Genomic DNA, 72089 nt, shown 5'->3' on the forward strand with positions numbered 1-72089 from the left:
TGCCTAGGCGATGCTTAAGCGGCCTAGGCGCAGCCTAGGCGGGCATAGTTTATACCAACAAGTGTGTATATGGGTTATTATAACATTAATTTAGAACATGTAAATGTGTAAATTTCTATTAAATACCTTGAAAACAATGCCCGTCTAGCTCGATCGGGAAGTATTGCATGGTTTCTTATTGTGGAAGACAATTTATTTGATACACTGCCTAGACTTGCGCTTATGCCCTAGGCGAGGCGTTTGTCCATCGCCTAGTGCCTAAGCGTGCTTAAGCGGTGCCTAAGCGTCGCCTTGTCCAACAGAGGCGTTCCGTGACTCCTATAGAAAACTCCACAGGTTGGCGTTGGGGATCTGATACTGGAACCCATAGTACTTCAGTATATTATGACGGGGAGATGAATGAGGACGCCACGACCCAGAACCAGAGTTATCCTTGTAATGGGAGAGATGATGGAGAGTATCCGATACAGGTTGAGTCGGATACGAATGATGGAAATACCTATGGTGGAGTCACAGGGGAGTACACCCGATGGGTGGACTATGATGCACTGAATGACCAGTTCATGAACACCGATTTCTCTCTGGGATCATCATCTGATTCCGACTACCAGCCGACGGGGAGACCTTATGTTCCAGGTTTTGTCAGGAGGACGACACGTTCGACCGGATGGAAGCCTGGGATGTACCGGGAGTGAAGCACGACTAGAGACCACCAAGGGAGGCGAGACTATGATACACAAGTACCACGTGTATTATAGTATGTAATATTTGTAAAAATTTGTACATATACTTCAATAAGCGAGTTTGCATACTCACAACGTCACTGAGTATTGTAATAAGACCACTTAAGTATGTATATACATGGTATATGTTTTGTATGTTTTGGATTTGCTTCTTGATTTCCATTGCGTGACTAGTTCTGTGCACAAAGTTGAGCTCAGAAAACTTGCGCATGGAGTAATTATGAGTATCATCTTGTGTTGCAGAACTAGGGGGTTATGTCGGGACCAGTAGGTGAGGAGACAGAAGCGCAGCGCATGGAGCGCGAGGCGAAATAGAAATAAGAGGCTGACGAAGCAGCCAGGAATCAGTTTCCACCACCACCACCACCCATGACGCAGCAGAATTTCGTTCAGTACATGCAGATGATGGAAGAAAGGCAACGTATAACGTTGGAGCAGCAGAATAAATTCTTCCAGGAGCTGCTGCAACAAAACAGGGTGGAGAGACCCAAGAATCAGGGAGTCACTTTGTCTGACTTCCAGAACACGAAGCCTATATCTTTCGCATACGCGCCGGAGCCAATGGACGCGGAAGACTGGCTTATGGACACTGAGCGAAAGCTCAACACTGTTGGTTGCAACGACCTGGAGAAGGTCCGTTATGCTACACACTTGTTGTGTGGACCTGCCGCATCATGGTGGGATAACATCGTAGCCGTTTATCCGGCTGGAAAGGTATTCACCTGGGAGGAGTTTGCGAGGAAGTTCAGGGAATCCAATGTCCCTGAAAGCATTGTGGAACTGAAGCATCGAGAATTTGAAAGTCTCGAGCAGAAGGATAAGGCCATCCTGACTTATGTCAGGGAATTTTCAAAGTTGTCTCGGTACGCTGTTGAGGAGGTCAACACCGAGGACAAGAAAAAGAAGAGGTTCTTGCGGGGGTTAAGTCCCCAGTTCAAGGTACAACTCCGAATGATGAGAGCGACGGAATTCCAGGAGTTGGTGGATGCAGCCATCACTCTTGAAGATGACTTCAAATAGCTGCAGGAAGAGAAGAGGAAAAAGGCCAAGTTTGAGCCTAAGAGGTTTGTCAGTAACAAGCCCAATACCAGCTTGAGTTTCAAGCCCAGGTACAACAACAACAACAACAACAACAGCAACTACTACGGTAGTAGGAAGAACCAAGCGTTTCAGACTGCAAATCAAATAGTTCGCAGAAGCTGTGGACTCACAGGACATTTTGCCAAGGATTGCAAGAAGCCAAGGATAATATGCTTTGGTTGTCGCCAGGAGGGACACATGCTGAAGGACTATCCCAAGAGAAATACTGGAGGAGGTCAGTCAGGAGGAGGAGGAAGCCGAGGAGGAAACAACGGAGGGAACTGGAAGAACAAGAAACCCTTCGGCAAGTTGAACTGCACCAGCCTGGAGGAGGTGGTTAACTCCGATCAGGCAGTGATAGGTACGCTCCAGATACTCACTCATCCTGGCAAAGTAATTTTTGATACTGGTGCAACTACATCATTCATTTCTCAGCAATTCATCATCAAACATGGGATTAGTTGCACTAAGTTAGAAACACCCATAACCATACTTTCCGAGGGGGGAACGATAGTAGTAACCCATACCAAACAAAAACAAGTCATCATGATCAATAATTGCGCGTTTGACGCAGACCTGTTCATTTTACCGATGAAGGACATTGATGTCATTCTTGGTATGAACTGGTTAGAAGCTAACGGAGTATTGATCGACTGTGTGAACAAGACTGTGTCTTTGAAAAGCCCCGATGGTAGTAGAATGATCTACCAAGGAGACAAGCATACACAGATCGAAGTCGAGCTACAGCTGAACAGCATGAAGGAGGTGAAGTTGGAGGATATACCTGTAGTGAATGAATTCCAGGATGTGTTTCCTTAGGAATTACCTGGAATGCCACCAGATAGGGAGATAGAATTCACTATCGACCTAATTCCAGGAACAACTCCGATTGCTAAAGCACCATATAAGATGGGGCCCAAGGAGTTAAAAGAACTAAAGGAGCAATTGGATGACTTGGAACAGAAAGGATTCATACAAGAGAGTGTTTCACCATGGGGATCACCTGTGATCTTCGTAGATAAAAGAGATGGAGGAAGAAGGATGTGCGGAGACTACATGAATTTGAACAATGTGACAATCAAGAACAAGTACCCACTTCCAAGAATACAAGATCTATTTGATCAAGTTAGAGGCGCGGGAGTCTTTTCCAAAATTGATCTAAGGTCCGGTTATCATCAGATTAAGATCAAGAAGGAAGACGTTCCGAAAACAGCCTTTGTCTCAAGGTATGGACATCATGAATACCTTGTAGTGCCTTTTGGATTAACCAATGCCCCAGCAATTTTCATGAATCTCATGAATAAGATTTTCATGCCATATCTAGACAAGTTTGTCATCGTATTCATTGATGATATCTTGATCTATTCCAAAGACAAGGCAGAACATGCTGAACATCTGAGGTTAGTGTTGCAAACACTAAGAGAACATCAACTCTATGCCAAGTTCAGCAAATGTGAATTTTGGCTAGATCAAGTGGAATTTCTTGGTCATGTCATTAGCAAAGATGGAATAGCTATTAACCCGAGCAAGGTAGCAGCAGTTTTAGAATGGGAAGCACCCAAGACTGTCAAGGAAATCCGAGGATTCCTAGGAATGGCAGGATACTATTGGAGATTCATTGAAGGATTCTCCAAGATAGCAGGACCTATGACAAAGCTGTTAAGAAAGAACACACCATTCGTGTGGTCAGAGGAGTGTGAGAAGAGTTTTCAAACTCTGAAGGAGAAACTCACCACAGCACCGGTGTTAGCAGTTCCTGAAGTTGGCAAGGATTACACAGTATACTGTGACGCATCCAAGCATGGATTGGGTTGCGTACTCATGCAAGATCGGAAAGTAATATCTTATGGATCAAGGCAACTCAGACCTCATGAAGTGAACTATCCAACACATGATCTAGAATTAGCAGCAGTTGTATTTGCACTTAAAACTTGGAGAGATTTTCTCTATGGAGCCAAGTGTGAGCTCTATACGGATCATAAGAGTCTCAAGTACTTCTTCACTCAGAAGGAACTCAATATGAGGCAGAAAAGATGGCTTGAACTAATCAAGGATTATGATTTGACCATCAATTATACTCCAGGAAAGGCCAATGTTGTAGCAGATGCCTTGAGTAGGAAGAGCACTGGAGGAGTGGAACAAGAGTAATCACCAGAGTTGAGGAAGGAAATAAGCCAAGCCCAAATACAACTTTGGGAGAAAGAAGCTCATGAAGGACTATCGGCTTTACAAGTAGCCGATGAGCTAAATGTTAACTTGAAGAATGAGATAATGATGGGTCAGTTGGACGATCCATTCATCATGGAGGAGATGAGAAGGATAGATGAAGGAAGACCATCAGAATTTCACCGCGGAGAATCTGGATCATTGTGGTTCTAGAAAAGGATTTGTGTTCCGGATATTGCTAAAATCAAGGAAGTGATACTCCGGGAAGCCCATCAAACACCATACTCCATACATCCGGGAAGTACAAAGATGTACATGGATCTAAAGGAGCTTGACACGCATACAGCACGCGTCCGTTGGGAACCCCAAGAGGAAGGTGTGATGCGTACAGCGGCAAGTTTTCCCTCAGTATGAAACCAAGGTTTATCGAACCAGTAGGAGCCAAGAAGCACGTTGAAGGTTGATGGCGGCGAGATGTAGTGCGGTGCAACACCAGGGATTCCGGCGCCAACGTGGAACCTGCACAACACAATCAAAGTACTTTGCCCCAACGAAACAGTGAGGTTGTCAATCTCACCGGCTTGCTGTAACAAAGGATTAGATGTATAGTGTGGATGATGATTGTTTGCAGAGAATAGTAGAACAATTGCAGTAGATTGTATTTCAGATGTATAGAATGGACCGGGGTCCACAGTTCACTAGAGGTGTCTCTCCCATAAGATAATTAGCATGTTGGGTGAACAAATTACAGTTGGGCAATTGACAAATAGAGAGGGCATGACCAGGCACATACATGATATGATGAGTATAGTGAGATTTAATTGGGCATTACGACAAAGTACATAGACCGCTATCCAGCATGCATCTATGCCTAAAAAGTCCACCTTCAGGTTATCATCCGAACCCCTTCCAGTATTAAGTTGAAAACAACAGACAATTGCATTAAGTATGGTGCGTAATGTAATCAATAACTACATCCTCGGACATAGCATCAATGTTTTATCCCTAGTGGCAACAGTACATCCATAACCTTAGAGGTTTCTGTCACTCCCCCAGATTCACGGAGACATGAACCCACTATCGAGCATAAATACCCCCTCTTGGAGTTACTAGCAAAAACTTGGCCAGAGCCTCTACTAATAACGGAGAGCATGCAAGATCATAAACAACACATAGATATAAATTGATAATCAACATAACATAGTATTCTCTATTCATCGGATCCCAACAAACACAACATATAGCATTACAGATAGATGATCTTGATCATGTTCGGCAGCTCACAAGATCAGACAATGAAGCACATAAGGAGAAGACAACCATCTAGCTACTGCTATGGACCCATAGTCCAGGGGTAGACTACTCACTCATCACTCCGGAGGCGACCATGGCGGTGTAGAGTCCTCCGGGAGATGAATCCCCTCTCCGGCAGGGTGCCGGAGGCGATCTCCTGAATCCCCCGAGATGGGATTGGCGGCGGCGGCGTCTCTGGAAGGTTTTCCGTATCGTGGCTCTCGGTACTGGGGGTTTCGCGACGAAGGCTATTTGTAGGCGGAAGGGTAGGTCAAGGGGCGTCACGAGGGACCCACACAGTAGGTCGGTGTGGCCAGGGCTTGGGCCGCGCCGCCCTATGGTGTCGCCGCCTCGTGGCCCCACTTCGTTAGCTCTCCGGTCTTCTGGAAGCTTCGTGTGAAAATAGGCCCCTGGGCGTTGATTTCGTCCAATTCCGAGAATATTTCCTTACTAGGATTTCTGAAACCAAAAACAGCAGAAAACAAAGAATCGACTCTTCGGCATCTCGTTAATAGGTTAGTTCCAGAAAATGCATAAATATGACATAAAGTATGCATAAAACATGTAGATATCATCAATAATGTGGCATGGAACATAAGAAATTATCGATACGTCGGAGACGTATCAGCATCCCCAAGCTTAGTTTCTGCTCGTCCCGAGCAGGTAAACGATAACAAAGATAATTTCTGGAGTGACATGCCATCATAACCTTGATCATACTATTGTAAGCATATGTAATGAATGCAGCGATCCAAACAATGTAAATGACATGCGTAAACAAATGAATCATATAGCAAAGACTTTTCATGAATAGTACTTCAAGACAAGCATCAATAAGTCTTGCATAAGAGTTAATTCATAAAGCAATAATTCAAAGTAAAGGCACTGAAGCAACACAAAGGAAGATGAAGTTTCAGCGGTTGCTTTCAACTTATAACATGTATATCTCATGGATATTGTCAATGTAAAGTAATATAACAAGTGCAATATGCAAGTATGTAGGAATCAATGCACAATTCACACAAGTGTTTGCTTCTTGAGGTGGAGAGAAATAGGTGAACTGACTCATCATAAAAGTAAAAGAAAGGTCCTTCAAAGAGGAAAGCATCGATTGCTATATTTGTGCTAGAGCTTTGATTTTGAAAACAAGAAACAATTTTGTCAACGTTAGTAATAAAGCATATGTGTTATGTAAATTATATCTTACAAGTTGCAAGCCTCATGCATAGTATACTAATAGTGCCCGCACCTTGTCCTAATTAGCTTGGATTACCGGGATTATCGCAATGCACATGTTTTAACCAAGTGTCACAAAGGGGTACCTCTATGCTGCCTGTACAAAGGTCTAAGGAGAAAGCTCGCATTGGATTTCTCGCTATTGATTATTCTCAACTTAGACATCCATACCGGGACAACATAGACAACAGATAATGGACTCCTCTTTAATGCATAAGCATGTAGCAACAATTAATGTTCTCGTATGAGATTGAGGATATATGTCCAAAACTGAAACTTCCACCATGATTCATGGCTTTAGTTAGCGGCCCAATGTTCTTCTCTAACAATATGCATGCTCTAACCATTAAGTGGTAAATATCCCTTACTTCAGACAAGACGAACATGCATAGCAACTCACATGATATTCAACAAAGAGTAGTTGATGGCGTCCCCAGGAACATGGTTATCGCACAACAAGCAACTTATTAAGAGATAAAGTGCATAAGTACATATTCAATACCACAATAGTTTTTAGGCTATTTGTCCCATGAGCTATATATTGTAAAGGTAGAGGATAGAAATTTAAAGGTAGCACTCAAGCAATTTACTTTGGAATGGCGGAGAAATATCATGTAGTAGGTAGGTATGGTGGACACAAATGGCATAGTGGTTGGCTCAAGTATTTTGGATGCATGAGAAGTATTCCCTCTCGATACAAGGTTTAGGCTAGCAAGGCTATTTGAAACAAACACAAGGATGAAGCGGTGCAGCAAAACTCACATAAAAGACATATTGTAAACATTATAAGACTCTACACCGTCTTCCTTGTTATTCAAACTCAATACTAGAATTTATCTAGACCTTAGAGAGACCAAATATGCAAACCAAATTTTAGCAAGCTCTATGTATTTCTTCATTAATAGGTGCAAAGTATATGATGCAAGAGCTTAAACATGAGCACAACAATTGCCAAGTATCACATTATCCAAGACATTTTAGCAAATTACTACATGTATCATTTTCCAATTCCAACCATATAACAATTTAACGAAGAAGAAACTTCGCCATGAATATTATGAGTAAAGCCTAAGGACATATTTGTCCATATGCAACAGCGGAGCGTGTCTCTCTCCCACACAATGAATGCTAGGATCCATTTTATTCAAACAGAACAAAAACAAAAACAAATCGATGCTCCAAGCAAAGCACATAAGATGTGACGGAATAAAAATATAGTTTCAGGGGAGGAACCTGATAATGTTGTCGATGAAGAAGGGGATGCCTTGGGCATCCCCAAGCTTAGACGCTTGAGTCTTCTTGATATATGCAGGGGTGAACCACCGGGGCATCCCCAAGCTTAGAGCTTTCACTCTCCTTGATCATGTTGTATCATCTCCCTCTCTTGATCCTTGAAAACTTCCTCCACACCAAACTCAAAACAACTCATTAGAGAGTTAGTGCACAATCAAAATATACATGTTCAGAGGTGACATAATCATTCTTAACACTTCTGGACATTGCACAAAGCTACTGAAAGTCAATGGAATCGAAATATCCATCAAACATAGCAAAACAGGCAATGCGAAATAAAAGGCAGAATCTGTCAAAACAGAACAGTTCGTAAAGACGAATTTTATTGAGGCACCAGACTTGCTCAAATGAAAATTCTCAAATTGAATGAAAGTTGCGTACATATCTGAGGATCACTCACGTAAATTGGCATAATTTTCTGAGTTACCTACAGAGAATTTTTCCCAGATTCGTGACAGCAAAGAAATCTGTTTCTGTGCAGTAATCCAAATCTAGTATGAACCTTATTATCAACGACTTTACTTGGCACAACAATGCACAAAACTAAGATAAGGAGAGGTTGCTACAGTAGTAAACAACTTCCAAGACTCAAATATAAAACAAAATTACTGTAGTAAAAACATGGGTTGTCTCCCATAAGCGCTTTTCTTTAACGCCTTTCAGCTAGGCGTAGAAAGTGTGTATCAAGTATTATCGAAAAATGGTGCATCTACAGCGGGGTGTGGAGTTTTCTCAACTATGCATTTTATCTTTTCTATGTGAGTTTCAGAGGCTCCCTTTTCATTATTCTTAGGTTTGCTATCCTCGTCAAACAAATTTTCAGGTACAAGCCAACCATAGTTTCTTTCTAGAGCGTCACTCATTCCTAGGAGCTTACAAGGTATTGTTGACTTAATCTCCCCACCATCATTAATATTATTAGTGTACCTTACTCTCTCCATGTCCATCTTTTCAAGAATACTAACAAAATTGGTATAAGAACCAAGCATCTTATATTTAATAAAGACCTTTCTAGCCTCTCTTGCTACACCACCAAATTCTTTAAGAAGGGTTTCTAAAACAAAATCTTTCTTTTCCCCTTCTTCCATATCACCGAGTGTAAGAAACATGTGTTGGATTATAGGATTGAGATTAACAAATTTAGTTTCCAACATGCGAACTAAAGAAGCAGCAACAATTTCATAAGTAGGAGCAAGTTCTACCAAGTGTCTATCTTCAAAATCTTCAACGGTACTAACATGATTGAAAAATTCTTCTATATTATTTCTCCCAATTATAGACCCACGTCCTACCGGTATGTCTTTTAGGGTGAACTTAGGAGGAAACATGATGAAATAAACTAAAGGTAAATAAGGTAAATGCAAGGAACTAATTTTTGTGTGTTTTTGATGTAGCAAACAAGATAGCAAATAAAGTAAAGCTAGCAACTAATTTTTTTGTGTTTTGATTTAATGCAGCAAACAAAGTAGTAAATAAAGTAAAGCAAGACAAAAACAAAGTAAAGAGATTGGGATGTGGAGACTCCCCTTGCAGCGTGTCTTGATCTCCCCGGCAACGGCGCCAGAAAATCTGCTTGACACGCGTACAGCACGCGTCCGTTGGGAACCCCAAGAGGAAGGTGTGATGCGTACAGCCGCAAGTTTTCCCTCAGTATGAAACCAAGGTTTATCGAACCAGTAGGAGCCAAGAAGCACGTTGAAGGTTGATGGCGGTGAGATGTAGTGCGGCGCAACACCAGGGATTCCGGCGCCAACGTGGAACCTGCACAACACAATCAAAGTACTTTCCCCAACGAAACAGTGAGGTTGTCAATCTCACCGGCTTGCTGTAACAAAGGATTAGATGTATAGTGTGGATGATGATTGTTTGCAGAGAACAGTAGAACAATTGTAGTAGATTGTATTTCAGATGTAAAGAATGGACCGGGGTCCACAGTTCACTAGAGGTGTCTCTCCCATAAGATAATTAGCATGTTGGGTGAACAAATTACAGTTGGGCAATTGACAAATAGAGAGGGCATGACCATGCACATACATGATATGATGAGTATAGTGAGATTTAATTGGGCATTACGACAAAGTACATAGACCGCTATCCAGCATGCATCTATGCCTAAAAAGTCCACCTTCAGGTTATCATCCGAACCCCTTCCAGTATTAAGTTGAAAACAACAGACAATTGCATTAAGTATGGTGCGTAATGTAATCAATAACTACATCCTCGGACATAGCATCAATGTTTTATCCCTAGTGGCAACAGTACATCCATAACCTTAGAGGTTTCTGTCACTCCCCCAGATTCACGGAGACATGAACCCACTATCGAGCATAAATACCCCCTCTTGGAGTTACTAGCAAAAACTTGGCCAGAGCCTCTACTAATAACGGAGAGCATGCAAGATCATAAACAACACATAGATATAAATTGATAATCAACATAACATAGTATTCTCTATTCATCGGATCCCAACAAACACAACATATATCATTACAGATAGATGATCTTGATCATGTTCGGCAGCTCACAAGATCAGACAATGAAGCACATAAGGAGAAGACAACCATCTAGCTACTGCTATGGACCCATAGTCCAGGGGTAGACTACTCACTCATCACTCCGGAGGCGACCATGGCGGTGTAGAGTCCTCCGGGAGATGAATCCCCTCTCCGACAGGGTGCCGGAGGCGATCTCCTGAATCCCCCGAGATGGGATTGGCGGCGGCGGCGTCTCTGGAATGTTTTCCGTATCGTGGCCCTCGGTACTGGGGGTTTCGCGATGAAGGCTATTTGTAGGCGGAAGGGCAGGTCAAGGGGCGTCACGAGGGGCCCACACAGTAGGTCGGCGCGGCCAGGGCTTGGGCCGCGCCGCCCTATGGTGTCGCCGCCTCGTGGCCCCACTTCGTTAGCTCTACGGTCTTCTGGAAGCTTCGTGTGAAAATAGGCCCCTGGGCGTTGATTTCATCCAATTCCGAGAATATTTCCTTACTAGGATTTCTGAAACCAAAAACAGCAAAAAACAGCAACTGGCTCTTCGGCATCTCGTTAATAGGTTAGTTCCAGAAAATGCATAAATATGACATAAAGTATGCATAAAACATGTAGATATCATCAATAATGTGGCATGGAACATAAGAAATTATCGATACGTCGGAGACGTATCAGAGCTATTCTGGTGGAACAACATGAAGAGAGAGATAGCACAATATGTGGCGGAATGCCATACCTGCCAAAGGGTGAAGGCTGAACACCAGAGTCCGGCAGGAAAGTTACAACCTTTACCCATTCCAGAATGGAAATGGGAGGAGATAGGAATGGATTTCATCACCGGACTACCCATGACCAATAAAAAGAAGGACATGATATGGGTAATCGTGGACCGGTTGACGAAAAGTGCACACTTCTTAGCGGTAAACCAGCAAGATAAAGGAGAGAAACTCATCGATCTTTACATCAAAGAGATCGTGAGTAAACATGGAGTGCCCAAGAAGATCGTGTCGGATCGAGGATCCGTGTTCATGTCAGCATTTTGGAAGCAACTACACGAAGCTTTAGGATCCAAGTTGGACTATAGTACCGCCTATCATCCTCAGACAGGTGGACAAACGGAGAGAACTAACCAGATTCTAGAGGATATGCTTAGGGCTTGCGCCCTAGACTTCGGAGGGTCATGGGAGGAGCATTTGCCACTAGCAGAATTTTCATACAATAATAGCTATCAAAGAAGCATCAAGATGGCACCGTTCGAAGCTCTGTATGGAAGGAAGTGTAGATCACCCATATGCTGGTATGAAGCTGGAGCAAGCAAAGAGTTCAATCCTGATTATGTCAAGGAAAAGCAACAAATTATTGACATTATAAGAGATAGGCTCAAGATCACCCAAAGCCGACAGAAGAGTTATGCCGATCAGAAGAGAAGAATATGGGAGCCACAAGCTAGTTGGAGACATGGTATATCTCAAGGTGAGCCCGATGAAAGGACTTCAGAGGTTTGGAGTAAAGGGAAAGTTAAGCCCTAGATACATCGGACCTTTCAAGATTCTGAGTCAAAACTGAGGGTTAGCCTTTGAATTGGAACTACCGGGAAGGTTATCTCAGGTTCACAACGTATTCCATGTGTCGCAACTCAGAAAGTGTTTAAAGACCCCGGATGAGCCAGTATCACATGAAGAGCTCAAGTTACAACCAGATTTGACATACATCGAGAAGCCAGCAAAGATTCTCGAGGAGAACTGGAAACAACTCAGGAATCGAGCCATAAAATACTGCAAGATACAATGGAAGCATCATCCCGAGAGGGAAGCTACCTGGGAAAAGGAGGAAGACCTCAGGAAAACATACCCCGAACTCTTCAGGTATTACAACCACAACTTCGGGACGAAGTTTTCTTTAAGGGGGAAAGGCTGTAATGTCCCAGGTTTAGAGACGATCGAGGGGTAGATTTTAGAAAGGGATGTGCATTGCATCGTAAATTACGGGGAAATTTCGTGCTTTTTAAACAAAACTGCATCGAAGGGGGACAGGTTTCTCTCTCGACATCCTACAGGGTTAGGGTTTCGAGAGTGCGATGAACTTGTTCCTACTTAACTAGATTAGGGTTTTGAGAAGAGAGAAGAGAAAATGCATCACAATCTTAAGTTGCATGATTGAATTCCAAATTAAGTTGCATCATTGAATACAAACCAAATTTGAATTTCAAATTCAAACATCAAATGGATATTCCATAATTCAAACTTGAGTTAATTCAATAAACAATTATAAGTAATCAAGCATATAAATAATATAACACTTAGATAAAGCTCATTAAGGAAAACTTGAGCTTTATTGATAATCACACATAATACAATGTCATTTACAATATCCAGAATAGAAATATGATTTATTACAACACATTATACAAATTGGAAGAAAATAGAAAAGGAAAATAAAAGAAAGGTACAAGTAATGATTCTATCCTAAATACAACAAGGTAATTATCATCTGATCTTGGTCTTGATGATCTTCATGTTCATCCTGATCAACTTCTTGATCCCTGCACTCAAGCAAAACAAGAAAAGCATTATGCCAAGTGGCAATGCCACTTGGCAGGTTAGCAAAGAAATGGAATAGAGAGGATATGAACAAAAATCAGCCGAGCTGATCCTCTCCAAGTCCAAGTGCACAGCACTAGGCTACACACACACACAGCCTGCTCACAAGGCTGTGTGCATGCAGCACACACACACAGTGAGTCACCAAGATGAGATGGTGGAGCTGTCGACCAGAGAAGCAAGGGCCAGGCATATAAAACCTTTTCACAGTAACCCTAGCTCATTCATCGACAGGATTGCACTAGGTAAGTTCATCAGAAAACCAAGAACATGAAGAACAGCCAGAGCTGTTCAACCTGTCCAAAATCACCACAGAACGAAATCAAGCTTCACAAGCTCACAAGGAGGAGCTGGACAAGCACCAGATCACCACTGAAGCAAACCAACCAATCAGAAGCCATCCTCTACACCAACACCCAATTTCTAGGAGCTGGAGAGAGGTATACCACAAATCATGAGCAAGCAGGGTTTTGCTCATACAATCCATCATTTGCACAAGTCACAGAAAGCAAAGTGGGTAGATACCCTATATGTGAGTCATCATCTGGCTACTAGCCAAATTGGTGCAAGAAAACAAGAGGAAAACCAATAGGAAGGCACCCTGGGAACACTGGCTATGCCAAACCAGTGACATAATCAAAGAAATCCAACATGGGATGATCCTATCTAGCTAGCCAGATTTACTTAGCACCTATGGCCACTACACCATCAGACATGATAGACTATCATGTGTCTATCCAGGTTTGTCAACATCAAAAGCATCTGGCAACCAAATATGGTCATGCCAGTGAGCAACAATTCACTACATCAAGCCAACATGGGTGGGAGCTACCCTAACAGCAAAGACTTGCTGTCAGGGCCACCTCAACCACTTCACCAAATCTCACAGAGAAACCAGCACATATATCATTACCCAGAAGGGTTCAAATGGAGCTAGGGTCCCCAATAAATGATTGGCATCCCTCTAGCTCTACTAAATCCACTCATATGATCATCACTGCAAAGCAGTTCACATCATTTATCTATTTAATGAATCAAAACTACACAGATAAATGAAACAGAGAAGTAAACTATGCACCAGGCCTTGCAGATGATCCAATGGATCATTACAGACAGTAGCAGAGGCTTGAGCAAACACAAATGTATACCAGCACAAGCCAGTGTGTCACACAGACACTAGGATGAGCACCAAATAGGCACAGGCAATATGAGCAAGCATGCAAGCAACAAGCAATTGGTGATCAATTGATCACCAGAGCCTGCTAGAGCATGCCAAAACATGCTAGAATCAATCACTGGCAGCACACTGGAATTATATGAATACAAAGTCACAGATAATCAATAGATGCTTCACAGATAATTAAATAATAATCCATGATTGCATCCAGAGCACATCAAAGGCATGATGAGCCACTGGATCAAGATGCACAAGCAAGGCACATATCTAATCCTTATTTAATCACACTGTTACCACAGTAATGCTCAATTGAGCACAATCATACATCTGAGCACCAGAGTAAGCCACAATGGCTCTGGCACTTGCAAACTTGCAAGAAATGGCACACTGTAAACCAGCCAGGCTATCACACATGAATACACTTGAACTATGGCAAGTGTAGCAACTAGAATGAGGCACAGAATAGGAATTCAGAAAGAATAGCAAGTACAAGCATGGCAGTAGCAGCACAGCCAGCAAGCATGGCAGTAGCAGCACAGCAAGCAAGCATGGCAGTAGCAGCACAGCAAGCAGCATACACATAGCAGTGGCGCATGGCACAACATCTCCATGGGGAGGGGCAGGCCAATCACTGGAGCAGAGCGCAGAGAAGGAAGAAGGAGGGGAATAATGGAGGCGTGTACCTGGAGCGGAGCACCCGACGTGCCATGGCGGCACGGGCCACCCACGGCAGCGCCAAGCCGCGCCTGGCCTGGCGTCGCCGAGCGAGAGCGCCCCAGCACCGCCACGGCAACATCCACGGCAGCGTCACGGCACCAGAAGCGCCGGTGAGCAACGCATCACCGTGCGGGCGAGCGCGATGGGAGCAGACGAAGGAGAAGACGAGGTCCAGATCGAGCCGGTGGACCTGATGCGCCGTCGTGAGGTGGTTCAGATCCGCCGCATCTCGTCGCCGGAGTTGGCCGGAGAATCTCGGCGAAGGCGGCGGTGACCACGGCATCGCGAGAGAGAAAGGGGAATTAGGGTTCTGCGCGAGGAAGAGAGGAGCGGAGTGAGTGGGCCGACCGAGCCAAACTAGAGGCTCGGGTGCGACCTAACCCACTGGGCCGCACTGACATGTGGGCCCAAGGGCATTATGGTCATTTCACAAAATCAATTAAATACAGAAACTTTGAAATTACATAAGAAATGTTTAAAAGCTATAAAAAAATAATTAAAAATATGAAAATTGATCAGCATAAAATTCTCTACCTAAATAAAATATCAAAGAGAATTTTTTGAAGACAACTAAGAATAAGTCTTAATTGGATGATTTAAATAATCATTTAAATCACACATATTATTTTCAAATATGAAAATAAATCCATTAATGCCTTTGGACTTTATAAACACCTTGACAACATTTCAAGGTTGTATTTTACTTTAAATAAAGTATCTCCAAATCATTCCTAGTATTAACCTCTCACATGAAATAATAACGACATCGGAAGGGGGGAACAAACCCTAAAACTGGAATCATGCATAATTGCTTCTTTAACCATTGCCCTTATCGGACAATGATGCTATTTTTCAGAAACAGAGGACAAGGGTCAGTCCACACCATCCAACTGCAAAACTTTGCAGTGTTCAGGCAAGTTCATCACTTGCTCATGTCATTTGAGTATCTTTATCAAATTACTTGCAAAGTACTATGATTATCACTATTGCATAAAAACCAAAACCACTATTTTCATAACTATGAATATGACTATGTGGTGGGCAATGGAACCATGGATTGTGTTGATATGGTGGAGGTTCCATTGCAAGGGTTTATATCCATCTAGGATTAAACAACAAATGTCGCCAGTGATTCTTGTGCCGTAATAACCGTGTTAACCATAAGATCCGGAGTGGGACGGAGTAGTCAAAAGTGTTTCCACCTCTCGTTCATCAACGGATGCGCTTACCGTAGTACACTTGTAATCCAAGGGGGCAAGCGGTGAGGCTGGGGAGTCCTAAGTCCCCACGGCATTGTCCGTAGTACACTTATCGCCCGAAGGAGCAAGCGGTGAGGCTGGGGAGTCCTAAGTCCCCACGGTATTGCGGTCTATGATGGGTTGCAGCTGCCGGCGTAGGAATGTATGGTAGAGCCCTGCATTGACGTCGTGGTCGGGGTCCACCCTGAAATCTACGGGAATAATGGGACCGGCGTGGACCCAGGGTCGGGGCATGCAACAAAGGGTGGGTGTTCGAGGTAGCGGAGGAACATGGTTGGCTAGACCATATACCGGGCCTCATACCGAAGGAAGTGTGGACGGGAAAGCTGCCCGGTTGGCACCAAGGTTAATATCTCTTATGGGTAAAGCAACACACCTCTGCAGAGTGTAAAGAACCGTGACCTGTCACTCCCTGTTCCGGGATATGGAACTGCGAACGCGGCCGGAAAGGAGCTCCATGAAGTTCTAGTAAACCGGTGAAGGCTGACGGACATAGCTCTTTGAAATAAAAGCAATCTCTTGAAGAAATGTTTATCAAAACCTGCATTGGTATTAGACTTTCTGGTCTAATATCGTAGCTAGTGCATTAAACACCTCTTATCTATAATGAACTTGTTGAGTACGCTCGTACTCATCCCACTCTTAAATCCCTTGCTTAGATTGTCTGAATCATCTAGAGGAGGACTACGACAACCCTGAAGGAGCCGAGATCATCGGCTATGAAGAACCAGACCTCTCTGGAGGTATTGAAGGCGTAGACTACCTCATAGTCTACGGAACCGGGGAGGCTTCCGGAGGAGATCAAGCCTAGAAGTACCGAGTAGTAGTAGTAACCGAGCAGTGTGAACTCTTAGTACTTAGCTGCTCGAGGAGATAAATGTATAACTTAATGAGACTTCTTTATTGTAAGTTAAGTTGGGTTCGCCTCGAACCCAGGAGTATCCCTCTTAGGACCCAATAGGAGCTCCGAGACGATATGTGTATTATGCTTGTAATAATAAATGAATGAGTTATGGACCTGCTATGTTCTGTTGTACTACTCTGAGGGATGTAATATTTGCGGAATGGTACTTCGTGAATGTTATATCAACGACTGGCATACTACAACATGCATTGGTATGCAGGGTCACCACAGAGATCTTCAAGATCATCTACTCAATACCGGCGATCTTACAATGAGGATCTCATTGCTCAAGATTTTGGTGAAATGGATGAAGGGGAGGCACATCCATCTTATTTTCCTTGCACTAACTTCATGATTAATGCAGGGATTCGTGATAATTTCTTATACCTTGTTGGCAAGGTCAGCTTAACCGATTACAAGAATGATGAGAGCGAGCAATATGCTTCGCTCACTAAAATATTTGTGGAGAGTTTCCACTTTAGCAGCACTAAGTACAACCCGAGTGTTGCATTTAAAATCTATGACAAGTCTATCACTTTGACTTTGGAACAATTTTGTTCGATCCTAGGTATTCCTACTGCAGGGACAGCGAGGAAGATCAAGGACCACCCCACTGACTTGATGGAAGTTTACCGGGAGGTGACGAACGATGATGACCGCAAGGCCCAGCGTGGCAAGATAAGAAATATCCAACTCCCAGCTATTAGATACTTTACCTATTACCTTGCTACTAGTGTTCTTGCTAGGGAAAATACTAGCAATATTTCCCATTATCACTTGGATTTTCTAGCTACTACACTCGATGATAGTACTAAGTATAATCTTGGTGCTCTTATTGCTCGTCGCTTGTCTGCTAGAGGACCCATTTATGGGGGAATTGTTGCTACACGAATTGTAGCTGCTTTGAATCTTACTGTTGATCCAAATGATGTGTTCTTGGAACCACAAAGACTTGACCTTGCTGCCATGAAACATCACCACATTTTTACTGCTGACTCTTGTGCAAGAAATTTAGTGTATATAATGTTATTTGTTGATGGGGAAGAAAGGGAGGTTCCAATACCACAACCTGGTTTGTTTAGTGTTCACAGGAGGCCGAGATCTCGCTCAAATGAGGAGTTGGACGAGCAGCAGCAACAGGAGGAGGAGGAGGAGGAGGCGGCGGCCCCTAAGGATTACACCGCGCACTACACCGAGCCGTCCTCGAGTTCATAACAGGACGAAGGTGCCTCTTCGTCGTATTATGGGGGCAACATTTATTTCGATGCTTGGTGATGGCGTGTAACTCACACGTTCGTTGGGAACCCCAAGAGGAAGGTATGATGCGCACAGCAGCAAGTTTTCCCTCAGAAGGAAACCAAGGTTTATCGAACCAGGAGGAGCCAAGAAGCACGTTGAAGGTTGATGGCGGCGGGATGTAGTGCGGCGCAACACCAGGGATTCCGGCGCCAACGTGGAACCTGCACAACACAACCAAAGTACTTTGCCCCAACGAAACAGTGAGGTTGTCAATCTCACCGGCTTGCTGTAACAAAGGATTAACCGTATTGTGTGGAAGATGATTGTTTGCAGAAAACAGTAAAACAAGTATTGCAGTAGATTGTATTTCAGTAAAGAGAATTGGACCGGGGTCCACAGTTCACTAGAGGTGTCTCTCCCATAAGACAAGCAGCATGTTGGGTGAACAAATTACAGTTGGGCAATTGACAAATAAAGAGAGCATGACAATGCACATACATATCATGATGAGTATAGTGAGATTTAATTGGGCATTACGACAAAGTACATAGACCGCCATCCAACTGCATCTATGCCTAAAAAGTCCACCTTCAGGTTATCATCCGAACCCCCTCCAGTATTAAGTTGCAAAGCAACAGACAATTGCGTTAAGTATGGTGCGTAATGTAATCAACAACTACATCCTTAGACATAGCATCAATGTTTTATCCCTAGTGGCAACAGCACAACACAACCTTAGAACTTTCTGTCACTGTCCCAGGTGTCAATGCAGGCATGAACCCACTATCGAGCATAAGTACTCCCTCTTGGAGTTACAAGCATCTACTTGGCCAAAGCATCTACTAGTAACGGAAAGCATGCAAGATCATAAACAACACGTAGATATAACTTTGATAATCAACATAACAAGTATTCTCTACTCATCGGATCCCAACAAACGTAACATATAGAATTACAGATAGATGATCTTGATCATGTTAGGCAGCTCACAAGATCCGACAATGATAGCACAATGGGGAGAAGACAACCATCTAGCTACTGCTATGGACCCATAGTCCAGGGGTAGACTACTCACACATCACACCGGAGGCGACCATGGCGGCGTAGAGTCCTCCGGGAGATGATTCCCCTCTCCGGCAGGGTGCCGGAGGCGATCTCCTGGATCCCCCGAGATGGGATCGGCGTTGGCGGCGTCTCTGGAAGGTTTTCCGTATCGTGGCTCTCGGTACTGGGGGTTTCGTCACGGAGGCTTTAAGTAGGCGGAAGGGCAAGTCAAGAGGCGGCACGGGGGCCCACACCATAGGCCGGCGCGGCCAAGGGGGGGGGCCGCGCCGCCCTAGGGTTTGGCCACCCCGTGGCCCCTCTTCGTCTCGTCTTCGGACTTCTGGAAGCTTCGTGGAAAAATAGGCCCCTGGGCTTTGATTTCGTCCAATTCCGAGAATATTTCCTTACTAGGATTTCTGAAACCAAAAACAGCAGAAAACAAGAATCGGCACTTCGGCATCTTGTTAATAGGTTAGTTCCAGAAAATGCACGAATATGACATAAAGTGTGCATAAAACATGTAAATAACATCAATAATGTGGCATGGAACATAAGAAATTATCAATACGTCGGAGACGTATGAGCATCCCCAAGCTTAGTACTACTCGTCCCGAGCAGGTAAAACGATAACACAGATAATTTCTGGAGTGACATGCCATCATAACCTTGATCATACTATTTGTAAAGCATATGTAGTGAATGCAGCGATCAAAACAATGTATATGACATGAGTAAACAAGTGAATCATAAAGCAAAGACTTTTCATGAATAGCACTTCAAGACAAGCATCAATAAGTCTTGCATAAGAGTTAACTCATAAAACAATAATTCAAAGTAAAGGCATTGAAGCAACACAAAAGAAGATTAAGTTTCAGCGGTTGCTCTCAACTTGTAACATGTATATCTCATGGATATTGTCAACATAGAGTAATATAATAAGTGCAATAAGCAAGTATGTAGGAATCAATGCACAGTTCACACAAGTGTTTGCTTCTTGAGGTGGAGGGAAATAGGTGAACTGACTCAACATTGAAAGTAAAAGAATGGTCCTCCATAGAGGAAAAGCATCGATTGCTATATTTGTGCTAGAGCTTTGATTTTGAAAACATGAAACAATTTTGTCAACGGTAGTAATAAAGCATATGCATCATGTAAATTATATCTTATAAGTTGCAAGCCTCATGCATAGTGTACCAATAGTGCCCGCACCTTGTCCTAATTAGCTTGGACTACCTGGATTATCACCGCAATACATATGCTTTAACCAAGTATCACAAAGGGGTACCTCTATGTCGCCTGTACAAAGGTCTAAGGAGAAAGCTCGCATTTGGATTTCTCGCTTTTGATTATTCTCAACTTAGACATCCATACCGGGACAACATAGACAACAGATAATGGACTCCTCTTTTAATGCTTTAAGCATTCAACAATAATTAATTCTTTTCTCATTAGAGATTTGAGGATGTTTGTCCAAAACTGAAACTTCCACCATGGATCATGGCTTTAGTTAGCGGCCCAATGTTCTTCTCTAACAATATGCATGCTCAAACCATTCAACTCAGTGTAGATCGCCCTTACTTCAGACAAGACGAACATGCATAGCAACTCACATGAAATTCAACAATGAAAAGTTGATGGCGTCCCCAGTAAACATGGTTATCGCACAACAAGCAACTTAATAAGAGATAAAGTGCATAATTACATATTCAATACCACAATAGTTTTTAAGCTATTTGTCCCATGAGCTATATATTGCAAAGGTGAATGATGGAATTTTAAAGGTAGCACTCAAGCAATTTACTTTGGAATGGCGGAAAATACCATGTAGTAGGTAGGTATGGTGGACACAAATGGCATAGTGGTTGGCTCAAGTATTTTGGATGCATGAGAAGTATTCCCTCTCGATACAAGGTTTAGGCTAGCAAGGCTTATTTGAAACAAACACAAGGATGAACCGGTGCAGCAAAACTCACATAAAAGACATATTGAAAACATTATAAGACTCTATACACCATCTTCCTTGTTGTTCAAACTCAATACTAGAAATTATCTAGACCTTAGAGAAACCAAATATGCAAACCAAATTTTAGCATGCTCTATGTATTTCTTCATTAATGGGTGCAAAGCATATGATGCAAGAGCTTAATCATGAGCACAACAATTGCCAAGTATCACATTACCCAAGACATTAATAGCAATTACTACATGTATCATTTTCCAATTCCAACCATATAACAATTTAACGAAGGAGAAACTTCGCCATGAATACTATGAGTAGAAACCAAGGACATACTTGTCCATATGCTACAGCGGAGCGTGTCTCTCTCCCATAAAGTGAATGCTAGGATCCATTTTATTCAAACAAAACAAAAAACAAAAACAAACCGACGCTCCAAGAAAAAGCACATAAGATGTGATGGAATAAAAATATAGTTTCAGGGGAGGAACCTGATAATGTTGTCGATGAAGAAGGGGATGCCTTGGGCATCCCCAAGCTTAGACGCTTGAGTCTTCTTAATATATGCAGGGGTGAACCACCGGGGCATCCCCAAGCTTAGAGCTTTCACTCTCCTTGATCATGATGCATCATACTCCTCTCTTGATCCTTGAAAACTTCCTCCACACCAAACTCGAAACAACTCATTAGAGGGTTAGTGCACAATATAAATTAACATATTCAGAGGTGACACAATCATTCTTAACACTTCTGGACATTGCATAATGCTACTGGACATTAGTGGATCAAAGAAATTCATCCAACATAGCAAAAGAGGCAATGCGAAATAAAAGGCAGAATCTGTCAAAACAGAACAGTTCGTATTGACGAATTTTACAATGGCACCAGACTTGCTCAGATGAAAATGCTCAAATTGAATGAAAGTTGCGTACATATCTGAGGATCATGCACGTAAATTGGCTTAATTTTCTGAGCTACCTACAGGGAGGTGGACCCAGATTCGTGACAGCAAAGAAATCTGGAACTGTGCAGTAATCCAAATCTAGTACTTACTTTTCTATCAACGGCTTAACTTGGCACAACAAAACACAAAACTAAGATAAGGAGAGGTTGCTACAGTAGTAAAAAACTTCCAAGACACAAAATAAAAACAAAGTACTGTAGGTAAAAACATGGGTTGTCTCCCATAAGCGCTTTTCTTTAACGCCTTTCAGCTAGGCGCAGAAAGTGTGTATCAAGTATTATCAAGAGATGAAGTGTCAACATCATAATTTGTTCTCATAATAGAATCAAAAGGGTACTTCATTCTCTTTCTAGGGAAGTGTTCCATACTTTTCTTGAGAGGAAATTGATATTTTATATTACCTTCCTTCATATCAATAATAGCACCAACAGTTCGAAGAAAAGGTCTTCCCAATATAATGGGACAAGATGCATTGCATTCAATATCCAAGACAACAAAATCAACGGGAACAAGATTATTGTTAACGGTAATGCGAACATTATCAACTTTACCCAAAGGTTTCTTTGTAGAATGATCAGCAAGATTAACATCCAAATAGCAATTTTTCAGCGGTGGCAAGTCAAGCATATTATAAATTTTCTTAGGCATAACAGAAATACTTGCACCAAGATCACATAAAGCATTACAATCAAAATCTTTAACCTTCAACTTAATGATGGGCTCCCAACCATCCTCTAGCTTTTTAGGAATAGAGGCTTCGCGCTCTAGTTTCTCTTCTCTAGCTTTAATGAGAGCATTTGTAATATGATGCGTGAAAGCCAAATTTATAGCACTAGCATTAGGAATTTTAGCAAGTTTTTGCAAGAACTTTATAACTTCAGAGATGTGGCAATCATCAAAATTCAAACCATTATAATCTAAAGCAATGGGATCATCATCCCCAATGTTGGAAAAAATTTCAGCAGCTTTATCACAGGCAGTTTCAGCAGTTTTAGCAGTTTCAGGCATTTTTTCGCGCTTTGCATTAGAAGTGGAAACATTGCTAACACCAATTCTTTTATTAGTATTAGTAGGAGGTGCAGCAACATGTGTAGCATTAGCATTACTAGTGGTGGTAATAGTCCAAACTTTAGCTACATTCTTCTCTTTAGCTAGTTTTTCATTTTCTTCTCTATCCCACCTAGCACGCAGTTCAGCCATTAATCTTATATTCTCATTAATTCTAACTTGAATGGCATTTGCTGTAGTAACAATTTTATTATGATGATTCTCATTAGGTGAAACTTTTGATTTCAAAAGATCAACATCAGCAGCAAGACTATCGACTTTAGAAGCAAGTATATCAATTTTCCCAAGCTTTTCTTCAACAGATTTGTTAAAAGCAGTTTGTGTACTAATAAATTCTTTAAGCATGGCTTCAAGTCCAGGGGTGAACTCCTATTATTGTTGTAAGAATTCCCATAAGAATTAGCATAGCCGTTGCCACTATTATAAGGATATGGCCTATAGTTGTTACTAGAATTGTTCCGGTAAGCATTGTTGTTGAAATTATTATTTTTAATGAAGTTTACATCAACATGTTCTTCTTGTGCAACCAATGAAGCTAATGGAACATTATTAGGATCAATATTAGTCCTATCATTCACAAGCATAGACATAATAGCATCAATCTTATCACTCAAGGAAGAGGTTTCTTCGACAGAATTTACCTTCTTACCTTGTGGAGCTCTTTCCGTGTGCCATTCAGAGTAGTTGATCATCATATTATCAAGAAGCTTTGTTGCTTCACCAAGAGTGATGGACATAAAGGTACCTCCAGCAGCTGAATCCAATAAATTCCGTGAAGAAAAATTTAGTCCTGCATAGAAGGTTTGGATGATCATCCAAGTAGTCACCCATGGGTTGGGCAATTTTTAACCAGAGATTTCATTCTTTCCCAAGCTTGAGCAACATGTTCAGTATCTAATTGTTTAAAATTCATTATGCTACTCCTCAAAGATATAATTTTAGCAGGGGGATAATATCTACCAATAAAAGCATCCTTGCATTTAGTCCATGAATCAATACTATTCTTAGGCAGAGATAGCAACCAATCTTTAGCTCTTCCTCTTAATGAGAAAGGGAACAATTTTAGTTTAATAATATCACCATCTACATCTTTATATTTTTGCATTTCACATAGTTCAACAAAATTATTAAGATGGGCAGCAGCATCATCAGAACTGACACCAGAAAATTGCTCTCGCATAACAAGATTCAGTAAAGCAGGTTTAATTTCAAAGAATTCTGCTGTAGTAGCAGGTGGAACAATAGGTGTGCATAAGAAATCATTATTATTTGTGGTTGTGAAGTCACACAACTTAGTATTTTCAGCGTTGGCCATTTTAGCAACAGTAAATAAAACAAACTAGATAAAGTAAATGCAAGTAAACTAATTTTTTTGTGTTTTCGATATAGCAAACAAGATAGCAAATAAAGTAAAACTAGCAACTAATTTTTTTGTATTTTGATTTAGTGCAGCAAACAAAGTAGTAAATAAAACTAAGCAAGACAAAAACAAAGTAAAGAGATTGAGAAGTGGAGACTCCCCTTGCAGCGTGTCTTGATCTCCCCGGCAACGGCGCCAGAAAAAGAGCTTGATGGCGTGTAACTCACACGTTCGTTGGGAACCCCAAGAGGAAGGTATGATGCGCACAGCAGCAAGTTTTCCCTCAGAAAGAAACCAAGGTTTATCGAACCAGGAGGAGCCAAGAAGCACGTTGAAGGTTGATGGCGGGGGGATGTAGTGCGGCGCAACACCAGGGATTCCGGCGCCAACGTGGAACCTGCACAACACAACCAAAGTACTTTGCCCCAACAAAACAGTGAGGTTGTCAATCTCACCGGCTTGCTGTAACAAAGGATTAACCGTATTGTGTGGAAGATGATTGTTTGCAGAAAACAGTAAAACAAGCATTGCAGTAGATTGTATTTCAGTAAAGAGAATTGGACCGGGGTCCACAGTTCACTAGAGGTGTCTCTCCCATAAGACAAGCAGCATGTTGGGTGAACAAATTACAGTTGTGCAATTGACAAATAAAGAGAGCATGACAATGCACATACATATCATGATGAGTATAGTGAGATTTAATTGGGCATTACGACAAAGTACATAGACCGCCATCCAACTGCATCTATGCCTAAAAAGTCCACCTTCAGGTTATCATCCGAACCCCCTCCAGTATTAAGTTGCAAAGCAACAGACAATTGCGTTAAGTATGGTGCGTAATGTAATCAACAACTACATCCTTAGACATAGCATCAATGTTTTATCCCTAGTGGCAACAGCACAACACAACCTTAGAACTTTCATCACTTTGTCCAGGTGTCAATGCAGGCATGAACCCACTATCGAGCATAAGTACTCCCTCTTGGAGTTACAAGCATCTACTTGGCCAGAGCATCTACTAGTAATGGAAAGCATGCAAGATCATAAACAACACGTAGATATAACTTTGATAATCAACATAACAAGTATTCTCTATTCATCGGATCCCAACAAACGCAACATATAGAATTACAGATAGATGATCTTGATCATGTTAGGCAGCTCACAAGATCCGACAATGATAGCACAATGGGGAGAAGACAACCATCTAGCTACTGCGATGGACCCATAGTCCAGGGGTAGACTACTCACACATCACACCGGAGGCGACCATGGCGGCGTAGAGTCCTCCGGGAGATGATTCCCCTCTCCGGCAGGGTGCCGGAGGCGATCTCCTGGATCCCCCGAGATGGGATCGGCGTTGGTGGCGTCTCTGGAAGGTTTTCCGTATCGTGGCTCTCGGTACTGGGGGTTTCGTCACGGAGGCTTTAAGTAGGCGGAAGGGCAAGTCAAGAGGCGGCACGGGGGCCCACACCATAGGCCGTCGCGGCCAAGGGGGGGGCGCCGCCCTAGGGTTTGGCCACCCCGTGGCCCCTCTTCGTCTCGTCTTCGGACTTCTGGAAGCTTCGTGGAAAAATAGGCCCCTGGGCTTTGATTTCGTCCAATTCCGAGAATATTTCCTTACTAGGATTTCTGAAACAAAAAATAGCAGAAAACAGCAACTGGCACTTCAGCATCTTGTTAATAGGTTAGTTCCAGAAAATGCACGAATATGACATAAAGTATGCATAAAACATGTAAATAACATCAATAATGTGGCATGGAACATAAGAAATTATCGATACGTCGGAGACGTATCACTTGGCCACCATGGGTTTGATCTCCACTTAGGCCAAAATCCTAAGCTTGGGGAGATATACCGACATCTCACTCATCTACATATCATATTCGGTCGAAACTTTGTATATGCATGTTTCGCTTTCTTTTTGTTCTTACTGATTTTATTTCAGTAATTTCTCTTTATTTGAATATTTGGAGTTGTTACTACTGTAATAACCTCTCTTTAGCTTATTTGTTTCATTTTTATACCAAGGATAGGCTCTAATAGTAAGGATGTAAGAATTTGGGGAGTTGCTGTCTAAAAAAAGATTCTGTGCGGTCACCATAAAATTCGTATAAATACCCAGAATGGAATTTTGACCTATCCATTTTTTAGCATATGCCCCAGGTTGTTATCTAACTTTCATTAGTTGAGCACTTTTCAAGATGAGCAACTGAACATCTCCATGAAAATCAATCTTTGCCTATTGTTCTGGGTTGGCAGATTTCTGCCACTTGTTGTATTTCCGTGTTGTATTTTAGTTTTCTTTCTTTTTATTGTTCTTTATTTTGTTTCTACTTTACAAAAAAAAGAACAAAAAGATTTCTGTCGTTTCTCTCCATTTGCTTCTTATTTTGCATCATGTTGTCATTATGGTTTGGTATGTGAAAATCCAAAAAAGATTTTGCTTTGTGTGTTGATTAAAAATCGAAAACCTAAAAATATTTGTTGTTCTTATTTGGTTTTGCAAAGTTTCTGCAGGGTTCAACGGTCTTCCATGAATTCATTGTAGCTTGGTTATCATTTCATATTATTCAATCCACACAAGTAAAGAGCAATAATGACGGTCACGACAATTCGAGTTGTGGTGAGAGGCTGGTATGAACTCTATTTGTTTTCATTTTTGTAAATATACTCATTTATGTGAACATTCTTAGTTCGTTTGTGTAAGGTGTATGCTACTTAATGATGCTCAGTAGTTTATGCTCTCTCATGATTAGTTCCAATTTACTAATATTAGGTAACATGTCATATAGATGTTTGCTTGCATTGCTCTATTCATATAACGGTATGACATTGTGGTATCTTCCTCTGAATGTTTCATTTAAATCGACTTGGTACATGCTCAAGCATGCATAATACTAAAATAAAAGTCATTTAAGCCTCTATGATTTATCTTGACTCGGAGTTCTTGTATTACTTTCTATGCTTCCGTTAATTTTATCCATCGCAAGCATGATTATGACAGCTACTGCTTTCTTGATTATCGCTCCCCAGTCTATTGCTAGCCTTCACTTGTACTGAGTATGAACTCTTCTCGTGCATCCAACTACTAAAAACCAAAGTTCCAATTGTGTCCACCATACATGCATATATGTGGTATTTCACTGCCACTCCAAAGAGAATTGCTTGTGTGCTACCTTTAAACCTTCAAAATTATTATCACTTGTTTTGTGTAATTTATAGCTCATGTGAAAGTAGTCTAAAAACTATTGTGGTGAGTATTATGTTTTATGCATTTCAGTTCTTATAAGTTGCTTGTTGTGTGATAACCAGGCCATCACGGGGAACACCATCAACTTGCTTGTTGAATATCGTGTGAATTGCTATGTATGCTCATCTTATTTGAAGTAAGGGAGATTTACCATGAGTTGCAAAGATTGGAGTATGCATATTGTTAGAGAGGAACATTGGGCTACCAACTAAAGCTATGTTCACATGGTGGAAGTTTGAGTTGGACAAAAGTCCAAATATCTATTGTCCTTGTCTTCCCAGTATGGATGTCCAAAAAGTTGAGATTTATCAAAATTGAGAAATCAAATGAGATTCATCTCCTAGGACCTTTATACAGGAGGCAAGGAGGTACCCCTTTGTGAAACTTGGTTGAAACATATGTATGCGATGAAAATCCAAGCTAATTAGGACAAGGTGTGATGAGATCTAAGATCTAGGGTGTGGCCCTATCTCGCGATTGACCCAAATCCAAAGGGGGAAAAGAGGGAGAGGATGAAGAACGCGATGAACACAAGGACGAACACACGCACAGAACCCAATACGGTCGATACTTACCCTCGTGGCTCGATGGACCACGCCAATAGAATCACCCGGAAGAGACGCGGGGTAGAATTCCCGGTGAGAGATTGGGATTGGAGATGGAGATTGGTGAGAGAGAGAGAGAGTGGAGCACACTAGAATCTCACTCACAAATATCCAGATCCAGAACAAGAGTTGCCTTGGTTACAAAGGGGATCTAACCCTAGGGAGACAAAGCTCAAAGTAGTTTTAAGCTCAGATTATGTCTAAAGAGTAAAAGGGGGCGTCCTGGGTACTTATATAGGTCTACATGGCCCGCAGGTCGGAAAGGTACATAAGTGAACGACTTAGGCAGATTTGGTTGGGACAGGTCGACGAATCCGGTCAGGGGTCCGGTCAGACCGGACCTGGGACCTGCGTGTCCGGTCCAAACCGGGTCGGGGACTGGGCGCCAACCGGAAGTGTCGCAGATGCCCGTCCGGTTGGCACCGGTGCGCCGCCCGGTTGACGCCGAGGGAGTTCCGGTGTGCCACCCAGTTGGCCGGGTCTGGGACCGGGTGGCCCGGTCATGGGTCCGGTCGGCCGGGTCCTGGGCCGACTGGCTCCCTTCCTTCCTTTACGTGCTTTGCATGACGTCGAGTCCAGATCCATGTCCATCTTCACGACCAGCTGCTCCTCTCCTCCTCTTGACCATGGTGTGTCCTCCTCTCCGGGGTCTTGATGCACCTTGTACCTAATAACACAAAGCATATCGGCATGAGGTAGCATTCCATCCAATGAAGAGTTCAAGGTGAGTGTGGAGAGGAGCGAGTTCACCTCTTGGCGTATGGCCTTGGCCCGAGCTCGTGTCATTGGGCCACGAGGAGGGCTTGACGGTCTTGAGGAGGAGGTGTCCAAAGGCCACCCCGCATCATCTCCCCCCCTTGGGAGAGAGTCGTCCTCGACTCTTGTTCCTCCTCATCTCCATGATAGGGGGAGAGATCCGAGATGTTGAACGTGTTGCTCACCGAGTACTTTGAGGTTGGTATGTCGATGACGTAGGCGTTGTTGTTGATGCGTTTGAGGACTTTGAAAGGTCCATCTCCTCGGGGCTTTAGCTTGGAGTTGCGTTCAAGAGGGAACCGCTCTTTGCAAAGGTGAATCCAAACGAGGTCTCCTTCAAATATTCTTTCCTTCTTCTTGGCGTTGAGGCGGGTAGCTTGACGAAGCACGTGTTCTTGGATGGTTGCTCTTGTTTCTTCATGTAGTTTCTTCATGGCGGTGGTGCGCTTGTCGAAGTCCATGTTTGTCCTCTCATGAAGTGGGAGTGGGAGGATGTCTAGTGCCGTGGGAGGGTCGAAGCCGTAGACGATCATGAAGGGACTTCGGGATGTTGTAGAGTGTGTGGCTCGATTCTAGGCGAACTCCACGTGCGGAAGGCACTCTTCCCATGACTTCAAGTTTTTCTTCACTAGTGTGCGTAGAAGAGTTGAGAGGCTTCGATTGACCACTTCTGTTTGTCCATCCGTTTGCGGGTGCGAGGATGATGAGAACAAAAGCTTCACTCCAAACTTTGCCATGAGTGACTTCCATAGATAGCTCATAAACTTGACATCTCGATCTGACACAATGCTTGCCAGTATTCCGTGTAGGCGAACAATTTCTCTGAAAAACAACGAAGCAATGTGTGAAGCATCATCGGTCTTATGGCATGGTATGAAATGAGCCATTTCAGAGAACCTATCCACTAACACAAAGATTGAATCATGACCATGTTTGGTGCGAGGCAATCCTAGTACGAAATCCATGCTTATATCCGACCAAGGTGCATAAGGAATAGGCAACGGTGTATAAAGGCCATAGGGATTGGAGGTAGAGTTAGCTTGTAAGCAAGTTGTGCACCGTCTGTAAGAGCAAGATTCATATCCCGTGTTTTGTGTGTTTGATAACAACACTCGAACAATTCTAACCGTGCACAAAGTTTGTCATTGATAGGTTTGCAAGATGCACGGTACCCTCGCTGAGCACATTATGATCAGAAGACCGAAGCATAGCTCTTAGGGTTTCTGGTTTTGCGTGTGTGTCGTGAGGTGACTTGGTAGGAGAGGAAGAGAGGAAATCTGTTTTAGCCATAGCGGTACTACCGGTACCAGCAGCGGTAGTACCGCTACCCCTACTGGTACCGCCCGGGGTACCGCTCTGAGCATTGCACAAGGATTAGCCCCACAGAGCACGTTGCGGTACCTTCGCGGTACCTGGAGCGGTAGTACCGCTTGAGGGCGGTAGTACCGCCCATGGTACCGCGCTAAGTACCGTAACGCATTACGGTAGTACCGCTTTGGTACCGCTCGGGTACCGCTTGGGATCCAGTAAGGTTTGGACCCCATTGCGGTACCGCAAGCGGTACCGCGAGCGGTAGTACCGCAATGTGTCCACGTGGACAAGTTCAGTGGGGAATTCGATCTCAGAGCGGTAGTACCGCTTCTAGGAGCGGTAGTACCGCTTAGGCAAAAACAGAGGGCAACGGTTGGATTTGGAGGGACCTATATAAAGGCCCCTTCTTCTCCACCCAGCCCAGCTCTTCTCTCTCTCTCTCCTCCATTGTTGCTGAGCTCAAATTTGAGGGGATCTCCTCATCCACCCAACCAATCTTGTTCATACTTTGTGTGGTGGTGGAGGAGACCCCGATCTATCATTCCACCGAGAGAAAGTTCACCAATTCGTGGTAGTCCTTAGTGGATCTGGTTGTTAGGGTTCCTTGGTGGAAGAGCTTCTTGGTGGAGCACTGGAAGAGCTTCTTGGTGGAGCACTGGAAGAGCTTCTTGGTGGAGTATTGGAGGAGCTTCTTGGTGGAGTATTGGAGGGGTTTCCTTGGTGAAACATTGGAGAAGGGTTCCTATGGTGGAGCATTGGAGATGAGCAGCTATGGAGTCTAGCTTGGTGATGTACTAGCTCCATAGGGTGTTGGGAGTATCCTTGTGTGTGTGGAGCTCGCCCCAACCTTGTGAAGGAATCACCGCCTCGACCGGTGCCTTAGTGGAATAGGGAGAGCACCTCCGTGGAGCTCTCTCGAGGAAGAGGGTGAGGCCTTCCTTCGTGGTGTGGCCGCCTAGTCTCTTGTGTGAGACTAGCACCTCCTCAATGCAGACGTACCTCCTTTAGTTGAGGGAACTGCGGGAAACAAACCTCGACTCGCCTCGTGCCCCCCCCGGTTGTCTCGCTCCTCACTTTTACTATCTTGTTGATTTCTTTACTTGTTGCATATGCTCTAGCTTCATTGTAGAAACCCCGCTATAGCAAAATTTATCACCTTTACATTCCATTGCGCTAAAACTCGAAAAAGGTTAAAACTTGCCGTAGCGCCATTCACCCCCCTCTTGTTCTCTACGGTCCGTTCAAGTGGTATCAGAGCAAGGTTTTCTTGCTCGGGCTTTACCGCCTAAGAAATGGCCGAACAAGAGGTGGTTGTGAATGGAGCCCTTTCCCGTGAGCAATCATCTCTATCATCAAGTGCCGATAATACTCCGGCTACTTTGTATGACCTCAAGAAATTGGAGTCATCCATTTTATCTCAATTGAAGGCCATGATGATGGAGTTGATTACTCCAAAGCCTAACCCCATCATAGATACTAATAGAGGTGTCAATGTCTCCCCATCACATGTCGACTCTTTTCCTTGTGTTGAGATTGTTGAGAAATCAACAAATTCACATCGGGAAAAGGATCTTGAGGATGTTGACACCACATCAAAGGGGAAGGATGCATCTCCATCAAGTGATTATGATTCATATGCTCAAATGCCTATGCCTTGCATCATGACTCATGGTCCTCCACCATTACTCGACTCTAATAGCTTTGGTGATTGGAAACTACTAATGCATTCTCATGTGTGTAGCACCTCTACCGAGCTTTGGCGGATCATTCAAGAAGGATATTCACCACAAGACCCAATGAACTTGATAAGAAGGGAAGTGGTGGACCACCAACTCAACGCCATCGCCATCGACATGATTCATTTGGCCATTACTCCCAAGGAACGCGCTCATATCCAATCGCTCAAGACCGCCAAGGAAGATTGGGACGAACTTGACAAGCTCTTCCTTGGAAATGGGGATATCCAATGCTCTCATCTTAGTGAAGCAATGGCAAATGACTTTGTCATGATAGAGGGAGAATTGCCCGAAGAGATGTATCAATGCCTTATTGCTCTCGCCATCGAAATGCAAGATCTCGGAGCGACTTTTGTGGATGACCGTTGGATCGAGAAAAAGTTCTACAATGCTCTACTTCCTTGGAATGGAAACAAGAAACCAAACTCGAGATCAAGGAACTCTTGCTACAATTGTCGCGACAAAGGTCACTTCGTTGCGGATTGCCTCTACAAGCAAAGGGACTTATATGGTGGATACCTCATTCGTAAGAGCAAGTTTCAACCCCTTCCCAAGCGGCTCCCCAACAACCACATCACCAAGAGATCCTTCACCGACAAGCCTAGAGATAACATGCTTCAAGATGAAGACCATATGGTGGAAAATGAAGAACTTGAAAAGAAGAAGGAATTGGATATTATCTCTCTCACCCAAGCTTATGAGGAAGAAGTGTGCATGCGTATGACTCTTGAAACTAGTGCTCTTATTCTTGAAGACTACAACAACTCTCTCATCTCCCAACTCAAGGATCGAGATTGTGCTCTTGGTGGGATGGACAAGCTCAAGACAAAGAAGAACTATCTTGAAGAAAATCATGAATGGTCAATTGAGGATGTTGCAACCTTTGCCAAGAAGAATGAAGATGAAGGTCCTAACTCATGTTGTTACAAGCTCCTTGACGAAGTATGCTTCTTGAGAAAACACAATGCAAAGTTCTTGGATGTCATCTCAACTCAAGAGGAGGCCTTAGATGAATACTATCGCTTGAGTAAAGAGAAGGTGCAATGTTGTGATCATGAAGAAGAGATTGCCACTCTAAAGAAACACAAGGCCAAGCTAGTTGAAGTCAATGAGAGGCAAAATGAGTCCTTGTTGGAGTGGATCCGTTCAAGCAAAGAAAAGGTCACTTGTTGTAACCATGAGGATGAAATTGCTTATCTTAAGAGGAGCAAGGACAAACTTATGGTGATCAAGCTTATGCAAGATGAAGCCATAGAAGAATACAAACACTCAAGCAAGGACTACATTTGTCACAATCATGAGGACGACATTGCCACCTTGGAGAGACACAAGCATTCACTCGAGAGAAGGAATTCACTTCTTGAGGAAGCTCTAGTGGACCGAGAAGATGAAGCTAATGACTTGAGGTCCGAGATTGAGAGTCTCCAAATTCAAGTCCAATTCTTGGAAGGAGTTGTTGAATCCCACGAGGACTTATGCCATGAAGGAGAAGTGGCAATTATGCCAAAGAAGATTGAGAGAGAAGGAAGGATCAATGAAGCAAAGGATATGGAGGTAGAGCCCATTGAAAAGTGGGCTCCTATTTCCAACTCTTGATCCATGAAGGGCCTTGCTTTCGGAGGTGCTTATTGGGTGGTTATCTTGAAGCCACAAGTCTTATGTCCGGAAGCAAGGAGTTTGTTGCCGTCATCAAGTCCTTATATCCATCTTTCTCACGACGACGACACAATCAAGCGTAAAGGTATTGGAGTCTTGACAAAGTGGTGATCAAAGTCCTATCTTGTCAAGGCTCCTACATATGTACTCTTTGTTCATTGCTCTACACTCTTGGGTCTTTGTACCTACTATTATGAACATGTTGTGGTTCCCTTGTGGAGCTAGTCTCCTCAAGGGGCCACGGTCTAGGACTAATGGAATTTGCTTCTTTGTGTAGAGATTGTGTTTTGTAGGAATTGTGTTGAAAGGAAATGCATCGTGATGAAGCTTCCCAAACAATTTCGATACAAGTTCTATGACATAATCCTAGCAAGAAGAGGCAACAATGGAACAGAGTTTGTTCTCAAGATCTTGGATTTCTTCATTGGCAAAGAAGGAATCCACCTTTTGCTCCTAGCCATACTCTTACCCTAACCTCATAGGGTTGCCGGAAGTGAGAGTCAAATCTAAGAAGGCACTCAAGCATAATGATGGAGTATGAGTCTATTGAGAGGCTTGTGGTATTGAGTGATGAAACTTCTCGATAGATATGATAGTTCTTTGGAGAAGGCGAAGTGCTTCTTGTGAGAAAGGAGATGTAATTCCCCCGATTACCATAGGAAGGATGAGTGTTGGCTCTCGCCAATCTCAAACGCTACCTTCTATGAGTACCGGGGAAGGACGAAGTTCCATCTATATGGAGCCATCTACACCACAAGGCCAAGTCTCTTCCATTGGACAAACAAGTGCTAAGTCACCTCTTCCACAACCTCAAGTTCGGCATCAACATCAAGGACGTCAAGGCGAGGACCCAAATCTCGTAGATGATCAAGGAGCCTCACACGAACCTATCCTTTTGATCTTCTCTCGCCGGGATGCTAATGCGTCAAGACTCCCACATAATCCAAGCAACGCACAAGATATTATCAAGAGCAAGATGTGATGGGATTCAACGGTATAGCAATCCCAAGGATCTTTTCTTCCCAAATGTGCCCAACAAGACAATGGACTCACTCTCTATCGGTTATCGTCAAGGTTTGCCTCTCAACCCTTGTGCTTCTCATTTGGACATTATGTCATAAGTGGATACCTATACCACTCTTGTGCCATATGTCTAGATGTAAAGCACGCATGGACATAGGGGGAGTGCGGTTTAAATTATTGAGCTATCCCTCCCCCCATGATGCACAAAGAAACCCAAAGCATGCATTATTCGTCAATCTAGTGACTATGAGCTTCATGTTGAGTAGTAGTCGTGAGTCCTAGGTCTCTACGCGACCTCACACTACCAAACTCTTACACGGTGGCCTCGGCCACCAAACCTTCTCTCCAAGAAGGTGGTGTTCTTTTTGATTTCTCTTTCTTTTTCTCTTCGTGTTTTGTTTGTCATTTCTTCTTTTCTCTTTGTTTCTTCTCGGGAGTTTCACCCAAGCTTGGCTTTTCTAGCTTTGATTCTTGCAAGCTTGGTTGGGTAGTACCTTAACAGTTCCATAATCTAATCCTAAGCCATCATCCACCTCTTGAGCCAATTCCGTCTAAAAGCACAAGTCTACACCAAAATCTGAGCTCTTCTTGAATTTGTGGATGGTACTACCGCTTCTTGGGGCGGTACTACTGCTCTGGGGCAGTTTTCTGACGAAACTGAACATTTGTCCCCAGAGCGGTACTACCGCTTCAAGTACCGGGCTAGTACAGGTAAGCGGTACTACCGCTTCTAGGAGCGGTACTACCGCTTGCCCCTTTTGACAAGAGTACCGGTTGGGGATCGGGTCATCCCAATCCACCACAACTTCCTCTTCCACCTCGAGTCAAAGGGCGCCCCAGGTTCAAGAGCTCGAGGAGATCGGCCCCGATCTCCTTTTCCAGCCGCCGTCGGCCCAATCTCCTCCGTGGAGAAGCTTCCTCAACCCCTTCTCCGCCATGTCCTCCGGTATGAGCCCTAACTTCTCTCTCTAGGGCGAGTTGATCTCTCTAGATGCATATGCTAGGGTTTGTTGGAGATTTGTGGTGGAGAAGCACTCTTGGAAGCTATTCATGTGTAAGGATACTAGCTAGCAACAATGTGTGACTCTAGAGAGCCGATTTTGCCATGAACCAATCCGAATCTGGCTGTGCGAGCTTGAGCGGTAGTACCGCCCATTTCTGGACGGTACTACCGGTCTAAGCGGCACTACCGGTCGAAAGTTGCGGCACTACCGCTCTGTATTGAGTCTCCAATGTTGCTTGTTAGTGTCCATTTTGATCTTTAATTTCTAGGCTTGTGCACTTATCCCCTATTCCCTCCCAAACCTCTGCTGTTCACAGGTGCACCAAAGACCCGTGGTGGCAAAGTCAAGCCTTCCTCTCGTCGTCATCGCGAAGATGAGCAAGAAGAGATCATGCCGAAAAGGACCACCAAGAGACAGAGAGATGCAGCAGCAGGGGCAAGGGGACCCCAACAGTCCATGCTTGATGTGAAGAAACGCCAATTCTTGGAGGTGCGGGGAGCCAATCCTTATTTGCTCCCAAGAAATGATCGCCAATGCCCCAATGCCTACTTTCATCACATAAGTCAAGAGAAGATCTGCTATGAGGTCTATGGGGCCAAAGAGTTCAAGTGCTGCCCCCAATACTCCATAAGCATGGAAAAGCTCCGCTCCGACCTCGACTATTTTGGAGAAGCTTTGGAGATTTGTGAAGAACAAGGTCTCATTCCTATCATGACGTTCTCTCACGATTTCTCCCGGGAGGTGATTTGCCAATTCTATGCCACCGCGGTCTTTCTTGAGGATGAAAATGGCTATCGCTCTTTGAAGTGGATGACCAAGGAGCATGTGATGGAGGCCTCATGGAAAGACTTTGCTCGATGCCTTGGCTATGAGATCCCCTTGAATGACGTCAACTACTTCCGCATTCACCTCCAAGCCAAGCCCATGGCCAAGGAGAAGATGGCCGACCTCTACATTCGAGGGAGGATGTTGTGTGGCAGCACCAAGGGCCTCCTGCCGGTCTATGACATCATGAACCGCATCTACCGCAGCACCATCAACCCCAAGCATACCAACCACGACGAGGTGCACGGATTCCTTGTGAATCTCCTTGTGCGCACACATCAGCTGAGGGGCCGCGGCAAGCAACTGGACATCATGGACTACATGTGGCATGAGATGCGTGACTGTGCCTTCCTCCGTAAGCTTCCCCAATACGCTCCCTATCTCATGAGGCTCATTTGCCTTAAGTGGGACCAAGAAGGCCGTGGAGATCTTCTAGCACAATGCCGCCCCAACGTCACCGTTCACAAGGAGAAGAGTCCTCTTGTCAAGGACCATGACCTCCCAAGATTTGGCAAAGGAGCTCAAAGGGACAAGGACGAGGATGATGCCGACAGCGACGACTCCGACTACGTGCCCAACTCCATCAAGCAAAAGGGCCTCTTCGCCAAGCTCACCGCTCGCCTCAAGAAGTCCTTTTGCTTCAAGAGGGACCTCGAGGATAGGATGTACCAAGCCCATCACGACAACAAGAAGATTCGCCAATGCCAAAAGGCGATGATGAGGCACATGCAACTCTCGGTCTCTGAGGGCTCCGAGGACAACATCACTCACCCCGGTGAGTGGAAGTCAAAGCTTGTGTGGTCTAGCTCCGAGGAGTCCATCCCCGAGCCACCTCATGGCAAAGGACTTGCCGAAGAGGAAGAGTATGAGGATGAAGAGGAGGACGACGTCGAGGATGGAGGTGATGACGATGAGGGTGATGATGACGAGGAGGAGGATGACGAGGAGGATGACGATGACGAGTGATTCCCTTGGGACGCTAGTATGCTCCTTCTCCCTTTTTGGTGTCTCGATGCCAAAGGGGGAGAAGTTGATCTATTAGGACGGGAATTTGCATGGGGATGCCAAGGGCTTGGTGACTTCATTTTGGTTCTTTCGGCCTTGGCATCAAAACTTTCCACTAGTTATTCGGAACTTATTAGTATGTGTTTGCTACTCTATTAGTGGGTCTCCTGACCCCCCGTTTGTATTAAGACTTAATCGTGCGTAGCTTTATGGTCATTGGTCTTCATTGTTTATTCTTTGTTTGGCCATATCATTCCTATGGAGGCACGTATTATTATTATGGTGGTGGAACTTATTCTTATGGTGAGTTTGGGTTTTCTCAAGGCAAAGGTATGAAAAGGTTCACCCAAACTCCCCCATATATATATAGTCTTTCCTCTATAGTGTACTTGTGCTACATTATTCGTGTCATATGATCATCTTAGCACTTGTGCTTGGTTTGTGAAATTTAGGGGGAGTTCTCTCTAGGATGTGTGTATTTGTATACAAATGCATATTCTAAATATGCACACATCTAGGGGGAGCTTCGCCTATACTTGCAAACCAAAGTTCCTTATCATAATATCCTATGATTTATTGCAAATTCGTGTGTTGTCATCAAACACCAAAAAGGGGGAGATTGTAAGAGCAAGATTCATATCCCGTGTTTTGTGTGTTTGATAACAACACTCGAACAATTCTAACCGTGCACAAAGTTTGTCATTGATAGGTTTGCAAGATGCACGGTACCCTCACTGAGCACATTATGATCAGAAGACCGAAGCATAGCTCTTAGGGTTTCTGGTTTTGCGTGTGTGTCGTGAGGTGACTTGGTAGGAGAGGAAGAGAGGAAATCTGTTTTAGCCATAGCGGTACTACCGGTACCAGCAGCGGTAGTACCGCTACCCCTACTGGTACCGCCCGGGGTACCGCTCTGAGCATTGCACAAGGATTAGCCCCACAGAGCAAGTTGCGGTACCTTCGTGGTACCTGGAGCGGTAGTACCGCTTGAGGGCGGTAGTACCGCCCACGGTACCGCGCTAAGTACCGTAACGCATTACGGTAGTACCGCTCTGGTACCGCTCGGGTACCGCTTGGGATCCAGTAAGGTTTGGACCCCATTGCGGTACCGCAAGCGGTACCGCGAGCGGTAGTACCGCAATGTGTCCACATGGACAAGTTCAGTGGGGAATTCGATCTCAGAGCGGTAGTACCGCTTCTAGGAGCGGTAGTACCGCTTAGGCAAAAACAGAGGGCAACGGTTGGATTTGGAGGGACCTATATAAAGGCCTCTTCTTCTCCACCCAGCCCAGCTCTTCTCTCTCTCTCTCCTCCATTGTTGCTGAGCTCAAATTTGAGGGGATCTCCTCATCCACCCAACCAATCTTGTTCATACTTTGTGTGGTGGTGGAGGAGACCCCGATCTATCATTCCACCGAGAGAAAGTTCACCAATTCGTGGTAGTCCTTAGTGGATCTTGTTGTTAGGGTTCCTTGGTGGAAGAGCTTCTTGGTGGAGCACTGGAAGAGCTTCTTGGTGGAGCACTGGAAGAGCTTCTTGGTGGAGTATTGGAGGAGCTTCTTGGTGGAGTATTGGAGGGGTTTCCTTGGTGAAACATTGGAGAAGGGTTCCTATGGTGGAGCATTGGAGATGAGAAGCTATGGAGTCTAGCTTGGTGATGTACTAGCTCCATAGGGTGTTGGGAGCATCCTTGTGTGTGTGGAGCTCGCCCCAACCTTGTGAAGGAATCACCGCCTCGACCGGTGCCTTAGTGGAAGAGGGAGAGCACCTCCGTGGAGCTCTCTCGAGGAAGAGGGTGAGGCCTTCCTTCGTGGTGTGGCCACCTAGTCTCTTGTGTGAGACTAGCACCTCCTCAACGCAGACGTACCTCCTTTAGTGGAGGGAACTGCGGGAAACAAACCTCGACTCGCCTCGCCCCCCCCCCCCCCCGGTTGTCTCGCTCCTCACTTTTACTATCTTGTTGATTCCTTTACTTGTTGCAGATGCTCTAGCTTCATTGTAGGAACCCTGCTATAGCAAAAGTTATCACCTTTACATTCCATTGCGCTAAAACTCGAAAAAGGTTAAAACTTGCCGTAGCGCCATTGACCCCCCCTCTTGTTCGCTACGATCCGTTCACCGTCAGCAAAGGCGTTCCACGTCGCGGTACATTCTTGGCCAATAGTAGTGGGTTGAGAGCATGGCATATGTCTTCTCTCGTCCAAAGTGTCCCATGAGGCCACCACCATGTGACTCTTGCAAAAGTAACTTTCGAAGAGAAGACTCGGGTATGCAAATTTTGTTAGCTTTAAACAAGTAGGCATCGTGAAAGTAGAAGTCATTAAATCCTCGTCCAATGGAACACTTCTCAAATATTGGTGCAAAGAAAGAATCGGAAGGATAGAGTTCTTTGATCTCCTCAAGTCCCAAGACATGAAAATCCAAGGGAGTAAGCAAAAGGGTGTTTTTGCGGGAAAGAGCATCCGCCACTACATTGTCCTTGCCCTTCTTGTATTTGATTACATACGGGAAGGACTCAATGAACTCAACCCATTTTGCATGTCGTTTGTTCAAATTGTGTTGGCTTTTCAAATACTTCAAAGACTCATGGTCGGAATGAATTATAAACTCTTTTGGCCAAAGATAGTGTTCCAAATTTCAAGAACACGAACCAAAGCATAGAGTTCCTTGTCATAAATAGGATAGTTGAGGCGTGCGCCATCCAACTTGTCACTATAGTATGCCACGGGTTTTCCATCTTGCATAAGAACGCCACCAATACCAAGTCCACTCGCATCACATTCAATCTCGAAAGTTTTTGCAAAGTTTGGAAGGACGAGAAGGGGAGCTTCGGTAAGGCGTTTCTTCAACTCATCAAAAGCATTTTGTTGAGCCTTGCCCCACACAAACGGAACATTCTTTTTGGTAAGCTCATTCAAAGGGCAAGCAATGGTGCTAAAATCTTTCACAAAGCGGCGGTAGAAACCGGCAAGTCCATGCAAACTTCGAACTTGACCAACGTTTGTAGGAGTAGGCCAATTGTGGATGGCCTCAACCTTCGAAGAATCAACTTCAATTCCATTGGCGGAAACCACAAATCCAAGGAAAACCAACTTGTTTTGAGCAAAGGTAAATTTGGGGAGGTTTGCATAAAGCTTCTCATGATGCAAGATGCATAAGACTTCTCTCACATGTTGCACATGGTCCTCGAGACTTTTGCTATAAATGAGAATATCATCAAAATAGACAACCACACTCTTGCCAATGAGAGGTCGCAAGATGTGATTCATGAGGCGCATAAAAGTTGACGGAGCATTGGAAAGACCAAAAGGCATAACAAGCCATTCATAGAGACCAAGCTTGGTATTGAATGCCGTTTTCCATTCATCACCAATTGCCATGCGGATTTGGTGGTAGCCACTACGCAAATCGACTTTAGAGAAAATCGTGGCACCACTTAACTCATCAAGCATGTCATCTAACCGTGGAATGGGATGTCGGTATCGAACGGTAATGGCATTGATGGGACGACAATCCATACACATTCGTTGCGTATCATCCGTTTTAGGCACAAGAATCACGGGTACGGCACAAGGACTAAGGCTTTCGCGAACGTACCCTTTAGCGAGGAGATCTTGTATTTGACGTTGAATCTCCTTTGTATCTTCGGGGTTGGTGCGGTAGGTGGCGCGGTTTGGGAGCGGAGCGCCGGGTATGAGGTCGATGCGGTGCTCTATGCCCCGAAGTGGTGGAAGCCCATGAGGAAGCTCGTCGGGTAAGACATCTTGAAACTCCTTCAAAAGAGACAACAAAGACGAAGGAATGTTGGTTAAGTCGTTAGTCGCCGACGATGGTCCCTTGCAAATGAGCACATAGTGCAATATGGTGGATGGGTTCTCTTGCACTTCTCTCCACTCAGTTTTGGTGGCTAGGAGGACACTCTTTATCTCACTCATGTATGGCTTGTGGCGCTCACTATCTTTTTGGTGGGTCGCTCCCTCTCCTCTCAACTCACTATGGTGGGTGTGATGTTGTGCCCTCGCTAAAGCTTTCGCATTGTCCGTGATGATTTGGCTAGGTGTCATTGGGCGTAGCTCAAACTTCTTATCCTTGACCTTGAAGGTGTATGCATTGGAATGTCCATCATGTATAGCCTTCTTGTCAAATTGCCAAGGGCGTCCAAGCAACATGTGGCATACCATCATGGGCACTACGTCACACTCAATAGTGTCTTCATAGGGGCCAATCTTAAAGTTGACGGTGTGTTGTATCTTGACATTGCCCTTGTCGCTCAACCATTGGACATGGTAAGGATGAGGGTGCTTGCGAAGTGTGAGATTGAGCTTCTCACACAATTCGGTGCTTGCAAGGTTATGGCAACTTCCTCCATCGATGATGACCTTGATCGACTTGCCACCAATACCGGCACAGGTTTGGAAGATGTTGTACCTTTGGTCTTCCATAGCTTGAGGTTGAGTTGTTAGCACCCTTGTGACCACAAGTGAAGGGCTTGGGTCATGCAAGCATAAGAGAGGGTCTTCTCCACTTTCTTCCTCATAAGCTTCTTCATTGGCGACGGCGGCTTGTACAAGAGCTTCGTATTCATCTTCACTTAGTGTCTCTATGTCACCATTCTCCATAGTGATCATGACCTTGGTATTCTTGCACTCAAAGGACTTGTGGCCTTGGGTGCCACACTTGAAGCAAGTGACATTAGAGGGTCCCGTAGAGGCCTTTGAGGAGGCGGTGGAGGACACCGTTTGCTTCATGCGACTTTGGATAGTCGGTTGCTTGGATGGTGTAGAGGACACGACGGGTTTGACACTTGTTGTAGGAGTTGTCGTAGCGAGCTTGGAGGCGAAGTATGACTTGGACTTGGAGTACTTGATGTCCTCATTCACTTGGCGCTCGGTCTTGGAAGCTTGGTGAACCAACTCAACCATGTTGGAATATTGTTGGAACTCCACAATTCTCTTGATGGGATAGTTGAGGCCATTGAAGAACCGAGCTATGGTTTGGCTCTCGGATTCTTGGATGTTGGCTCGCATCATAGTTAACTCCATCTCCTTGAAGAACTCCTCAACGGTCTTGGTGCCTTGCTTCAATTTTTGGAGTTTGTTGAAGAGGTCGGTCATGTAGTGTGTTGGGACAAAGCGAGCTTGCATCTCTTCCTTCATCTCTTCCCAAGTGTCAATTGGGGGTTCACCCTTTTCTTCCCTTAGAGTGAGGACTTGCTCCCACCAAATGTTGGCATAATCCTCAAACTCAAGAGACGCCATGGCCACTTTCTTGGCACCGGAGTAGTTGTGGATGTGAAAAATCTTGTCAACCTTGAGTGCCCATGAGAGGTAGGCCTCGGCATCGTCTTCACCTTTGAACTTGGGCATGTTGAACTTGAGCTTTCCAAACATGTTCTCTTCATCTTCCAAATTCCTTCGGCGAGGACGGATGCCTTCATCTCTTGCGGCTTGAGGTGGTAGAGGAGGTCTTCCACGGCCAACCATAGCATTGGGTTGGCGTTGAAGTTGAACACTATCTTCACTTGGTTCACGATGATGATGTTGTTGAAGATCTTGATGAAGTTGTTGAGGTTGTTGACGACGTCCATTGAGGGCCAACTCATCTTGAGCATGTTGCGGATCTCCTCTTCCATGTTGGTTGTGGCGAGGATGATTTCGGAAATCACGCCGAGGTTGATCTTGATTACCTTGGTCTTGGGCATCAACATGTGGCTCACGATGAGGTACCGGCTCCATGTTGTGGATGACGTTGTCATGGGGTTGGTCGTCACGCCCATGGTGGGCATGGCGATCCGCTTGATGACGATCTTGGTGTAGGACTTGTTCTTGTGGAGGACGTTCATGGGGGCGAGCATGGCGATGGAATTCTCCTCGCCTAGAGTTGGAGCGAGAGTCTTCATGATGAGCATGTGGGCGACAAGGTCGATGATGGTCTTCATGCCTTGAGTTAGAGCTTGAGGACGTATGGTGATCATGAGAGTAGTAATCTTGTGACGAGCTTGATGATGATGAAGTAGAGCGGTGTCTACGATGACGACCCAAGTTGTTGATGGCGCGCTCGAGACTATCCATGCGCCGCTCCATGTTCGCATCATTGGCCGCCACTTGGCCATGCAAGTTGTCGGTAGCTTCGCGAAGTAGGATCATGTCTTGGTTGACGATGTTGAAGTTGTGAGTCACCTCCGCATATTGCTCGTCGATGCGTGTCTCGAATAAGGTGAGTTGCTCCTTGAACTCTTGGCGTTGCATCCATAGGTTGTGTTGGGTGGCCAACCTCTCGGTGGTGCGTAGGACTTCATCCTCCCTCGCTTCGTCTCCGTGCCTATCCATGATAGAAAAACAAGAACTATGTTGTGTATGTTAGTGGAAGAAGACTACCTCGCACTCTTACTTTGGTGAGATAGTATTGAGGCGATCAACCAAGCCAAGAGCAAGACCAGATGTATCGGGTACACATGCAAAGCCACACGCAAAGGCTAGCAAATTTAGTGGTAGGTGAGAATGGTGGAAAACCAAAAGATGAAATCCAAAATTGAGTATGTTGTTAAAAGTGGGTAAGGTCCAAAAATCGAGTGTCAAAGTGAAGATCACTATAAACACGGAAAAGATGTGGAACTCACACACGAGATAAATGGGGTTAGTGCAACCAAAAATTGAGCGGAAAAAGTAAGCAAGCAAGGGTGCTCGGTGTCACATTAACACAAGGAGAGGCAAAGCTAAGGTTGCATAGAGATGAAACACCAAGATTCGCATGAGGTCTCTGACATGGGCATTACCCTTCGGGTAACCGACATTGCCCTATCCTGTATTATCTAGTTGGAGGCCCATGAAGGCACTTGGAGGCAAGACGAGCCACCTGGATGGCGCACCAGAAGATTCCTTGGCGGACAAGACAAGGAAGCAGCCGAATAAGGAAAGATTAGATTTAAAACTACTGTAAACCTAGTCGTACTCGGTTAGACCTCTTGAGACCTGGCCCCCTATATAAAGGCCAGGAGAGGGGCTACCGAGGGACACAATCTATACATAATAATAAAGGAGCTAAGGTTTCTGCCAAAAAGTTTCGTCAACGCTTTTTTTGGACCGTTTTGCCCTCCCACTAAATTGCATAATACTAGCTGTTACCATTGTACCGGTTCTTTATTCCCTCTGCCCCCGCTCGTCCGTTCTTTTTTATGCCCTCGGTTGTGGAGTCCATCCAACTCACGTCGCGCTGGCCCAGGATATAAATACATGCACGCATCAATCGGTAGTCACCACAAATCCCACGAAACCTCCATGAGACCCTCAAAAAAATCAACTGCTTGATCTGCACGATCTTACAATCTTCGTTTGCGAGTCGGTAATTCGATGGAGACAAAGTTTGTCGTGGCGGCGTACAGATGCCGGCTTCCAGCCTTTTCGAGCTCGCCAGTGATTTTCTGCTCGTTGGTATCGATGAGCGACAGCCCACCACGCCATGGGATTGCTGAGTGACGACGGTCGTAAAGCCGCTGGCGCCGCCCTACCTGATGCGACCCAGCGGCAGAGGCATGAGCACGCCGACAAGGTCTGGTCGTGGCGCATCAAATCCGGGAACACCAAACAGCCGAACTTAAGGAAGCAGGAGATTTGCATGGATCGGGATAAAAACCGCCAGTTCTCCGACGTTCAATGGAAATCGATCGAAAACAGTTGGTAATACATACAAACTATGGCATCATCGCTGCTCTGCAATCAAACTGATTCACGCCTTTGGACTCAACTACCATGTACGTGCTGGCTTTACCGATCTGATTGCTACGCCAATGTCGGAGAGAGATCGATGCAGTACGTCATAGCGGAGCCGAACCTGTCTGTTCTTACTTGATTGGATTGAAGCTTACAAAACAGAATCTTACCCAGCAGCTGCTCCGTGTGCCCCATCGCCTACCGCGCTCCGCAACGACCGACCAAAGCGATAGAGAGCTTCCGGTTCGACCCTTTCTTGGCTTGCTATCGTTCTCCACCCTGAACAGTCGCCGCCCCGACGCCACAGCTTCTGCCGCCACGGGCCATCCTAGCGAGCAGAGCAACCAGGTGCCCGGACCTCAACCTCGACCTCTGTATCAGTCAGCCGTGCTACGCTGCCTCCCTCCGGTCACGCCCAAATCTTCCCCGCTCACGCGGTCGTCGCGCCTCAGGCGCATGCCACCTTGGCGCCGGAGATCCGGAACATCAGTCCTCTGATCCAAGTTCATCACCTGGAAGCTTCTGGAGACTGCTTGAGTGTGCCGTGTCCGTACTCTAATCCAAATCCAATCTCATCATTGATGTGGTCGGCCTCGCTTGTCACTTCGATGGTCAGACGGCCAGACCTCGACCACCTCACTGCATCGATCCCAGGCCGCACATCGCGAGTGGCAGCCGCGCAACACCTGAGCCAACGTCCTCCGCCCTAAGCCAGGCCTCCTACGCCGCTGCTCGAGCCCATGCCGCCGCACCGAGCTCATCCTCCTGCTACACCGATGTCATCCCGAGCACCCGGCCACCTGCTGAGGATTTTGACTAGATGGCCTTAGCGGCGATAACAGGGAAGCTGCGTTGTGTGTCGCGTCGAGGCTATGACGATAGCGAAAAATTCTGTTGGGCTTAAAATTCACAAGCAGATTTCTATTTCAGATGTTGGTGTGTGAAGAAACGCAGGGACATCTCTGAAAGTTTGGTACACCTTCGGTTCAAGATCAGTGGAGACCCGTATATGATCTGCGATGTACACCTGAGCTTCCACAAAGCTTCCAGGAGACGAGCCGAATATAAAACCTGGTGGGGGGTCGGAGCAGTAGTTGTGGAGGCTTGTACCAAGATGTTGCCGCTGCATTCTCTAACCTTGAACAGAGATGGATAGCAGTATCTTTTTTGAGATGGATAGCAGTACCTTTAGCTACAATACGGTGTTCTATGGGTTTTGGGTTTTCAGAAGAGGCATCAGAGAACACTTTAGTGCCCGTGGTTAAACACATGTATCAATGGCTAATCGTTCTGCTTTGATTTGTGCAGGGACAAACTCCCTCTTTCCCGAGGATGAAGCGAGAGGGTATGCATGATCAGTATTTATGGAGAGCCATAATTTCTTGATGTTGCACTCATTATGTGGAACTGGAGAAACATAATCTCTACATTATGAATTTTATACAACAACAGTATTCACGACACGGTCTGCTAAAAAAACAGTACATACATCTGATTGCATTGGAGGCAATATATGGAGATCATGTGGTTCAGGATAAAAAAATAAAGGTGTCCTGCTATTTGAAGGTTAGTGATGTTTATGATGTTCTTGGAATATGATATTTTCTTGCTTTCATCGGTGCAGAAAGGAGATAATAGTGTAATCTCAAGAAGAATCTGTAATCTCTTTAGTAACATTGTCATGCTTTTCCTGAGGATATTCATATATGTAAGATTGCATCAACCGATGAAAAGTAAGCATGTTTTCAAAAAAAAAAAAATCTGAACGATAACTGGAGAGCTTTTTAGGATGTAAGAAGAATCGTCAAAGAAAACCTCCAAATTAAAGTTTGATTTTTTTTTTGCAAGACCTAATACGGTAGCGCCTCTCGATTTTGGCCATGACCACAACAGAGGAGAAGGTCGGGGTGAAAGAGTGTCCATTGGGTGGATGAGTTGATGGTGGCGGGGTGCTGCATAACACATATGGGAAAGGTACAAGAGAAAGGTAGAGTGCATTGATCATCATTACAAGTTTGCGGTATTACGAATCGAAAAACGGTTTACTATTCTCCCGATGCAACGCACGGGCACTTTTGCTAGTCTATACCTAATAATAAAGAAAATAAGGTTTCTTGTTGGTCCGTCTTTTCTTACCCTTAAAGTTATACTAGCACAATGCCCGCGCGTTGCTGCGGAAATATGCCCGTTTGACGTTACAGACTGATTGGAAAGAAAAACTTCTCTTCTTTTTGCGACATCAATGCCCACCTCAATGTGGTTCCCGTTTAGCGCTAGCTCTTTGAGTAAGATTTTTGTTAGGATAAAATGTCGGCATGATCCAAAAAGAATTCCGAAAAAATCTCACGTGTAACCGTAGCCATAAAAATGGACAAAACACAACTATGAACATGCACATAATAATAATTCATATAAATGTATGCAAATAAATTCTTTAATAATTTTCAATATGTTTAATTCTTTAAGTTTGAAATACGTTTAATTTGATATATGCGTTGGTTTAAAAAAATCGATACCCTTTTAATTGATCTATAAACGTTTGTAAGAATTAAATTTAAAGTCAATCTTTTAAAGTCAATCTCGTTCAAATGTTGGGTCGAGCTTGTCTTGTTAAAGGCTAGCTCGCGAGATAGCCGAACCAGGAAGCCAAATTTCATTTAGCACCAACCCGCACAGCCATGCAAACGGCCCATGAGCCCATCCTTTTTTCCTCCTCAGCCCAGGCGAACACTATCTTCCTCCTTTGGTCGCTCCAGACCTAGGCCAGCGCCGCCGCAGTAATGCCCGTCGCCATTGCCGCTCTCGATTTATCCTCTTCCTCTCACTATTTCGATTAGAATTCAACAAAGAATGTTTTCTCAGACTTCCAACAACTCATTCAGACAAGTATTTTAACAATTCTTCGGCGTCCTCGACCAAACCGCCCTTGCCGCCGGCGCCGGCCTCCAGCTCGCGAGGCACACCGAGCCGCACCCAGAAGATAACACTTCGTGGCTGCCTTCATCTGCAGCACCCTCGAGCAGCCATAGCTTCGCTAGCTTGTGGAGGATCTGGCGCCTACAGCACTTCTCGCGTCGCTCGGCCGGCAAGGAAGCCAACGCTTGTAGCTTGGCCATTGAGGACACCGCCGCTCTTCGTCAACTTCTTATCCATCGAGCTAGACTCCTGCATCCGCGCCCCGCTTGGCCGCCGAGGTTGTGCTTGGCGCTTTCAGTTTCAGAGGATCAATGCTTTCGTACGAACCGTCTTTTTACATGAGCGGTGGCAATGATTGTAATTTCAGCTGAAGAGCGAGGGCAATTCCAAAACGGACGAAAAAATAGGGGAGAAACCTTACTTCCTTTATTAGTAGGTATAGATAAAATTACCCACTAATACTACCGGTAAATTAAAAACGGTTCGGTTGTTTGTTTTTTCAGCCGTATTCCTGTTCTCACGCGGCGTGCCTCTGCGAGTACGACATCAACACGAAATCAACTACTCACACCACCCCGGATCAATAAAAACAACCTGTTTCGTTCTGTACCGTCACGAAAAGCCGAATCGAATCGATTCGATTACAACGCGCCTCCGCCGCAATAACAATGTGGCGAAACATCGATTCAATCGGGAGGCTGCCATCGCACCGCCTAGAGGGGGCCCATCAGCACATCTATTTTCTTTGTATACCATGCTGTTTGGAAAAAATAATTGGAGAAAGGCCAAAGGCCCAGCCTGAGCGGGAGGGAAAGAATCAAAGAAAATGTCCAGGTCTAGGGAGAGGAGAGCACGTCCAAGGAGGCAGGGACAGAAGTCACAGAAACGACGCCTCGTTTTTTCATCAGCCAACGCCTCGATCGCTTCCCTGGTCGCTGGTCGCATCGCCTCCCTCTCGGCTCTCGTCTCTCGCGGTCTCGCGCCTCAGGCCTGTCGCGCCCTCTCGCTCTGCCTCGTCGGCTCGCCCAGGACTCCCCAGCAGATCGCCAGCGAACAGCGTCACAGCGCCCCAGCGCCCGCCCCTGAGACCTGCTGGCTTCTGCTTAGTCCTGCCATGACCTGCAAGGTAATTATGCTCTGCCTTTTTGCAAGGTAATTATGCTCTGCCTTTTTTTACAGATCGAAAATTGTGTGTTCAACTGTTCTTGATATCGTGTCATCCGTGTAAACATTAGGTCTCATAATGCTGAAGCGGAAAAATAAATCCAGTGCTACGAAAAGCAATGAAAAAAGCAAGCGAATCAACTTATTGAATCATAAAGATGTGCTATAAATAAGTATTTTTAGCAACAACTAGTCAATCTTAACAATCTTAGCCACCAAAATTCTAGAGCTAGGTCGCCGTAACACTTAGCCTCTCGACGAGATCTCAGCCGAACTATTCGGCACCCCATTGTAACCCAATATCTTTATAATCAAGATCAGACAGGCAGGACGTAAGGGTTTTACCTCATCGAGGGCCCTGAATCTGGGTAAATCGCTCTCCCCGCTTGTCTGTGAACCGATGTCTCGTGTCAGCTTGCAGGATTCCGTCAACCCTAAGCCCCAATCGGAGGGCATTGCCTAGGAGTACCCTCGACAATTGGCGCCGTCTGTGGGAACCCTGTCGGCACAAGATTGGACATCGGCAGAACTAGTCATGTCACCAACGGTTTCATCAACACCGTCATCGCCAAGGCTGGGAAGCCCGATTCGCTTCGGCTCCTACGAGTTCATCCCGCACAGCGACTCGTCTCGCTCGACTTTCTCCGATCTGCAAGGCAACATGGAGATGACCTTCGGAAGCGTCCACTACAACGTCAACTCGGAAGGAATCCTTCGGCTGCTGGAATTACCCACTTCCAGATCGACGAGTCCAAGCGCGTCATCATCAATCGACCTTTCGGCTTGTCTGACAGGCTCAACAAGCTCGCCCGCGCCGTCGACTCCTCGTTCGGCGTCTTCCATGTCGGTTGGATCCGACAATCCCGCATGTTCGGAGTTAACCTCGTACTACTGCTTGAACTGCGACACCAGGCACGGGCTAGGATCAAGCGACACACCGTTCATCTGCAATGCCCAGTATTCATCGGGAGAGGATAGTGTCGACAACATCGTCCAAGGAGGCACCCGAGGAACAGCGCGCCACCAGATTTATGTTGCCAATAACACGAGGAACGGGGGAGACGGAGATCGCACCCCCCGTTCCAGCAGGCGAGCAAGTTTTGAGAATAGCGCCAGCAACAACAACAGCGACCACACCATCGCAGAGGAGTGGGCAGCAGCCAAGGCAGCCGTGCTTAACAACATGCCGCTCCCGGCAGGAACCACGGTTGGCACCCTCAACGTTTACCGCTCCATATTGGAGAAAAACCGGGAACGACTATCCAAAGAACAAGCCACCCTCGAGAGACACCTATCTGCGGCAGACCGATCCAGTGAACGACGAAGAGGCTCGCAAGGAAGCGCCTCTCGAACTACTCAGGGGGCAGGCAAGCACCGATCAAGACTATCCAGGCTCTCGGAAGACGATGCTAGAGAAATAACATCGAATCTGACCAAGTCCTTTATGACCACGGACACTGCGGGCATGCCACGGCCAAAAACCGTCGCGGGAGCAACCGCCAACCTCGCTGCATACCTCATCAATCAGCGCCCTGAAGGCTCCATGGCTCAAGCCCACCGAGGTGCCCTAGAAAGTCTCGCAATATTGGGAGACAATCTGGTCCCGCGGAAGGAAAAGACCACATTGCAGGCTAGTGGCTCCAAGCATCGTGCGAGAGATGCTCAGGATGAAATCACCCAGAGCAGGATCGACAAAGCAAGGCGACGACGCGCCACTAGGGAGGAATATGACAGTGATTCTTTGAATGAGAGTCAGGAGAACGACGATGAGCTAAGGAGAGCCGATTGTTTAAGCTATAAAATCCGTGAGGAGATGCCACCCAGAAAATTCAAACCCACCCCTACCGACGCTGCCAAATACGATGGGCATCAAGAGCCAAGGTCCTGGATAGACGAATATTTGCAGACTGTGATTCTGCACAAGGGGAATCAGATAGCAGCAATGCAGTGCTTGCAGCTTTACCTAAAGGATTCAGCGCAAGCCTGGTTAAGGGGTCTGCCGAAGGGTTCCATCAAATCATGGGATGACCTAGTAGACGCTTTCGTTGCCAATTTCCAAGCAACGTACAAAAGGCCCGTCGGGATTGAAGAGTTACGGCATTGCCAGCAAAAGCAGAAGGAATCGATGCGCGCATACATCAGGAGATTCACCAAGCTCCTAAACACTGCCGAAGATGTATCTGTCGACAGAGCAATCAACGCCTTCAGCGACGGCATCCGACGTGAAAGCTAAATAGAAGAACTCGGACGCAAAAAGCCAAAAACCATAACCAAGTTAATTGAAATCGCTAACAGCTGGGCTGATGGCGAGGACAACGTGCGAAAGCCGCGACAGTGCAGTGACGACGAAGACGACGACCAGCCGAAGCACGACTCGGGTGGACGAAGGGATCTTCACAAGAGAAGGAAGAACCGCAGCTATGACGACAACAACCTGGTAGCCGTAGGGTACTCTGATCGGCAGGACGATCGATATGACGATAGACGAGACGATCGGCAGGACAGTAATCGGAACAACTCTGGGAACCGTGGCAATTATAAACCACGACAATAGAGGACTCCCGAACTTCCCTACGCTGAGCAGATCAACGCTCCCTGTTATTTGCACTCGTATGTCGATTCTAAGGACGGCAAAACGAAGTCCAGCCGCTTGCTCAGGGACTGTCGGCAGTTCATTGACATGCACAAACTCATCCAGCAGGCAGGCCAGCAACCGCCACCACCACCACCACCACCTCCACCACAGCATCAGGTCCAGCAGGCTCAACCTCATCAACCCAACGAGGCATTTCCACCAACACGTGGGCAGATGAGCATGATCCACAGGACAGGTGTTTCAAGAAGAGAAATGAAGAAGCTCACTCGAGAAATCAACCTGGCAGAAAGCATCATGGCGAACATCCCTAAATATGTCGAGTGGTCGTCTCAGAATATCACATTTAGCCGAGCAGATCACCCGATGACCATACCGAAACCAGGACACGCTGCCCTAGTAGTCGAGGCGCAGGTCGGGGGATTCAAGATGAGCAAAGTCTTCATGGTGGTGGAAGTGGACTAAATCTGATATTTCTCGACACAATCAAGAGTATGGGGATCACCATGAGAATGCTAGAAGAAACGGACACCTGCTTTCATGGGATTCTCCCCACTTCACCGGCGTACTCTCTTGGCAAAGTTTACCTGAACGTCGTCTTTGGCAAACCCGACAACTTCAGGAAGGAAAAGATCGAGTTCGAAGTCGTGAACTGGGAGTCGCAGTATCACGCTATACTCGTTAAGCCAGCTTATGCCAAGTTCATGGATGTACCGCACTACGCAAAATGCCTGGGAGCAACGGGACAAATATCATAGTCTATGGAAATTTCTCACGCTCGGACAATTGTGATCGCGACTTTCAGAGGATTGCTGCAAAATTTGGACTGAAGCAGGAAATTACTGACCTTCCTTCGAAGTCGTTGTCACGCGGTAATAAGGAAGAAGAACGCGTCAGAGGAGCAAATAAGAAGCCAGCCGACCTTGCTCTTGAAGCTTCGGCAGCACAAACTTCTGCAGCTCAAGCTTCGGCAGCAAAAGCTTCGGCAGCTGATGGTACAGAAGACATAGGAGACAGCAAGACACTGGCAATCGCTGCCCAGATCCCTGGTGAAATCAACGACGCTTCGACAACCACTAACATGGTGGACAAGCCAAAAGATGAGAAGAACCCCTTCCTTGCTTGAGCAATCTACTAGTGTTTAGTTTTCCCTCTCTTTTTAAGCAGGGCTCTCCCTTTTTCGCCCTTTAGTCCCGTGTTTTTTTATTATTAATGAGAACTTAAGTTTCAATTCCTTGAAAAGCATTGCAGTAAATCGGAGCACCTACACCGCATCATCGTACACAATGTTTACGCCCCCTGGCGAACAACGGTACAACATAGCACGCGGCCAAAGATCGTGCTCCGAAAAAGCCTCTACGAGTGCTACTGGATGCAAAACAAACAAGGACATCCACTCTTCCCTCTGCTATAGATGCCTCTACGAGCACCGTAAATAGCAAGAGTTTGGAAATACATATAAACACAACCCACGTTCGATATTTTACTTATGGAAATATCAAAGAACAACGGGCTCATCGGCAGAGTTATTGCACCCGATATATTCGGGAGCTGCTGTCGAAACATACATCGGTTGAAAGCAAAGTTGCACATACAACGGGTTTAGCAAGACCTACAACACGAGCTGATCACTCAAATAATTTGCTGACCAACGAATACACATACATCTAAACGGGCAATTAAGATTTGCTCCCTCAAAAATTGCCAACGACATTGACAGGGTAAAAGTACATATACATGTATCTACCGAACAAAGGGTCTCGACTACGTACTCCAAACACTTGGATAAAGTAGCCAAAATACCTATTTACAAAACAACCTTAACCCCTGAATCACCCTTGCGGAGTTTCTTTTTCCTCGGGTACCTTTAAATCCTTCTCAAGCTTGTCGACAATTATATTGGCGGGCAGCAATACCTTCGGATACAGTGTCTCCAAATCACCAACCGCGTTGGCGATAGTCAGCAGATTCGCTGAGGGATAACGTGCAAGGACAAGGGCAAGTGTAAACCTGGCCCCTGCAAAAACCTGAGCTTGCACCAAGTCTCGAATCTTCTTGGTATTCCCAAACTCAGACATCAGAGTCAACAGCGTAGGAGGGACCGCGTTCAAGGGGAACATCGTCCTCCAAATTACCCTCAGGGCTTTGTGTCAACACCCGGATTTTTAAGTCCAGATGCCTGTTATGCCATACATCGCAATCCCAGGAATATTGTTGTTGCGAGACATAATAGTTGAATATCATAAGTCATCATTCATTACATACCATAGTCGTCTTACAAATAGAGATCACATGATCCATATTACACAAATAGTTGATCTATGGATCAACATACACCAAGTTCATAGTTTCATAGCGGAAGCGTAAATAGAAGGGACTCTCTAGTCCACAGGCCAACGTCTGACGTCAGAAGATTCCCTAGTTGTCGTGGACATCCTGGTTGCCGTCATCTTGATAGTTCTGCTCCTCTTCAGGGTCTGGCCATTTGAATAGCCAGGGACACAGCCGTGAGTACCTTAAAGTACTCGCAAACTAATACTAATGTAAGTGCTAACAATTCTAGTAAGGGGTGCTAAGCTCTAGTTTATTTTGCATAAAGCCAATTTTAGTTCACAAACATTTTTGTAAACAACTCTTCATGTGCTAACTAACTCAAGTGGGAACATTAGTGTCATTCCCACCATGCAGTTGTGATTCAAAGTCAATGTCACCTTTCAAGTTCAAATTCACAAATCACCCTTCACCATTCATAGTTTAGAAAAGTTCTGATGACGGAACAGTATGGCCTTTCCAACTGTCCATAACCGAGGACGCGGCTATTCAAATAGGTTTAACTCTGCAGAGGTTGTACACTTGTGCCACAACAATTGCAATAGCTCGTCAGGGGTAACTGGCCCTGATTTATCGTACGCGATCTGCGAACTACCAATCATAACCTTTCATTTACATACCCTAGTATAGGCACCTCTCCCCATGAGCTTGGCCTCCCGGTGAAGACAAGCGTCGGCACTGGGAGGCACGAGGCTTGGGCCGGACATTCACCTCATTTCGCGTCATATCATCTCATTTCTTGTGTTGTAGAGGCAGCTTTCGGCATAACCCCGATGACGCTTGTTTAGAGGGAACCCATACTAAGACACACAAACTTCCGGTTAAGCCCTACCCAGATTCAGGTATTGTGGGGGTACCGGTAAAATTGGAATGGTATCGCATCCGAACCCAACCATCAGTGTTTTTGTAAAATTCACCAAGTCATTCACCAGTCATATTCACCTTCAAAATCTTTTAATAGAATGACTCATCATTCCAAGGTTTTCAAAGTCATTTCACACACACTTGTTCCCATCTAGACTAGTCATATTTAAATTAGCACTAGCATCTAAGTATGAGGGGTGCTAAGTACTTTGCTTTGCTTCTAGGCTAACCTTGATACTCTTGTACTAATCCAATACTAACCAAGTGAATCATGAATCAAAAAGTACTTTGATAAGACAAAAGTAAATAAAGCTTGTAAAGTAAAACTGGGAAATAGGATCATAAGAAGTAAATGGGGTAATGCCTTGCTCATGGTGAGCATTGCACTTTGCAAGAATATTATCTTGCTTTTCTTGAGGGGGACTAACTTTGCTACTCTAGTAAATTTCTCCATTTTGACCCAAGTTAACTATAAAAGTAACTTCTTGAGAAAACAAGTAAAAACTTGTAAGATATAAACTTGGGATAGGCTTATGTAAGAAAAGATAAGATTCATGGTGCCTTGCCCCAAGGGGCTTTGCTCTTTGCAAGAATATTAGCTTGCAAAAATATTAGCTTGCATTGGTATTGGCTTGCCTTGGTTGAAGTGGGGGTCCAAGTTCTCTTCTCCTTCCTCTTTGTAGAAGTCCTCCTCCTCCTGATAGTCTCCGGTACTAGCGTCTAAAATACGAATACGGGGTACACAATCATCATACCAAACTTACATACTAGACTAAGCACACACAAGCTTTACACAACTTAAACTAACATCACACACTACTATTAAGTGGGTGGATGTGTTCCTCTTATTTAAAAAAAATAACTTCCTCTCATACTAACTTAGGTGTTAATTTTAATTACTTAGAGAAATAATTTCTTCTCATTACCTTATAAGATTTAATTTCTCTTATGAATAATATATGACCTAGGTTGACCAAAGTCAACCTCTTCATACTCATCATTTAAGAAAATGATTTAAATGAGGTTCCATACCTCATGCAATTTAATACTAACATGGTAGTGATTTAATGTCACCAAATACTCAATATGAGATTATATAGACCATGGGCACTACCTCATGTTGAATTACTTGAGAACAAGATTTAAATGAGAGGAAAACCTCTCATATGATTTAACACATAGTTGTAACTAAGTTAACAACTACCATTGAGGTGATTTAACATCATTAACAATTCATTGGCTATTCTAACATTACTTGTATTTGCACCAACTATTCTATTCACACAATTTCTACAATTGGGGTGCATTGGTTGTGTTGCTTGAGGAAAATAATTTCCTCTCCTTACATATGTAAATGATAATTTCCATATGGTTCTTGAGAAATAATTTTCTCTCATTGAAATCTTCTTAAGATTTAATTTCTCAAACAATCCTACATGAAATCATGTTGACCCAAGTCAACCATTCATCATCATCATTTGAGAAATTGATTTAAATGAGGTAGAGTACCTCATACCATTTAATAACACTACATAGGCTTTAAATCTCTAAGTACTTCATATAAGAGAGTTTGGACCAGGGGTCCAAACTTCACATGAATTCATTTGAGACAAAGTTTAAATGAAGTTTAAGACTTCATAAGAATTACTTAATAGTTTTGGACAATATCCACTAGTTAAACTAGCCATATTATCCATTACTTAAACTAGGGCATGATCATGCAAAGTGACCACACCATTTTCTTGCACAAACAATTAGTGTAAGTCATAGGTGAGCTATTGGAGTTGGAATTAACTTCATATCTATTTTGGTTGATTTTTAAGAATTATTTGAATGTGCAAAAGTCCCTGACTTGTTCTTTTTGTCAGATTAATTCTACAATTAATTTTTAGACGGGACCAGTGGCATTTGGTAGATAATTTCACTAGCTTTCCAACGGTATAAAATTCATCAATTTTGGTTTAGTAGATTTGAAACTATTGAATTTCAAAGTTTGTGCTGTATTGAAATTCATTTGGAATTAATTAAACTCGATTTGAATTAAGAGGGCCGGCGGGAAAGCTAGGTGGGCTGCACAGCGAAAAAGAGAGTGGGCCGGCCCAGCAGTGCGTCCAGCGCAGCGGGCCAGCTGACAGGGGGACCCACCCGTCAGTGGGTGAAACTCACCGAATCGGTACGGGGGCTGAGAGGCGTTGGATCAGAAGCAGATCTGACGGCGGAGAGTCGTCGTCGTCGACGATGCGAGGGAGGCGCTGGCACGGTGGAGGTAGGGGGTCGACGGCGAGCTGGGACTCCGGCGAGGGTCAGCGGCGGCGCAGGACGGCGTTGTCGATGATGCTGAAGCTCCTGGTAGCAGTGGCGAGGCGCGGGGAAGCGTGGATCAACGACGTCGAGGTACTGGCTCCGGCGGAGGTGATCTTGCGATTGGAGCTTCTCCGGCGATGGAGGGTGAAATTGAGGGGTGGAGAAGGGTCAGAGAGAGGAGGGAGGTCGATTGGTGTGAGAAATGGAGGCGGGATCGTCCTCCTTTTATAGGGGCGAGTTGGCCGTGAGGGGTGCGGCAAGGGTGACAGATGAGCGGCGGCTCCGGCGAGGGAAGGGGGTCGGCGAGGTAGGCGCTAGCTAGGTGTGGTCGAGGCGGTGCTAGCGAGCTAGAGAGCGAGGTGGGGGACAGGCTGCTGAGCGAGTGCGATGACGAGTACTGGCGGCACGGGCGCGGGAAAATGGCGAGCTGGTCGACGGCGACAGGCGGCGCGAGGACACGGGGCCGTGTCCAGCGGGTTGGCAATGCGACGACGAAGCTCAACGTGCTCCGTGGTGGTCCAGGGCGAGGTTGTGCTGGCGAGGCGACTCGTGGCCAGGGCATGTCCACGGGCGCGCGCACGATGCCCTCGGCATGGCCCTGGGCGCTCTGGGCACGACGTGTGCCAGCCCTAGGGACTTCCTCTCCAGCAATGGTGGGGCTAGGCAGCTTCAGGGAGGCAAAGGGAAGCTCAGAGACATGGGGGCCAGGGTTGAGGGGAGGAGAAGGGAGGAGGGTGCACCATGTGTGCCATGGCCGGCATGGCATGGCTATGCCATGCTTGGCTAGCTCCTCTAGGGTTTCTGTGCTGTTGTGATGAAGAGAGGGGACAAGGGGACAGGGTAGAGTAGTTAGGAGCATTAGGGTTGAGGGTAGAGTCACTATTCTAAATAGTGGCAAATAGTTCCCTATTTGTATTTCACAAATTTTGTCCAAATTTGGTTAAGTGCTCATGGTTACAAAATTGGAAAATGGTGGGTTTAGTTGAGTTGCCAAAGATCAGAGACAACTATGTGTGGTGGTGGAATTTTCAAATTTAAAGAAAAGCAAAAATGGCTAAGTGGAGATTGTTCCCCCTAATAAAAAGTGCTAACTTTGGATGAGCATAGCAAATGATCAAAACTGATTTTGGCATGGTGGTCTTTACAAAAAGTGTTCAACTTGATGTTGACTTTGAAATGGTGCAAAGAGTTAGCAAGAGTTAGTTTGAGAAAATTGAATGGCAATGGCTCAAAGTAGTGATCAGACTAAAATTGGCAGATTTGACCAATATCACATGTGATCCCTAATTGAGTTTGAATTTGATTTGAATTGTGTTTCTTTGATTCCAAAAGTTGTAATAAGTGTTTAGTATCATATTACAATTAATGGTGAAGGCCAAAATGGTCTAGGGTCAAGGTTTATAAAAATGGCATACACCATATGTAAGGGTTTTGGGATTTTCTAACTTTTATTCTTTTATTCCTCTTGGCTTCATTTTGACAAGAGTGAGGTTTATTTGGTGTTAGATTGAGTTAGGTGAAAGGTTCAAACCATTTTGAGGCAATGGAGGTGGCTAGGTCAAGGTTTGATAATTTTGGCTAAGTGTGTATGTGAGTGAAAAATGGAATTATCTCACTATTGGATTTCTCTCCATTTGATTTGACTTTTCTTGACTCAAATGTGATTCTTATTAGTTTAGAAACATTTTCAAACCATTGAAACCATTTCAAATGGCCTTGCTCAAAGATTTGTAAAATTGGCCATAATGCATGAGAGGTGACATGTCAATTTTTCTTAATCTTGTAAGGTGCTCCCCTTGCTTTACTTGAGCAAGGTTGAGGGTCAATTTAGGGTTAGATTAGGTTTAGAGATGGTTTCACACCATTTGGTCAAGGTAAAAGTGCATAGGACAAGAATTGGTGAAAATGGCTAGGTGTCACATATGCCTCTATGCATATGTGGCATTTGATTTTTAATTTGGCTAGGCTTGACCCAATTGATGTTGTTGAGTGTTGAAATGGTATATAGGAGTGATCCAACCATTCACTAGAAGTCTTAGGGTCAAGATCCTTAATTTCATAAATTTGATATTTTGCTCTCATATGCCTCTATGGCATTATTACTTTCTTTTTAAAATCTTTTGTTTCACTTTGGATTGGGTTTGAGAAGTACTAGATAAGGTTTATAAAGGTTTTCCAATCTTCTAAATAAAGTAGAAAGGCCTAGGGTAAAGTTTTACAAAAATAGCCATAGGCACATATGCCTCTATGCATATGTGTGATTTTATTTTGTTTCACACTTGAATTGGTTGGTAAGTGCTTTGTTGAGTGGGTTGAGGTATTTCAATTCATCTACTCAAGGTAGATAAGGCAAAGCTCCTCATTTTCAACAAGTATCCATAGGCTTGCATATACCATTTTCTTAAATAAGATCTTTCCTTTTTATTTTATTTCTCAAAGATTGATGACAAGAGGGATGAGGTTTAGGGTTTAATAAGTTTTGCAATAGTTCACCACCATCTAGCAAAATAAGAAAAGGTAGGGTTCAAGATTTACATATTAAGGCTATAGGCCCACATATGGCTTTTTCTTTAATTTAGGTTTCTCAAACCAGATCCAAATGATTTTTGAGAAGGTTAGGGTTTAGGGTTTTTCTTATTTGATTTCTTTCTCTTTTAATTTTATTTGGTTTGTGATCTTCCCTTGATCACTTTAGGGTTTTAGGGTTTATCACATCAGCATAATAACACTCATCATGGCAAAAACACTAGTAATAGGTATGAGCACTAAGCATAGCACTTTATCTAAGAAAAGTTTTTGTTGGTTCTCATTTTTGGAAAAAGGAAATTCATTTTCTCTTTGTTTTGAAATTTGGGGTGTTACAAACCCTTCCCCCTTAAACAAATCTCGTCCCGAGATTTTAAGAAAAGTTAGGTTCCTAAGAGAGATTGGGCGGTAGGATTTAGCAAGGAACATACTTGGCATGTTCTGAGGTGCTTCTTGCGCTTCGGTGGCCGTCATGTTGTAGTAGCCACCGTTGCGGTTGTTCGGGTAGTTTGGAGCATACTTTCTTCTAGTTGCGATACGGCGCTGCTGCTGTGCAGGTGCAGCGGTGTTGGCGGCAATCTTGGCAAGCTTCTTGGGGCATTCGTTGGAGTAATGACCCACAGTTCCACATTCATAGCAGGTTACCGTTGACTTGTCCTTTTGGGCAATGGGTACAGCATTGCTTCCAGTCCTTGGGGTGTTGTTGGCGGCTTTCATCGGGCACTTGTTAGAGTAATGCCCAATAACACCACATTCATAGCAAGTCACAGTGGACTTGCCTCTAGGGGCATGGTTGGGTATTGGGATGAGCTGCTCCAGTGATGCTATCCTCACGCGGAGGCGAGCAATGAGGTAGTCCTTCTTGGCGTGCTGATGGGGAAGTGCCTTGCGCTCCATTGCAAGGATTTTGATGGTGTTAGTCATCTTGGCGTGCTCAATGTGCATCTGGTTGGCCTGGGCACGGGAGTTGTTGCGGGTAGGAGGGGCCATCTGAAGATTGAGGTAGATGATAAGATAAGAGGGAAATTTCTATGGTTTGTTTGAGTTAAAGTTCAAAAAGTTCAAAACTTGAAAACTTGAGTAGTGCTGAGGGGATAAAAACCAGCAACACTTTTTCATTCATACCAAACATCACACATTACAAATCTAACACACCGTTGGTTTGAAGAACCATTTATTCGCTCTACGATACAAGGGGATCCTGATACAACTCACACCTACTTAAGTGCTGGGGTGATACTATTCTTCCGGGTGGATTCTTCGTCCTCACGGGTGATGTGCTTGGCGAGAGGCGAGGGCGTTGTCCAAATCCCTGCGGGTTTTGTACTGCCTGAAGTCCTGAGGTGCTACATAGGGGTTCATCTCCGGGGGTGGGGGCATGGTCATCGGTCTTCCCATGGAGTCATGTCTTGGGTAGTAGATGAAGCGAGTGTTCTTGATCTTGTTCTCATTTTGTCCACACAGACGGGAAATTGCTTCTTGCATAGCTTTGATTAGTCCTTCCTTCCAAGTGTTTCCCGTTACAGAAATCCAGATGGTTTCCCATACCGGGGCTCCAAGCTTCCTTCGTAGATCGGTAGAAACGTCCCACTGATACGTCTCCGACGTATCGATAATTTCTTATGTTCCATGCCACATTATTGATGTTATCTACATGTTTTATGCACACTTTATGTCATATTCGTGCATTTTCTGGAACTAACCTATTAACAAGATGCCGAAGTGTCGATTCTTTGTTTTTGCTGTTTTTGGTTTCAGAAATCCTAGTAAGGAAATATTCTCGGAATTGGACGAAATCAACGCCCAGGGGCCTATTTTTCCACGAAGCTTCCAGAAGTCCGAAGACGAAACGAAGAGGGGCCACGGGGTGGCCAAACCCTAGGGCGGCGCGGCCCCACCCCTGGCCGCGCCGGCCTATGGTCTGGGCCCCCCGTGCTGCCTCTTGACCTGCCCTTCCGCCTACTTAAAGCCTCCGTGACGAAACCCCCAGTACCGAGAGCCACGATACGGAAAACCTTCCAGAGACGCCGCCAACGCCGATCCCATCTCGGGGGATCCAGGAGATCGCCTCCGGCACCCTGCCGGAGAGGGGAATCATCTCCCGGAGGACTCTACACCGCCATGGTCGCCTCCGGTGTGATGTGTGAGTAGTCTACCCCTGGACTATGGGTCCATAGCAGTAGCTAGATGGTTGTCTTCTCCCCATTGTGCTATCATTGTCGGATCTTGTGAGCTGCCTAACATGATCAAGATCATCTATCTGTAATTCTATATGTTGCGTTTGTTGGGATCCGATGAATAGAGAATACTTGTTATGTTGATTATCAAAGTTATATCTACGTGTTGTTTATGATCTTGCATGCTCTCCGTTACTAGTAGATGCTCTGGCCAAGTAGATGCTTGTAACTCCAAGAGGGAGTACTTATGCTCGATAGTGGGTTCATACCTGTATTGACACAGGACGGTGAGAAAGTTCTAAGGTTGTGTTGTGCTGTTGCCACTAGGGATAAAACATTGATGCTATGTCTAAGGATGTAGTTGTTGATTACATTACGCACCATACTTAATGCAATTGTACATTGCTTTGCAACTTAATGCTGGAGGGGGTTCGGATGATAACCTGAAGGTGGACTTTTTAGGCATAGATGCAGTTGGATGGCGGTCTATGTACTTTGTCGTAATGCCCAATTAAATCTCACTATACTCATCATGATATGTATGTGCATGGTCATGCTCTCTTTATTTGTCAATTGCCCAACTGTAATTTGTTCACCCAACATGCTGTTTATCTTATGGGAGAGACACCTCTAGTGAACTGTGGACCCCGGTCCAATTCTCTTTCTTGAAATACAATCTCTTTGCAATACTTGTTCTCTTGTTTTCTGCAAACAATCATCTTCCACACAATACGGTTAATCCTTTGTTACAGCAAGCCGGTGAGATTGACAACCTCACTGTTTCATTGGGGCAAAGTACTTTGGTTGTGTTGTGCAGGTTCCACGTTGGCGCCGGAATCCCTGGTGTTGCGCCGCACTACATCCCGCCGCCATCAACCTTCAACGTGCTTCTTGACTCCTACTGGTTCGATAAACCTTGGTTTCTTACTGAGGGAAACTTGCTGCTGTACGCATCACACCTTCCACTTGGGATTCCCAACGAGCGTGTGCTTTACGCGTCATCAAGCTAAATTTCTGGCGCCGTTGCCGGGGAGATCAAGACACGCTGCAAGGGGAGTCTCCACTTCTCAATCTCTTTACTTTGTTTTTGTCTTGCTTAGTTTTATTTACTACTTTGTTTGCTGCACTAAATCAAAATACAAAAAAATTATTTGCTAGTTTTACTTTATTTGCTATCTTGTTTGCTATATCAAAAACACAAAAAAATTAGTTTACTTGCATTTACTTTATCTAGTTTGTTTTATTTACTGTTGCTAAAATGGCCAACGCTGAAAATACTAAGTTGTGTGACTTCACAACCACAAATAATAATGATTTCTTATTCACACCTATTGCTCCACCTGCTACTACAGCAGAATTCTTTGAAATTAAACCTGCTTTACTGAATCTTGTTATGCGAGAGCAATTTTCTGGTATTAGTTCTGATGATGCTGCTGCCCATCTTAATAATTTTGTTGAACTATGTGAAATGCAAAAATATAAAGATGTAGATGGTGATATTATTAAACTAAAATTGTTTCCTTTCTCATTAAGAGGAAGAGCTAAAGATTGGTTGCTATCTCTGCCTAAGAATAGTATTGATTCATGGACTAAATGCAAGGATGCTTTTATTGGTAGATATTATCCCCCTGCTAAAATTATATCTTTGAAGAGTAGCATAATGAATTTTAAACAATTAGATACTGAACATGTTGCTCAAGCTTGGGAAAGAATGAAATCGCTGGTTGAAAATTGCCCAACCCATGGACTGACTACTTGGATGATCATCCAAACCTTTTATGCAGGACTAAATTTTTCTTCACGGAATTTATTGGATTCAGCTGCTAGAGGTACCTTTATGTCCATCACTCTTGGTGAAGCAACAAAGCTTCTTGATAATATGATGATCAACTACTCTGAATGGCATACGGAAAGATCTCCACAAGGTAATAAGGTAAATTCTGTCGAAGAAACCTCTTCCTTGAGTGATAAGATTGATGCTGTTATGTCTATGCTTGTGAATGGTAGGCCTAATGTTAATTCTAATAATGTTCCGTTAGCGTCATTAGTTTCTAAAAAAGAATATGTTGATGTGAATTTCATTAAAAATAACAATCACAATGATTCTAGGCCATACCCTGCTAATGGTAATTCTTATGGTAGATATGCTTCACCTAATGAAGAAAAGATGCTAGAAATTGAAAGATCCACCAAGAGCTTTATGCAATCACAATATGAGCAAAATAAATTGTTTACTAAAACTATGAATGAGCAATCTACCTTGTTGAAGAATATAGGGAATCAACTTGAAAATCTGAATAGGGAGATCTCGGGGTTGCAAACTAAACTTGCTAATGCTGAAACCCGAATCTCATACATGTCTGCATCACAATCTTCTTTAATTAATAAAATGGCTGCTAAACCTGAGGATTTAGATGATAAAATTACTACTACAACAAATGCCATTCAAGTTAGAATTAATGAGAATATAAGATTAATGGCTGAACTGCGTGCTAGGTGGGATAGAGAAGAAAATGAAAAACTAGCTAAAGAGAAGAATGTAGCTAAAGTTTGGACTATTACCACCACTAGTAATGCTAATGCTACACATGTTGCTGCACCTCCTACTAATAATAATAAAAGAATTGGTGTTAGCAATGTTTCCACTTCTAATGCAAAGCGCGAAAAACTGCCTGAAACTGCTGAAACTGCCTGTGATAAAGCTGCTGAAATTTTTTCCAACATTGGGGATGATGATCCCATTGCTTTAGATTATAATGGTTTGAATTTTGATGATTGCCACATCTCTGAAGTTATAAAGTTCTTGCAAAAACTTGCTAAAAGTCCTAATGCTAGTGCTATAAATTTGGCTTTCACGCATCATATTACAAATGCTCTCATAAAAGCTAGAGAAGAGAAACTAGAGCGCGAAGCCTCTATTCCTAAAAAGCTAGAGGATGGTTGGGAGCCCATCATTAAGATGAAGGTTAAAATTTTTGATTGTAATGCTTTATGTGATCTTGGTGCAAGTATTTCTGTTATGCCTAAGAAAATTTATAATATGCTTGACTTGCCACCGCTGAAAAATTGTTATTTGGATGTTAATCTTGCTGATCATTCTACAAAGAAACCTTTGGGTAAAGTTGATAATGTTCGTATTACCGTTAACAATAACCTTGTCCCCGTTGATTTTGCTGTCTTGGATATTGAATGCAATGCATCTTGTCCCATTATATTGGGAAGACCTTTTCTTCGAACTGTTGGTGCTATTATTGATATGAAGGAAGGTAATATAAAATATCAATTTCCTCTCAAGAAAGGTATGGAACACTTCCCTAGAAAGAGAATGAAGGTACCTTTTGATTCTATTATGAGAACAAATTATGATGTTGACACTTCGTCTCTTGATAATACTTGATGCACACTTTCTGCGCCTAGCTAAAAGGCGTTAAAGAAAAGCGCTTATGGGAGACAACCCACGTTTTTACCTATAGTACTTTGTTTTTATTTTGTGTCTTGGAAGTTGTTTAATACTGTAGCAACCTCTCCTTATCTTAGTTTTGTGTTTTGTTGTGCCAATTTAAGCCGTTGATAGAAAAGTAAGTACTAGATTTGGATTACTGCGCAGTTCCAGATTTCTTTGCTGTCACGAATCTGGGTCCACCTCCCTGTAGGTAGCTCAGAAAATTAAGCCAATTTACGTGCATGATCCTCAGATATGTACGCAACTTTCATTCAATTTGAGCATTTTCATTTGAGCAAGTCTGGTGCCATTTTAAAATTCGTCAATACGAACTGTTCTGTTTTGACAAATTCTGCCTTTTATTTCGCATTGCCTCTTTTGCTATGTTGGATGAATTTCTTTGATCCACTAATGTCCAGTAGCATTATGCAATGTCCAGAAGTGTTAAGAATGATTGTGTCACCTCTGAATATGTTAATTTTTATTGTGCACTAACCCTCTAATGAGTTGTTTCGAGTTTGGTGTGGAGGAGGTTTTCAAGGATCAAGAGAGGAGTATGATGCAACATGATTAAGGAGAGTGAAAGCTCTAAGCTTGGGGATACCCCGGTGGTTCACCCCTGCATATATTAATAAGACTCAAGCGTCTAAGCTTGGGGATGCCCAAGGCATCCCCTTCTTCATCGACGACATTATCAGGTTCCTCCCCTGAAACTATATTTTTATTCCATCACATCTTATGTGCTTTTTCTTGGAGCGTCGGTTTGTTTTTGTTTTTTTGTTTTGTTTGAATAAAATGGATCCTAGCATTCACTTTATGGGAGAGAGACACGCTCCGCTGTAGCATATGGACAAGTATGTCCTTGGTTTCTACTCATAGTATTCATGGCGAAGTTTCTCCTTCGTTAAATTGTTATATGGTTGGAATTGGAAAATGATACATGTAGTAATTGCTATTAATGTCTTGGGTAATGTGATACTTGGCAATTGTTGTGCTCATGTTTAAGCTCTTGCATCATATGCTTTGCACCCATTAATGAAGAAATACATAGAGCATGCTAAAATTTGGTTCGCATATTTGGTTTCTCTAAGGTCTAGATAATTTCTAGTATTGAGTTTGAACAACAAGGAAGACGGTGTAGAGTCTTATAATGTTTTCAATATGTCTTTTATGTGAGTTTTGCTGCACCGGTTCATCCTTGTGTTTGTTTCAAATAAGCCTTGCTAGCCTAAACCTTGTATCGAGAGGGAATACTTCTCATGCATCCAAAACACTTGATCCAACCACTATGCCATTTGTGTCCACCATACCTACCTACTACATGGTATTTTCCGCCATTCCAAAGTAAATTGCTTGAGTGCTACCTTTAAAATTCCATCATTCACCTTTGCAATATATAGCTCATGGGACAAATAGCTTACAAACTATTGTGGTATTGAATATGTAATTATGCACTTTATCTCTTATTAAGTTGCTTGTTGTGCGATAACCATGTTCACTGGGGACGCCATCAACTATTCATTGTTGAATTTCATGTGAGTTGCTATGCATGTCCGTCTTGTCTGAAGTAAGAGCGATCTACCACCTTATGGTTAAGCATGCATAATGTTAGAGAAGAACATTGGGCCGCTAACTAAAGCCATGATCCATGGTGGAAGTTTCAGTTTTGGACATATATCCTCAATCTCAAATGAGAAAATTATTAATTGTTGCTACATGCTTATGCATAAAAGAGGAGTCCATTATCTGTTGTCTATGTTGTCCCGGTATGGATGTCTAAGTTGAAGAATAATCAATAGCGAGAAATCCAATGCGAGCTTTCTCCTTAGACCTTTGTACAGGCGGCATAGAGGTACCCCTTTGTGACACTTGGTAAAAACATGTGCATTGTGATGATCCGGTAGTCCAAGCTAATTAGGACAAGGTGCGGGCACTATTAGTACACTATGCATGAGGCTTGCAACTTATAAGATATAATTTACATGATGCATATGCTTTATTACTACCGTTGACAAAATTGTTTCATGTTTTCAAAATCAAAGCTCTAGCACAAATATAGCAATCGATGCTTTTCCTCTATGGAGGACCATTCTTTTACTTTCAATGTTGAGTCAGTTCACCTATTTCTCTCCACCTCAAGAAGCAAACACTTGTGTGAACTGTGCATTGATTCCTGCATATTTGCTTATTGCACTTATTATATTACTCTATGTTGACAATATCCATGAGATATACATGTTACAAGTTGAAAGCAACCGCTGAAACTTAATCTTCTTTTGTGTTGCGTCAATGCTTTTACTTTGAATTATTGCTTTATGAGTTAACTCTTATGCAAGACTTATTGATGCTTGTCTTGAAGTGCTATTCATGAAAAGTCTTTGCTTTATGATTCACTTGTTTACTCATGTCATATACATTGTTTTGATCGCTGCATTCACTACATATGCTTTACAAATAGTATGATCAAGATTATGATGGCATGTCACTCCGGAAATTATACGTATTTATCGTTTTACCTGCTGGACGAGCGAGAACTAAGCTTGGGGATGCTGATACGTCTCAGACGTATCGATAATTTCTTATGTTCCATGCCACATTATTGATGTTATCTACATGTTTTATGCACACTTTATGTCATATTCGTGCATTTTACGGAACTAACCTATTAACAAGATGCCGAAGTGCCGATTCTTTGTTTCTGCTGTTTTTGGTTTCAGAAATCCTAGTAAGGAAATATTCTCGGAATTGGACGAAATCAACGCCCAGGGGCCTATTTTTCCACGAAGCTTCCAGAAGTCCGAAGACGAAACGAAGAGGGGCCACGGGGTGGCCAAACCCTAGGGCGACGCGGCCCTACCCCTGGCCGCGCCGGCCTATGGTCTGGGCCCCCCGTGCCGCCTCTTGACCTGCCCTTCCGCCTACTTAAAGCCTCCGTGACGAAACCCCCAGTACCGAGAGCCACGATACGGAAAACCTTCCAAAGACGCCGCCAACGCCGATCCCATCTCGGGGATCCAGAGATCGCCTCCGGCACCTGCCGGGAGAGGGGAATCATCTCCCGGAGGACTCTACGCCGCCATGGTCGCCTCCGGTGTGATGTGTGAGTAGTCTACCCCTGGACTATGGGTCCATAGCAGTAGCTAGATGGTTGTCTTCTCCCCATTGTGCTATCATTGTCGGATCTTGTGAGCTGCCTAACATGATCAAGATCATCTATCTGTGATTCTATATGTTGCGTTTGTTGGGATCCGATGAATAGAGAATACTTGTTATGTTGATTATCAAAGTTATATCTACGTGTTGTTTATGATCTTGCATGCTCTCCGTTACTAGTAGATGCTCTGGCCAAGTAGATGCTTGTAACTCCAAGAGGGAGTACTTATGCTCGATAGTGGGTTCATGCCTGCATTGACACCTGGGATAGTGACAGAAAGTTCTAAGGTTGTGTTGTGCTGTTGCCACTAGGGATAAAACATTGATGCTATGTCTAAGGATGTAGTTGTTGATTACATTACGCACCATACTTAATGCAATTGTCTGTTGCTTTGCAACTTAATACTGGAGGGGGTTCGGATGATAACCTGAAGGTGGACTTTTTAGGCATAGATGCAGTTGGATGGCGGTCTATGTACTTTGTCGTAATGCCCAATTAAATCTCACTATACTCATCATGATATGTATGTGCATGGTCATGCTCTCTTTATTTGTCAATTGCCCAACTGTAATTTGTTCACCCAACATTCTGTTTATCTTATGGGAGAGACACCTCTAGTGAACTGTGGACCCCGGTCCAATTCTCTTTACTGAAATACAATCTACTGCAATACTTGTTCTACTGTTTTCTGCAAACAATCATCTTCCACACAATACGGTTAATCCTTTGTTACAGCAAGCCGGTGAGATTGACAACCTCACTGTTTCGTTGGGGCAAAGTACTTTGGTTGTGTTGTGCAGGTTCCACGTTGGTGCCGGAATCCCTGGTGTTGCGCCGCACTACATCCCGCCGCCATCAACCTTCAACGTGCTTCTTGACTCCTACTGGTTCGATAAACCTTGGTTTCTTACTGAGGGAAACTTGCTGCTGTACGCATCACACCTTCCACTTGGGGTTCCCAACGAGCGTGTGCTTTACGCGTCATCACCCACCGAGGTGGTTCTCCTAATGGAGTTTTGAGGGGTATTCCGAAGAATTCGGGATACGGGTGTCCTAGATATTCCACTAGTTGCTTCAACTCCTTTTCGAACCTTAGGTCGCCTCCGGGACCAAGCTGATAGACCTCCCATTGGTACTCCATCTATGAGCAATTAGGATAAGTAAGTTAAAGAAATAGTCAAGTGTGCAACATTTTAGGTAGGCTTGTAAAGAAAGTAAAGTATAGCTTTCTCATTTTTTGCAAAAGATCTCAAGGATAAGAGTAAGAACAAGTTTTCACAAATATTCACTTCATTGGTTTTTGAAACTAAGTTTTTCAGACGTCCATTCTAACTAGGGTCTCCTAAGGTCAAACAATGGCTCTGATACCAACTTGTCAACACCCGGATTTTTAAGTCCAGATGCCTGTTATGCCATACATCGCAATCCCAGGAATATTGTTGTTGCGAGACATAACAGTTGAATATCATAAGTCATCATTCATTACATACCATAGTCGTCTTACAAATAGAGATCACATGATCCATATTACACAAATAGTTGATCTATGGATCAACATACACCAAGTTCATAGTTTCATAGCGGAAGCGTAAATAGAAGGGACTCTCTAGTCCACAGGCCAACGTCTGGCGTCAGAAGATTCCCTAGTTGTCGTGGACATCCTGGTTGCCATCATCTTGATAGTTCTGCTCCTCTTCAGGGTCTGGCCATTTGAATAGCCAGGGACACAGCCGTGAGTACCTTAAAGTACTCGCAAACTAATACTAATGTAAGTGCTAACAATTCTAGTAAGGGGTGCTAAGCTCTAGTTTATTTCGCATAAAGCCAATTTTAGTTCACAAACATTTTTGTAAACAACTCTTCATGTGCTAACTAACTCAAGTGGGAACATTAGTGTCATTCCCACCATGCAGTTGTGATTCAAAGTCAATGTCACCTTTCAAGTTCAAATTCACAAATCACCCTTCACCATTCATCTCCACTAATATAAAAAGAGAGAGAGCCGGAGATCCAAAACATCTCAGCCTTTCAACTAGATCAATTCACGGTCAAGATTGGCCCAATGTTGAACGCTCAACACGTTGAGCGCTTAACACATCGAGCGTCCCGTAAAAGAAGGAAACTAATCCCGCCCCGCTCCGCTCCCATGTCAGATCCACTCACAGGCAAATCCCCAACCGCCCACCAGCACGAACCCTCCATGGCGCCCACGAACACCCTCCCCAACCTCCAGCAGGAATGCCTCAGATGCGCCTGGTGTGCTCCAACTGCCCACCACCACCGCCTCCTCGCACAACCTTGTGATCTGCTATCGCTCGCCGCCGCCAACGTCACAGGAGACGGAGGCGTTGCTGACCCACGCATTCCCACGGCGAGGCCACCGCCGGTTGCTCCTCTCGACCCGCGGTTGCGGTGGTCAAACCAACCACCATCCTCGCCGTCTATTCTTCTCGATCCGGCGCCGATGAGGAACCCAAACGGGGTACACCAGGATGTGGTGCCGCGAACTGGTCAGAGTTTCTCACGTCCCCTCCATCATAATACTCACTTTGTCCTCTTTGCCGTAGTGCCTCGATGGTACCAATTGGTCCATGCTACCACAAATCGGATCTGTGAAGATAATTATTTACAGTTTCTCCCATTGCTAGGAAATAATCTAATTGTTCTAATGCATATTTTACAGTAATTTATTAACACATGAAGGTACTCAAATGATCTGATCTTGAAGCTCTGTTTTCTTTCTTGCTTGGCAATCGATTATGCATTACATGAAAAATCTAGCATCAGTTAATTTCTTGCATTGATTTGTCCTGACATGTTCATCATGTTTGACCTGGTTTGTTGCATGCAGCAAGGTCATATAGTCAGGCAAGACCCCACGACCGCGAGAGTGATGTGTAGATTACTCAATTTCGCGGACTCCCGTTTACACGTACCAGTTCAGAATTCTGATACGTTGGCGGATGCTTCTTTCTGCTTTCTGAATATTCTTTACTAATAGGCTTTGGTTAGGCCTATAACTGTTAGTGCATTTGACTTCTTCAATTATTCTTGAGACCTATTCAATTATAATCTTGCAAAGGTTTTGCATGAGCCAGTTAACAATTAGTTTTCCTTCTCATCGGGTCTCCCTGGTTTTCTCTTGCCT

Source organism: Lolium perenne, chromosome 6, assembly GCF_019359855.2.
Source record: "Lolium perenne isolate Kyuss_39 chromosome 6, Kyuss_2.0, whole genome shotgun sequence".
Classification (NCBI taxonomy): Eukaryota; Viridiplantae; Streptophyta; class Magnoliopsida; order Poales; family Poaceae; genus Lolium; species Lolium perenne.